Below are 72,089 nucleotides of genomic sequence, written 5' to 3'. Positions count from 1 at the left end.
AATATAATAATTCCAATCCCAAAGAAAGCAGATGTTGACAGATGTAAAAATTACCGAACTATCAGTTTAATAAGCAACAGCTGCAAAATACTAACGCGAATTCTTTACAGACGAATGGAAAAACCAGTATAAGCCGACCTTGTGGAAGATCCGTAGAAATATTGGAACACGAGAGGCAATACTGACCTTACGACTTATCTTAGAAGAAAGATTAAGGAAAGGCAAACCTACGTTTCTAGCGTTTGTTGACTTAGAGAAAGCTTTTGACAGTGTTGACTGGAATACCCTCTTTCAAATTGTAAAGGCGGCGGGGGTAAAATACAGGGAGATAAAGGCTATTTACAATTTGTACAGAAACCAGGTGACTGTTATAAGAGTCCAGAGACATGAAAGAGAATCAGTGGTTGGGAAGGGAGTGAGACAGGGTTGTAGCCTCTCCCTGATGTTATTCAATCTGTATATTGAGAAAGCTGCAAAGGAAACAAAAGAAAAATTCAGAAGAGGTATTAAAATCCACTGAGATGAAATAAAAACATTGAGGCTCGCCGATGACATTGCAATTGTGTCGGAGACAGCGAAGGACTTGGAAGTACAGTTGAACGGAATGGACAGTGTCTTGAAAGGAGGATATAAGATGAACATCAACAAAAGCAAAACGAGGATAATGGAATGTAGTCGATGCTGAGGGAATTAGATTAGGAAATGAGACACTTAAAGTGGTAAAGGAGTTTTGCTATTTGGGGAGCAAAATAACTGATGATGGTCGAAGTAGAGAGGATATAAAATGTAGACTGGCAATGGAAAGGAAAGCGTTTCTGAAGAAGAGAAATTTGTTTACATCGAGTATAGATTTAAGTGTCAGGAAGTCGTTTCTGAAAGTATTTGTATGGCGTGTAGCCATGTATGGAAGTGAAACATGGACGATAAATAGTTTGGACAAGAAGAGAATAGAAGCTTTCGAAATGTGGTGCTACAGAAGAATGCTGAAGATTAGATGGGTAGATCACATAACTAATGAGGAGGTATTGAATAGAATTAAGGAGAAGAGGAGTTTATGGCACAACTTGACAAGAAGAAGGGACCGGTTGGTAGGACATGTTCTGAGGCATCAAGGGATCACAAATTTAGCATTAGAGGGCAGCGTGGAGGGTAAAAATCGTAGAGGGAGACCAAGAGATGAATACACAAAGCAGATTCAGAAGGACGTAGTTGCAATAAGTACTTGGAGATGAAGAAGCTTGCACAGGATAGAATAGCATGGAGAGCTGCATCAAACCAGTCTCAGGACTGAAGACCACAACAACAGCAACAACATATTCATTAGGATATAAAGGAAGAAATTTTTAAATATGTTTAAAAATACTAAAGATTAACTGTGTAAATATTTTTGGAATGTGAATCAGTTCGTCTCCTCATGGTGCACTCTGGGTAACGCTAAACGGACTGGTAGTCTCAACATGCAATTTCTTTAAATTGTTTGTTTTTATCAACATGAGCCGATTCCCACGAATTAGCCGCTTTCATTCAGTTAATACTAGACGGAAATTCAGTCTGCATTGTGCTCACACCTCCTTGACTCCCGTGCAGGACGGTGTATCCTCCATAGTGTTCTCTTGCATCCCTTTTCAGTAAGCTGCTACGGGGTGCCAAAGGTCTTAGCAGTAATCCTCGCACTTTCCAACCTAAATGATAGAATATCCTCATAGCGCACTCCTCCAATTATCTCTAGTATTTTTTAGGATGAGTTACAGTCAATTCCTGGATATATTTCATTGCTATTGTGCTAGTTTATATCCAGCCGTTTACGAACTTTTTGTTGTTTAATGGAACTTGACGAGTAAAGAATGAACTCATGTCACATTTAACCATATTCATGCCAAACGTGAGAAGGTTATACAGCTTCCACTATAAGTACATGTTCTGAATAGCTTTGCTTGCCTGTTCATAAAGTTTAGATTGACGAATGGCCCATGATGAACGCCGTTTTCTTGACAGGAAAATCCTGCGCGAGGTCACAAACGGTTCTGTGAGCTGTCCACACACTCCCGCCTCATCGCCCTATGCGCTGAAGGGCGGTCACCAGGTGTGAAAGATACGTCTACCCGGTTTAAACAGGAGAAATGCGTTCCGTCCTTTTCCAGACCCTTGCTGGGTGTGGAGGAATGGATCCCATTTCACTGAGCATGGGAGGAATGGGCCCTGCGCCCCACCCGCGAGGTGATAGCTTGTGGAGAACAACATTCCTGAAATAGACGTGCCTGCACATAGTCCCGACCTGAACCGACTGGAACATCTTTGGGAGAGTTAGAACGTCGGATTCACTCCAGACCCCCAGCATCCGACAACACGACCTTCTCTGGTTTCGGTTCTTGAGGAAGAGTAGTCCGCCATTCCTCCAAAGACAGTTACTGAAAGTGTCCCCAGCTGAGTTTAAACGGTCATACAGGCGAAGGGTCCACCACAGGTGTCCGGATAATTTTGATCAGATAGCGTAGTTACAACTGTAGTTAATTACTTTAAAAAAACTGTCTCATCCTGTATTTTGAACCGTGCTGAAGCATTTTGTGAAAATACACAATCCAAAGACTGAAACTTCCTGGCAGATTAAAACTGTGTGCCCGACCGAGACTCGAACTCGGGACCTTTGCCTTTCGCGGGCAAGTGCTCTACCATCTGAGCTACCGAAGCACGACTCACGCCCGGTACTCACAGCCTTACTTCTGCCAAAGGTCCCGAGTTCGAGTCTCGGTCGGGCACACAGTTTTAATCTGCCAGGAAGTTTCATATCAGCGCACACTCCGCTGCAGAGTGAAAATCTCATTCTGGAAACATCCCCCAGGCTGTGGCTAAGCCATGTCTCCGCTATATCCTTTCTTTCAGGAGTGCTAGTTCTGCAAGGTTCGCAGGAGAGCTTCTGTAAAATTTGGAAGGTAGGAGACGAGATACTGGCAGAAGTAAGGCTGTGAGTACCGGGCGTGAGTCGTGCTTCGGTAGCTCAGATGGTAGAGCACTTGCCCGCGAAAGGCAAAGGTCCCGAGTTCGAGTCTCGGTCGGGCACACAGTTTTAATCTGCCAGGAAGTTTCATATCAGCGCACACTCCGCTGCAGAGTGAAAATCTCATTCTGGAATCCAAAGACTGGTTTCCGCCCTGTGTCGCCATTGATTGAAAAGGAGCGTTGCGAGAGGGCGGGCATAATAAGGGGAAACAGCCTGCAACTGCTCCTTGTGACGTAGCTGAATAAAGAAGCTGTTGACTGGCGTGTTCGTCCTTCAGTTCCCCGACAGGCTACAACACACAGACATACACAGGGAAAGAGACGTCACTCATCACTACCTAATCCGTTACCTCCGTGACCACTTCATTTTACACCTTATCCAATGAATTGCAATGTGGAACAGGGTAGGGAAAAAGAGGGGAGTAAAATCAAATCAGTTGGAAGAGTGATGGCTGAAAATAGGAATAAATTCGAGATGTGTCAGTTTTTGACGCTACCGTTGGATTGCCACTGAAGCGTCAAGTCTTTGTGTTTTGCAGCAACTGCCTGTTGCTGCTTATACTTCGACAACCTATCTCAACTGAGAATTTAATGGTCGTAACGTCTCGTAGATGTATAAGGAAATAAACTTGTTTTACTGAGTTGTAAATATTGAGAGAGATACGTTTTCGTGTAGTGTGTGCCTGTGCAATTTGAGCTGCGGGATATGTAGATACTTAACCCAGGCTGTTATACACCGTTACATCTTCAAAAAAGATGGGAAGTTACAGTTCGTCTATGTCATGGTTATTCAAGATCGACTGCCAGTTCAGTTTTAGAATAAGGGGTGCAGAAGGAGCCCAGTGGTACATCGAGGCGATGTGCCCGCTTTTATCTAAAGAGTACCTCTGGATGGCCAGGCGTGGACCGGCCCTTCCAAAAAAAAAAAAAAAAAAAAAAAAAAAAAAAAAAAAAAAAAAAAAAAAAAAAAAAAAAGCAGGGGCCTAACTACGACACCACATCCTTTGGTATTTCACACCTTCTTTCTACAGCTAAATTGTGAGTCGAACTGGACCCTGCCATCTGTATGCACCATTAGCCCTTAAACGTGATCCTTAAATGACTTACGCGGTGCCTGAAGACCAGCTGTACTTTCCTCCTCCATTCATAGTGCGATACTGATCGTCTGTGAGCCGAATTCTTTTATTCATACAACTAAAAATGTCTAAATCATGAGACGGAAAGTGCAAAAGATTTAGCAGTAATGTCTAGAGAGAAATGCGAAGCTGAAGAGGAATGTATGACTGTACGAAAGATAAACCCCGGGCATCGGAAAAGTAAAGAGGCATTCGGAGGAAAGAAATGCACCTGCTTGAATATTAAGACCTTAGTAGGCGAGCCAGTATGAAGCAAAGAAGGGAAGGCTGAAGGATGGAAGGAATATATAGAATAGCTACACGAGGGAAACGAATTTAAAGACAGTGTTACAGAAAGGGAGGGGGAAGCTCGTGGAGATGCGATGGGAGATATGATAATGTGAGCCGGCCAGAGTGGCCGAGCGGTTCTAGGCGCTTCAGTCTGGAACAGCTCGACCGCTACGGTCGCAGGTTCGAATCCTGCCTCGGGCATGGATGTGTGTGATGTCCTTAGGTTAGTTAGGTTTCAGTAGTTCTAAGTTGTAGGGGACTGATGACCTCAGAAGTTATGTCCCATAGTGTTCAGAGCCATTTGAACCATATGATAATGGAAGAAAAATTTGACAGGGCAAGACCTGAGTTACAAAAGGTACTTCAGGCTAACTTAGAATTAGTGAAAGCCTTGGGAGAGTCAGCCAAGACAAAACTATTCTACCTGGTATGGAAGATATATAAGACAGACGAAATACCGTCAGACTGTAAGAAGGATGTAATAATTCCAATTTCCAAGAAGGTAAGCACACATAGGTGTGAATATTACTGAACAATCAATTAAATAAGTCATGGTCGCAAAGTACTGACACGAATTATTGACAGAAGAATGGAACTACTAGTGAAAATCGTCTCGGGGAAGGTCAGTTTGGACTATGGGGTAATGACGGTATACAGGAGGCAATACTGAATCTCTGACTTATATTGAAAGATAGGCAACCTAAAGGCAAACCTTCGTTTGGAGAGAGCTTCCGATAATGTCCACTGGACTACACTCTTTGAAATTCTGAATGTAGTAGGGATAAAATACGGGGAGCGAGAAGTTATCTATAACATAAAGAAACCAGCCTGTACAATGAGGTGCCAAAAGTCATGCCATAGCTGTAAGCATATAAACAGATAGCGGCGGAATCACGTAGACGAGATATAAGAGGGCAGTGCATTGGTAGAGCTGTCATTTGTACCCAGTTGGTTCACGTGAAAAGGTTTCCGATGTGATTATGGCCGCACGAGGGTAATTAACAGACTTTGAACGAGAAATGATAGTTGGGAATCCAATCTTCCGAGATCCACAAAGAGTGTGCCGAGAATATCACATTTCAGGCATTTCCTCTCACCAAGGACAACACAATGACCGACGGCCGTCACTTAACAACCGAGAGCTGTGGCATTTGCGTAGACTTTTCAGTGCTAACACACAAGCAATACCTCGTGAAACAACCGCAGAAACCAATGTGGGAGTACGACATACATATCCGTTAGGACAGTGCGACGAAATTTGGTGTAATAGGGCAATGGCAGCAGGCAATGACGCGAGTGTCTTTGCTAATAGCAAGACATCATCTGTAGCGGCTCTCCTGGGCTCGTGACCATGTCCGTTGGATCCTAGACTGCTAGAAAATCATGAGCCCCGATTTCAGTTAGTCAGAGCTGATGGTAGGGTTTTAGTGGGGCGCAGACCCCATGAAGCCATGGAGTCTAGTTGTCAACAAGCTAGTGGTGACTCCATAACGGTGTGGGCTGTTCTTACATGGAATGGACTGGGTCCGTTGGTCCAGCTGAACAGATCATTTACAACTAATGGTTACGTTCGGCTACTTGGAGCACATTTCTAACCTCTCTTGATGTTCCCTAACAACGCTGGAATTTTTATGAATGACAATGCGCCATGTCACTGGGCCACAATTGTTCGCGATTGGTCTGAAGAACGTTCTGGACAAATCAAGCGAATGGCTTGGCCACCCAATTCGTGCAAAAAATTCTCACCGGCAACACTTTCGTAGTAACGGACGGATATAGAGACAGCATGTCTGTCTATAGGGGATTCCAATGACTTGTTGAATTCATACCATGTCAAGTAACTGCACTAAACCGGGCACAGGAGGGTCAGACACGATATTAGGAGGTATCCCATGACTTTTATCTTTCAGTGCTGTTATGACAGTCAAAGAATATGAAAGAGAAGCATTAGCTGAAATGAGACACGGTTGTAGTGTATACCTTGCAACCAATCTGAATATCGAACTTACTGATCAAGTAAGGTGTTTAGTAAATCTCTTTGTAAAAGGAAACGCAAATGACGAAATCTGCGAACTATAGTGTCCCAAGAGTGTGTGGACACCAGCTAACCTGTGTAGTCGACTGAATGTATTGTCCATTTTTATTTATTTTTGCTCCTTCTATTGAGTGAGTTGCATATGCCTTGTTTTGTAGTAGAACTGTATCTGTATGTGTTACTACAGAATGAGTTTTGAAGTCTTATCATTCTTGTGGCTGTATAACGGGGCCAACGTGCCATGCGTCGCAGCAGGACCTGGGCGGTATACACGACGCAGACAATTTGACCCAAAGACCGTCGCAGCTGCGAAACGCGCATGTGTTGTCCACGGAAATCATGACAGCAATTATTTAGGGAATTAGAAAACTGCTAACAGAACGTTCCTTCTTACAACAAAGGTATCTTCAGTCTTTGTCACTACTTTGACGAATGTACATCATGTTATGTAGTGAGCTGTACAACCCGTTGAGGTGACAAATGTCATGGAATACCTCCTAATATCCTGTTGGGTCTCCTTTTGCCCGAATTAATGCAGCATCTCGACGTGGCACGGACTCAACCAGTCGTCCCCCAGAAATACTGAGCGATGCTACTACCTCTATGGCCGCCCCCAATTCCTTAAGTGTTGCCGATGTGGGATGTTCGAACATGACCATCCCCAGTCAGTGAGCGGTTCACTCGTACCAGAGGACTCAGTCCATTGCATGTAACACAGTCCACTCCATTGTGGAACAACCACCAGCTTGTACAGTGACTTGTTGAAAACAGTGGCTTCGTAGGGTCTAAGTCAGGGCTTCACAACATACGTGCTCGTGGAGCAAGCTGTGAGCAGCAAGGCGCGAGCACGGAGCAGCGCGAGCACGCTACCCTCACTACCGGACCAGAGCGGAGAGTGGGGAGAGTCACGTGGGGCACACAACAGCTGCCGCCAGTCAATATAAATCCACAGCCACCTGTAGGGATATCACTCACGAATTATTACTGTGACAAATGAAACAAATAAAGGAGAATGTACACGTGCCACATAATTTTATTAGCTTAGTGTATGCCTCTACATCGTCTTAATTTGTGAACTGTTACACAATAAAAGGGGTCACTGAAGTGTGGGATTCTCTGTTATCTTGTACTTTTTGCCCTTTACAATTGCGTCTATGTTCGGAGTAATTGTTCTTGTGCATCGTAGGCGCAGCGTGCAGTTTAAATTTCGATCAGACAATGCGTTTCTCAGGTGCGTCTTGTTACATTTCATTGCAGGGAACAGTTATTCACAAACATACATGGAACCGAACATTGATATTATTGTAGCTGCCAGTTTGTGCAAATGAGGAACTCTATCCTGATGGAAGTGTCTGTAAAATTCCAAAATGTTTTTCTTGTTCTGAAATTTGACTCTGTATTCTCTGTCACACTGCAGGTCAATAATTTCTAGTTGCAGCTCAGGACGAATCTCTTCAATATTCGCTGAATATGGAGAGGAGAACAGATCAGAATCACTGTCTAGTGCTGTCAGATGTTGAAAGCGTTGATCAAATTCTTCCTTAAGGGCAACTAAACTATGTGAATAACGTTCACAGTCTTTGTGAACATCTTGCATGGATGATAATTTAGGAAAATGAGCTAGATTTCCTGTTTCCAACTGACTCACCCAAAGTGTCAATTTCATTTTAAAAGCTCGTATTCGATCTATGAAATGAGTAATTAGCAGATCTTTACCTTGTATTGAAATGTTCAAAGCATTCAGATGGCTAGTTAAATCTGCTAAGAACGCGAGATCACATTTCCATGAAGGCTCTTTCAATTCAGGAACACACGTTATTTATTTCCATGAACATATTTATCTCATCTAATAGGCAAAAATTCGATATAATAATTCGCCACTACTAAGCCAGCGGACCTCGCTGTAATAAGGCAGTCTACCATACTGGTTTGCTACATCCTCAAGAAAGCTTTTAAATTGTCTGTGTTGTAGCCCATGCTTCCTTGTATAATTGGTTGTACGAACGACAACAATCATCACATTTTTTAGAGTGATACTCTTTGCACATAAGTTTTCCTGGTGGATCACACAGTGAACGCCCCTTATTTCATTCGGCACGGTCAGTTTTTGCATTTTCTCCTTCAACAGCGCAACGAAACCTAATTTTTTCCCTGTCATCGCTGGTGCACAGTCTGTAGACACTGAAACTAAAGAATTCCACGACAATCGTATATTTTCAACACTTTCTTCAACACTACTTATAATATCACCTCCGGTTGTAGTGTTTTTCATGGATATTACATCAAAAATGGCTCTGAGCACTATGGGACTCAACTGCTGTGGTCATAAGTCCCCTAGAACTTAGAACTACTTAAACCTAACTAACCTAAGGACATCACACACATCCATGCCCGAGGCAGGATTCGAACCTGCGACCGTAGCGGTCGTGCGGTTCCAGACTGTAGCGCCTTTAACCGCGCGGCCACTCCGGCCGGCGATATTACATCGAGGAGCTCCTTCCTCACCTGAAGATCTCTATTAACACCTCTAATAAATATGGAAAGCTGCGCTGTTCCAGTGATATCAACACTTTCGTCCAGAGCTAGAGAATACGCCATAAAATCTTTATAGATATTTGCAAGCTGGCTCTGGACGTCGTCTGCCACGTCCTGTATGCGACGCATAATGGTCATGTCAGATAATGGCACAATCCGAAACTGTTCAACTTGAGATGGACACAAATGTTCCGCTGCAACTACCAAACATCTTTTATTAAATCGCCATCAGTGAAGGGGCGCAGGGATTTTGCTAAAAACAAAGCAATTTTGTAGCTCAATCTGAGAGCTGCCTCAGCTGATTTTTCTTCGTCATCCAGATCTTCTTCGGATAGCTTCCTTTTAAGTTTAATAACTTCCTGTGCACGATCTGGTCCATCACATTTTCCACTTCCGTAGTCTTTTGCGTGGTACGACATATAATGTCGCTGCAAATTAAATTTCCTAAAAGAACTCAGCGTTTTGAGACTAAACATTTTGCAACACCATCTTTTTCTGTAAACAGATACAATTCCTCCCAATGGAGGTTGAACTGCGAAAGCATGGTTGGGGTTATACAACGGCGACTTGACATGATTCTTAACCAGCGAAGTGACTGTTAGAGCTGATCGTAGTACTTTTAACGTTACAAAGTCGGCGCGAATTCAATAGGCACGCTGCGGTCCTATTCATACATGCGCGCGCATTTCCCCTCCCTCCCTACTCCGCGACCTTGCACCTGCACGCGAACACGTGCCTGAGCAGACGCGAGTACTCGCGCTCAAAATCGGCCAGTTGTTAAGCCCTGGTCTAAGTCATACTCAAATCAACTATTTTACCAACTGAAATCGGGACTCATCTGACCAGATCATGGTTTTCAGGTCGTCTAGGGTTTAACTGACATGGCCACGGGCCCAGGAGAACCGCTGCAGACGACGTAGTGTTGTTAGACATTCACGGTGGTCTTCTGCTTTCGTATTCAGTTAACGCCAAATCTTGCCGCACCTTCGTAACCGATACGTTCGTCGTACGTCCCACATTAATTTCTGCGATTATTTCACATACTGTTGTTTGTCTGTTAGCACTGACAACTCTATGCATACGCCGCTGCGCTCGGTCGTTAAGTGGAGGCCGTCAGTAGTTTGTTGTCCGAGGTGAGAGGTAATGCCTGAAATCTGGTATTCTCGACACACTCCTGAAACTGTGGATCTCGGAGTACTGAATTCCCTAATGATTCCGAAATGGAATGTTCAAGCACGTAACTCCAACTACCATTCCGCGTTCAAAGTCTGTTAATTCCCGTCGTGCTGCCATGATCACGTCGGACATTTCACTTGAAAAAAATGGACAGCTCCGCAAATGCACTTCCCTTTTCCACCTTGTGTGCGCGATACTACCGTCATCTGTGGGTCTACGTGTGCATATCGCTATCACATATATTTGTCACGTTAATGTAAATAGCTACATTGAACTTTAGTTGTATTCTTACTGTTGGTAAAGTGCGATATTAACGTAATTTGAGTCATATTTTTAATAAACCGTTGAGGGTGATTTAAAATTTTCCTAACTTACTTGTTCGCTTTTGTTCTAGCAAGGGGAGACATGTTGTGGAAGAAACGGTACTCAGCAATTGTTATGTTGGGCAGTCACAGCTTCACTTACTCACTTCAATCAATGAAACCGCAACAGCTGACAGTTATTGCTGTTGTATTAGTGGAAAGCGAAAAATTATTGAAGGTTTTGAAGTTTGTATAGGGTGTAATTGGTATATGTGCGGATATTTCTTCTGGAAGCCGTTAATGCTTGCTTTCCTTTCCTCTGGGCAGCATGTCGCGCGTTGGATGCACGGGCGTAAAATGATTAGTCTATAGTGACAGGTGTAATGCACTTACGGGTGCAATTATGACCGTATATAACACGTCAGATCGTAAAGTTTGTGACGTTTTGCAGAGAGACTGTTCGACGCACGGAAAAAACAACCAACACAATTATGTGCGTAAATATTAATGTACCACGCATAAAAAGAGCTGCACTTTCACCCATTATACCGTATATAAAATCTCTTTGCCAACATTACTCATGGAGGAGAGAAATGGCGGTAGAACTAATACAAAGTTTTTACCTTCACTGCTATGCTCCCTGCATTTTCTTTCAACATGTCACCAACTGCTAGTGTCGTAAACGCGAACCGGCACAAAACTTATTTGAACATTTAAGCAAAGAAACGAAATCCGAACCTAGATGTCGTTACCAGACTTAATCGAAACACTAGATAACGTAAAGTAAATAAAAACTTAAACATTTTCTAATAACACTGTAATCCTATGAGAGGTGGCAAAAGATATGAAATGGAATGAACACTGCCCTGAAGAGTGGTTACACGTTGAACGTTAGAAAAGTAGACAAAGTGTCACAGAATGTAGTCGAATTTTATCATGCGGTGCTCAGGGAATACAATTAAGAAGGAAGGAAGATAAGAGTGTGACGTCATGTTGACAACGAGGTCGTTACAAACGGTGCACAAGCTCGGATCGGGGAAGGATGGCGAACGAAATCGGCCGTGGCTCTTCCTAGGAGTCATCCCGACATTTTCCTTTAGCTATATAGGGAAATCACGGAAAAATTTAAATCTGGACGGTCATACGGGAATTTGAACCATCGTCCTCCCGAATGTGAGCTCACTGTTCTAACAACTGCGCCACCTCGCTAGGTAATTAAGTTAGGAAGTGAGACACTAAAAGTAGGAGATGAGTTTTGGACTGAAAAATAAGAGATGACGCGTGAACTAGACAGCAGTAGCAAGAAAAGCATTTCTGAAAAAGAGAAACTGATTAACATCTAATGAAAATTTAAATGTTAGGAAGTCTCTTATGAAGTGTAGTGAAGTGAAACACATACGACACACAATTTAGACAAGAAGATGATACAAGTTCTTGAAATGTGCTGCTAGAGATGAATTTTGGAGATTAGATACCTAGATACATCGATCCATAGACAGATGGATCCAGTAAACTTATGAGAAGGTACGTAATCGAATCAAAGAGAAAAGAAATTTACGGCTTGTCTTGGCTTAAAAAAAAAAAAAAAAAAAAAAAAAAAAGTCGATTGATGGAACGTATTCAGAGGCACCACAGAAAAGTTTATGTTGCAATGGACAGAAGTGTGAGTAGTAAAAATGATAGGGGGAGAGCAAGGATTGAACACGGTAAGCAGGTTCAAGTGAATGAGAAGTAGATGCTTTCACAGGCTACATTAGCGTGGAGAACTGCACCAAACTAGTCGTCGGACTGTAGGTAATAACATTCTAGTATGTGCCTCTGCCACTGTTTACTGTTTTATGCTGTGTAAGTAATTCCCCACACCACATATAGTTAGCGTTTTCAATATAATCATTCCTCGTCGATTATGCGGAGAATCTCCTCAATTTTATCTTATCCAACCACTTCGCTCTCGGCATCCTGTAACATTACATTCCAAACAGTTCGATTTTCTTCTTTCCCGGTTTAGCCACATCCCACAATTTACTTCCATACAATGGCAATGGTCCAAATGTACATTCTCAGAAATTTCTGTCTCAAATTATGTTCTGTCTCTGATACTAGCAGAATCTTTTTGGCAAGAAATGCCTACTTTATAGTGCTCTGCTTACTTCGTCCATCGTGCGATACCTCCCTTCAAATGTGACAGACTTCCTTCAATTCCACTACATGGTACTTTTATTTTTTATTTATTTACTTATTTTTTGAAACAGCATTCAGTGATACCGCCAGCGTATCTAATCAGCGATATCTTTCTGTCATGAATCTTAATACTCAAATTTTCTTTTGTTTGTGTCATTAGAAGACATGTCATCCATTGCAAAAATTCCATTATATATATATATATATATATATATATGTGTGTGTGTGTGTGTGTGTGTGTGTGTGTGTGTGTGTGTGTGTGTGTGTGCATTTGATTCATACTGAGTTCGATTTGTTGTCCGAGAAAATCAGTAAGTCACCACACATGAGCGTAAATGCGTTCCTAGAGTTGCTTCGTTATTGCTTAACAGTAAGACCAGTAATAGGACGAAGTTCGTGTCACACCACTCTGCATTGTTGCCAAATCTATTCAAGATGGCGGATACAAGATGAGAGTGGTAGATATGACAACATAGCAATGATGTGGAAAGATCAAATTTTGGAGGGAAAATAGGTCACCTCCAGTAACCTAACGCCCTCCCCTCCCCACCCCCTTCCCTCCCCCAGAAAATGGTGGGAAGTTCAAATTTTGGTGGAAAAAAGTAGGTCACTTGGGCTACTTCCACTAACCTAAGTCATCCAATGGCCACGTCTCCCTTGGAATTGGTGGGAAAAGAACCTGTGCTGGGCTGTTGGATAAGATGGCTGTCCTTATTTTGCAGGCAGTCTTAATTTAACAATTTGAGGCAGTAGGTCCATCCAGTGTGTTCACCATGAGGTCCAGAGCCCTACTGACCTACTACACAGTACTGCCACCAGAGAGCACTGTCTGGGGAAAAATGGCAGGAAAGAGACTCGGGGGGGGGGGGGGGTTGGGGGGGGGAGGAAGGGGTGTACTTTGTTTGTTTTGGAACAATTTATTTAGGGATGGATTTCAAGCAGTAATAAATACTGATACATAACACTCACTCTGACGTGTTTGGGGGTCACACTACGTACCCTACAGACCTGCAAACTACTCGTAGATCACCGAAATAATGCAGTACACTGATGCACAGACACGCAAACAACTTACAAATTGTCAAAATAATGCATGTAAAAGGCTCTACAAACACACTCACAGTGCTTAAACAGCCGAAATTAATGCAGTGCGCAAAACACTCAGTGCATGTGAAAATTGATTTCAAACTGCCATCAACCGTGATGTATCAGCAAACTGTTCCCTCAAAGGTTCCAATGTGTGCACACGCTGACGCCACCGTCTCTGGATGCGAGCCACCGCCGGAGTGGCAAACACAGGGGCGTCAGCTATTGCTCTCAGGCTGCTGCTGCCTACAGCCAGCAGGTGAAATTCATGTCTATTTTCAGGTATTCATGTAGAATTCTTCGAGTGTTATACTGACATCATCTGTCTATATAAATAAGAGCCAAGTCACCCTCTGGACACATATGTGTTCACCTAACCACTGTGGCTGAGGCGTGTCTGCTGGTCCAGTGCCAAGAAAGATGTTTACACAGGGGCTCACCGTCGCAGATGCCACTAAAAGGTTCTCAATGTTATACTGACGTCACAAGTCTATGTAAATAAGAGCTAAGAATATCTTCCAGAAATAGTAAAGTGCTGCAGAAATAGTTAATGATCGCTTTTGTAGGAGCTTTCGTGATATCTCAGCTTGTCTGGATGGAAATTCTGGTCCTAACAGGACCTGTTGACGAAAATAGCCCGGAAAAACGCCGAAACCATTCTTCCTCGCGATCCTAATCGGACAGCCCATCCATTACTTATCAGTCCCTTCTCGGAATTGGTTAAGTGTCCGCTGCTGTCAGCCTTGTTGTGCGTACCGCCATCTCTGTGCGTTCGTGTTTTTTTTTTTTTTTTCTTCCCAAGATGAAGAGAGGTAGCAGCGACAACGATTCAGAGTGTAGCGGCAAGAGCTGGAGAGTTCTGGAGACAGGATTACCAAGTGAGTAATTAATTTGTATTTTGAGTGTAAATTTTCGTGTATGTGTTAAATGCTTCTTAGTCTCACTCAGTCAGCCACCAGCGGCAGCAACAGCAACAGGAGGAGAAGAACCATGAAGCGTCAATGGCAGTTGCAATCCAACACAGCCCTGTCTCCTTGTTATAGTACAACTCCAGGATTTTATCTTGGAGTCTGAGGAGAGACAGAAGGGAGCTGGACTGTGGCAGACTCTCAAGATCCAGTCTCCTGTGGTGGCTTCACAGCCGGGATTGCCATGAGAGTATAATTTTCATTGTAATTTGTTCTTGTATAATAGTGATCTAAAACTTTCTAATTTCATACGTGTTTTTCGGTTTATGTAATTTGTTTGCTGTTATTGTTGTAGGCGAAAAAGACTAATTGCGGACGTCAATTCTGAGAGGGACAATGACATGCCTGAATGAACTAGAGGAGGAAAGGCGCTGTGATCTGGCTCTATTAGACGATGATGCCCAGTAATGCACGCATCGCCTATAAGGGCGCCACTAGCCGGTGCGCTGGAATCCGCCCCCGCACCGCCGCTCTGGCGTCTGTGGACCGAACAATGAACCACCACCCCTCAAGTTAGCAGGTCGAGTCTGCAGCAGCAGCAGCAGCAACAACAGCATGGGGAACCACCGCCGCAGCTGGCTGTTGCCATCGGTCTGACCCATTAGCACCGCAGTATCCTCCTCGTCGTCATCATCATCGTATCACCCTCATCAGAATCGGTGTAAATGCAAGGTATGTGTACCTTGGCACATACCGACTTGCCCCTCCCCAACACCGTCACTAATAGTAATAGAGACGATCTTTTGGCTACTGGCAGTTCTTTTTCCTGTCCTTTTAGTGAGGGACATCATGTCAGTGATACCATACCACAGTTAGAATACTGATTGCAGACGCCTTTGACGAGCGAATCTCACTAATGATGATCGGCCCGGCAGGAGGGTACCACGATCCTGTTGGTTTTCTAAGGGGGTGCCTTCCTACCATGGAAGCAGAGCTTCTCAAACTCAAAGTAGTCAATGATCCGCAGTATTCTGCCGTTAAATGCAGTGCGGTGCTCTGCATCGAGCTATCGCTCCCCCCCTCCCACCCCCACTGCGCCCGCCCCCCCCCTGCGCCCCAAAGTTGATTCTGTTGTTGAAGAGACAACTCTTCATCATCTTTGGGGGGGGGGGGGATGGCGTGATAGCGTGGAGCACGTCAATCACCAAGTGGTTTTAAAACTCCACCTTGAGTGTTATACTGGCCCAGTTTTCTGAGATGGAGGTCAGAAGGTCAGCTACAGCGCTCAGCCAAATACTACACCTGGACATCCATACACATGTCTATGATACGGTGAATGGAGTGTCAAGCTGTATCAAGCTCCATAAAGATATATCTAGCAAGAGGGCATGCATTAATGTCGAAAATAAAACCAAGCAGGCTTGTTTTTCAAGGTCAATCCTGGCTTTCGAAAGATCATCCTGAGCGTCCCAGTACGTACCACATATGTGATAATATTCGTGGGTGTTATAACTTCGATGATATCGGTTTCCCTGTCAAGATCCAGGAACTGCCTAAATTTGAGACGCAGAATACCAGAATTTCGGTTCATGTTTATAGCCTGGAGAAGAAAAACAAGTCAGATGAGCAAGACAAGCATATCGTCAGTAGGCCTTTCCATTTCTCAAAATTTCCCAGTGAGTGTGAGCTGCATATAAACATGCTGCTCTTCTCTGAAGGTGATAATTGTCACTATGTTTGGATCAAAGATATGTCCCGACTTCTTCCCTCCCAGCTACTGACTAATTATCGAGTGAAACATATTTGCTTGATTTATTTCTCAAGTTATAAACTGAGCATCGTAGACTGTGCTTCCAAGGACCCAGTAAGTGTTATTATGCCTACAGAGGAAAAAAAATTCATAAAGTTTAAAAATACTCACCACCAGGAGCAATGCCCGTTTGTAGTGTTTGCCGACTTTGAGTGCCTCCTCATTCCTGTGACCTGCTGTGAAGGTGACCCCGCGGTCTCACACACCACCTTTATAGAAAACCACGTACCATATGCGGCAGCGTACCAAATTGTATCGTCTTATGATTCCAGTCTTAACTGCTACAAATCTTATTCTGGGGATAAGCCTACGGTTTGGCTGCTCACTGAGCTAGAAAAATTTTCATGGGAGGTTGATAAGCTTTACAGCAACAACGTTCCCATGACCAGCTCGAAGGAGAATGAAGATACGTATAATAACGCGGTTGATTGTCATATTTGTGGGCTGCTGTTAGACAGAAAAGTGGAAGCTCCTCGTAGGGGCCACTGTCATCTTACGGGGAAGCTCCGTGGCGCAGCTCACAATGTGTTCGATTTGAAGTACCAGCTAGTAAGGAAAGTACCCATCTTCTTCCATTTTAAGCGGGTATGACGCTCACTTTCAAGTTGAGCACTTGGCTGATTTCGGTTGGGAAAAAAATCAGGTCAGTGTCCTACCTGAGACTGTCGAGAAATACATTTCATTCTCCAAACGAATGACACAAAGAATTACGCTCCGCTTCCTTGATAAGCTACGTTTTATGCAGGTGCCACTCCAGAAACTCGTTGAAACTCTACCTCGGGAGGATATTCATACCACTCGAGCTGCATTTCCCAATGAGGAAAAGTTACAGCTTGTGACTAGGAAGGGGGTTTTCCCATATGAGTATGAAACCAGGCTACCCGACATAACTGTATTCTCCAGCAACCTTACAGGTGATGCCATAATGGATGCATGCCGTGAAGGTTGGCGGGAATTCAACATTATTCTCATGTGAATATTCCCTCACATCTACAAGATCAGCTTGCCGTACGTCATCCAAACCTTTAAGCATTACATGCCTACGAGGATATGTTTTGGGTGCTGGTTTGTGCAGCTGCTGCTGCTGCTGCTGTTGTGTTGTTTTCACCATCAAGTATTGATTTTATAATTGTTTTATATTTCTTGTTGCTCAGGACTTTTACCATCTTATGTACATCAGTTAAACGAAGTACTTCACAGTACATTTACCTATCGTTAACTGAATAATTTATTGCTTTTTTGGTAGGTCTTAGGAAAATAAGATTCATTAAGCCAGGTGTTCTCTCAAACTGCCGATCACCAATCTGTATTGTGTCATCAGTTACAGTTGTAGGATGCGTGCCTAACGAGGACGGTCTCCCCCTGTTAACGTCGAATGTTCTGTCTGTCTGACCAGGGGTGTGACGGATAATCAATACGTCAGTGGCAACACCATCGCTATCGTGTGGTTTTGTTTTTGCTCAGAGCTGCCTGAGAGATTCAATAACCGGCTTAAAGGGCTCTCTTAGTGTTTGCTGTCGATCCATATGCCCTAACTTTAGCAACCGTAATTTCTTTCGAACCGCTTTCCGTGCTTGAATTACTTCCTGCTTAGTTGACGTCTCGGTTTATACTAATCAGACATCTTCGCAGCGCGAGACTTCATATATCCGCTCTTCTTCTTCCCTTTATTATGTGCCTGCTCCCCCTTCTCAAGCCGGCCTGTGTGGCCGTGCGGTTAAAGGCGCTTCAGTCTGGAACCGCGCGACCGCTACGGTCGCAGGTTCGAATCCTGCCTCGGGCATGGGTGTGTGTGATGTCCTTAGGTTAGTTAGGTTTAATTAGTTCTAAGTTCTAGGCGACTGATGACCTCAGAAGTTAAGTCGCATAGTGCTCAGAGCCATTTGAGCCCCTTCTCAACAAGGAACTCTACATCTATCCCCTCCCCCCCCCCCCCCAACTTTATGCACAATAGCCTGAATTTTTGCATCCATGTAAAGGCTAATGGTCTGTCTGTGTACACACATTCTCTTGGGTTGAGAGCTAGATATGTGCACGAATTTGTCCATGGAGCAGCGTATACTGACGTACTAACCTCTCGCACCAGAAAATCTAAGTTTCGCCTGTACCTACCATCTTTCAGTTTTCTTGTTTTATCAATGACGAGAAACGCATACTGTGAATGATTCCAGAAATCAGCACATATCTATACAAAATCATTGAACGACGTGTCAGTTCCTACATGTGCCTGGCAAATGTGTTTTAAGTTCAGATTGTCTTGTTCAAAGGCTATAATGAGATTTGCATTATCCGTAACCTACTGTTTTGAGATTCTGGAATATGTTTGGCTTAGATCAGGTACATCAGCATCCATATGACGACCGAAACAGAAATACTTTCGAATTTGCTCTTGGTTTTCCACAGAAACATCATCAAATATGAAGACGGTGTTTGGCTTTGTTTTTTCATGTGGGGGGATATCACCGCTTTCACTGAATTTTGTGTATGTAACACCATCTACACCGCGCAGTATCTCCTGTAATAGCTGATACTTGGGCTGAAATAGTGTTTTTGAGAATATACAAATATGTTCAAATCGGACTCCATCTACAAGTGTTAGTAGCGTCATGAGAACATTAGTCTTGCCACAATTGGATGGACCTAAAATAATTGCTCGGATATTATCAGGAAGGAGTATTCCACTCTTCTTCTTCTTCTTCTTCAGGTCTTGTTTTGTATCTTCACAGGACCACTCACCGACAGCAAAGTCCTTGTGATGAGGATGTTAACACCCACCAGGCCATGATACTAGTTACGCCACGTACTGGCAGGTAGTTGTCATATATAGAAAGATACACTTGAATGGATGGTAATAGTATGTGTAGCTACTATAGCTCCATCATTTCACCAACTGATGTATATTGGCTACACAGAGAAATACCCATGAAGAGTAACTTGATCATTCATTTTGTCAATGACTGGTGAAGAGATATTTGGGGTAACTGTCTTCTTCTTCTTCTGCTGCTGCTGCATCATTATAGGTTTAGCACTGAAACTAATGATGTTAATAGACGTAATTCTTGGACTATAATGAGAGAGGTATGAAATAAAACAGAAACACAGTTTTAGATTATATATACATACACTATTTATTTAAATAATGCAGTATTTAAAAAAATCATTAGATTCTTCCTTTACCTTCTTCTTCGCACCTACACGCAGCAAGCGGCTACACGGGTAGCAGAGGCTGTGTGGCGTGGACTGGGCGGTTTTTTAGGTTAGATGGCCTCGGGCAAGTACAGAAAGGGCAACAGCCTCAAACGGTGCGGGGCAAATTCAGGAAATGCGGGGACCAAGCAGCAATCGGTATTGTAATTGTAAACTGTCGAAGCTGCATTGGTAAAATACCGGAACTTCAAGCGCTGATAGAAAGCACCGAAGCTGAAATCGTTATAGGTACAGAAAGCTGGCTGAAGCCAGAGATAAATTCTGCCGAAATTTTTACAAAGGCACAGGCGGTGTTTAGAAAGGATAGATTGCATGCGACCGGTGGTGGCGTGTTTGTGGCTGTTAGTAGTAATTTATCCTGTAGTGAAGTAGAAGTGGATAGTTCCTGTGAATTATTATGGGTGGAGGTTACACTCAACAACCGAGCTAGGTTAATAATTGGCTCCTTTTACGGACCTCCCGACTCAGCAGCATTAGTGGCAGAACAACTGAGAGAAAATTTGTAATACATTTCACATAAATTTTCTCAGCATGTTAGAGTCTTAGGTGGAGATTTCAATTTACCAGATATAGACTGGGACACTCAGATGTTTAGGACGGGTGGTAGGGACAGAGCATCGAGTGACATTATACTGAGAGCACTATCCGAAAATTACCTCGAGCAATTAAACAGAGAACCGACTCGTGAAGATAACATCTTGGACCTACTGGTAACAAACAGACCCGAACTTTTCGACTCTGTAAGTGCAGAACAGGGAATCAGTGACCATAAGGCCGTTGCAGCATCTCTGAATATGGAAGTTAATAGGAATATAAAAAAAGGGAGGAAGGGTTATCTGTTTAGCAAGAGTAATAGAAGGCAGATTTCAGACTACCTAACAGATCAAAACGAAAATTTCTGTTCCGACACTGACAATGTTGAGTGTTTATGGAAAAAGTTCAAGGCAATCGTAAAATGCGTTTCAGACAGGTACGTGCCAAGTAAATCTGTGAGGGATGGGAAAAACCCACCGTGGTTCAACAACAAAGTTAGGAAACTACTGTGAAAGCAAAGAGAGCTTCACTGCAAGTTTAAACGCAGCCAAAACCTCTCAGACAAACAGAAGCTAAACGATGTCAAAGTTAGCGTAAGGAGGGCTATGCGTGAAGCGTTCAGTGAATTCGAAAGTAAAATTCTATGTACCGACTTGACAGAAAATCCTGGGAAGTTCAGGTCTTACGTTAAATCAGTAAGTGGCTCGAAACAACATATCCAGACACTCCGGGATGATGATGGCATTGAAACAGAGGATGACACGCGTAAAGCTGAAATACTAAACACCTTTTTCCAAAGCTGTTGCACACAGGAAGATCGCACTGCAGTTCCTTCTCTAAATCCTCGCAAAAACGAAAACATGGCTGACATCGAAATAAGTGTCCAAGGAGTAGAAAAGCAACTGGAATCACTCAACAGAGGAAAGTTCACTGGACCTGACGGGATACCAATTCGATTCTACACAGAGTACGAGAAAGAACTTGCCCCCCTTCTAACAGCCGTATACCGCAAGTCTCTAGAGGAGCGGAAGGTTCCAAATGATTGGAAAAGAGCACAGGTAGTCCCAGTCTTCAAGAAGGGTCGTCGAGTAGATGCACAAAACTATAGACCTATATCTCTGACATCGATCTGTTGTAGTATTTTAGAACATGTTTTTTGCTCGAGTATCATGTCGTTTTTGGAAACCCAGAATCTACTCTGTAGGAATCAACATGGATTCCGGAAACAGCGATCGTGTGAGGCCCAACTCGCTTTATTTGTTCATGAGACCCAGAAAATATTAGATACAGGCTCCCAGGTAGATGCTATTTTCCTTGACTTCCAGAAGGCGTTCGATACAGTTCCGCACTGTCGCCTGATAAACAAAGTAAGAGCCTACGGAATATCAGACCAGCTGTGTGGCTGGATTGAGGAATTTTTAGCAAACAGAACACAGCATGTTGTTATCAATGGAGAGACGTCTACAGACGTTAAAGTAACCCCTGGCGTGCCACAGGGGAGTGTTATGAGACCATGACTTTTCACAATATATATAAATGACCCAGTAGATAGTGTCGGAAGTTCCATGCGGCTTTTCGCGGATGATGCTGTAGTATACAGAGAAGTTGCAGCGTTAGAAAATTGTAGCGAAATGCAGGAAGATCTGCAGCGGATAGGCACTTGGTTCAGGGAGTGGCAACTGACCCTTAACATAGACAAAAGTAATGTATTGCGAATACATAGAAAGAAGGATGCTTTATTGTATGATTACAAAATAGCGGAACAAACACTGGTAACAGTTACTTCTGTAAAATATCTGGGAGTATGCGTGCGGAAAGATTTGAAGTGGAATGAACATATAAAATTAATTGTTGGTAAGGCGGGTACCAGGTTGAGATTCATTGGGAGAGTCCTTAGAAAATGTAGTCCATCAACAACGGAGGTGGCTTACAAAACACTCGTTCGACCTATACTTGAGTATTGCTCATCAGTGTGGGATCCGTACCAGATCGGGTTGACGGAAGAGATAGAGAAGATCCAAAGAAGAGCGGCGCGTTTCGTCACAGGGTTATTTGGTAACCGTAATAGTGTTACGGAGATGTTTAGCCAACTCAAGTGGCAGACTCTGCAAGAGAGGCGCTCTGCATCGCGGTGTAGCTTTCTCGCCAGGTTTCGAGAGGGTGCGTTTCTGGATGAGGTATCGAATATGTTGCTTCCCCCTACTTATACCTCCCGAGGAGATTACGAATGTAAAATTAGAGAGATTCGAGAGCGCACGGAGGCTTTCCGGCAGTCGTTCTTCCCGCGAACCATACGCGACTGGAACAGAAAAGGGAGGAAATGACAGTGGCACGTAAAGTGCCCTCCGCCACACACCGTTGGGTGGCTTGCGGAGTATAAATGTAGATGTAGATGTAGATGTAGATGTACAGTATTTCCCAAAGAAAGCTTTTTGATATGCAATAAATTCCGCGTGGATCTCCCTCAAGCCAATGGATGCCCACAGTAATCTCACATTTAATATGTTTCTCTTTTGGTTCAGCGTTCATGAGCAAAAAAAGGTACTGCTCCAGATCATCAATATGTACAACATGTACACTATGCACACGAAGGAAGTTTACGTCATTCTATGCAGAGTTTATGCTCGGCAACCAACGATTCAATCTCTCAAATGCAAGATGTAGTGCAGTTCCAGATCGTGTAAGTTCATAACTGAGGCTTACCGTAGACAAACACACCTGCCCCCCGATTTCACACATAGTGCACAGTCATCATGCACTGTTGTAATAGAGTCACACCAGTAAGGCACTTGTCTGGGAGAGAACGAGTTGGATAATACTCTATAGGTATCTGCTGATTGATGTAGTGCTCTGCACGACATATTGCGTCCGAGTCGAACTCAGAAATTGGCACTGTAACACCCTTCGATACATTTTCAATTTCTATTCTCACATGCAAGCCCTATACATGATGTGCTTCTGTACCAACGTTTACATATTTCGTTTCACTGGGAGTTGAATTGTGTAGAACTGAAAAGCATGGGTACACTCGCCGCCTTCTTATCCGCAGCATCTGTACTCTGTGCCTTCACTAGCACAGGGATGTTCTGCTGGGATGGGTCGTATGTTGGTGACCAGTATTGTCCTCCATCTCGCTGTTGTTTAGGACCACCAGCAGCGTTCGATGTGTTGGAAGCAGATCTCCTGTTCTCATCACACAAATCGATGAGTGGGACGGACAACAGCTCCTTGTCCTGTTCCAGAAAGTGGGTTATGTACACTACAGGATCCCACGTGTTCGCTACAGGTTCAGACATGCTGCAGGCTATTGCTGCTGCAAGTTCAGACATTGGTGCAGATCTCTGCAAGATGGAAGCCTGGGTTGCTATAGGTCCGGATGCGGCAGAGGTTGGCATGTTTGCGCTCGATCATGCAGGCTTAGACGCGTTGAGGGCTACTGCTGAACAAACTTGAGGAAACATTACATAGGGACCAAGATGCGAAAACAACCAATAATAATAATAATAATAATAATGCTAATGACAGACAAAGATGTGAAAGGGGTACTTACTTTTCCGTTTCTTCCTGTTCTGCAGGGCTGTGTTGGATTGCAACTGCCATTGACGCTTCATGGTTCTTCTTCTCCTGTTGCTGTTGCTGTTGCTGTTACTGCCGCTGGTGGCTGACTGAGTGAGACTGACGTCCCAGACCTGCTGCTCCTGCCCTACACTACCTCCAGTGACGTACCAGATACTGCCATCCTATTGGCTGAAACCTAACACATGGCTTGATTAAGGGTTCCTATTGATTCCCGCCTTAATCCCCAAAACTGCCATCTTGGGTTACATCATAGGAGGAACGACAGCGCCCTCTGGTGGCAGTACTGTGTACTTGGTCAGCCTTCCGACCTCATGGTGAACACAGTGGCTGGAGCTACTGCCCTCAGAATAAAGACTTACATCCATCCTATCCAGCAGCCTAGCACTGGCTGAGTCCTTTTCCCACCAATTCCAAGGAAGAGGTGTCAGTCAGATGACTTAGGTTAGTGGAGATAGCACAAGTGACCTTTTTTCCCCACGCTTTTCTTAGGTTAGTGGAGGTAGCTCAAGTGCCCTTTCTTCCCCAACATAATTTGAACTTCTCGCCATGACGTTATTACAATGTTGCCGTATCTATTTCTGCCATCTTAGATACGCGAAATTGAATAAATTTTGGCAATAATGCAGAGTGGGGTGACACGAAATTTGTCCTACTACTAACACCAAGTTCTCACCAAAACAAAAGGATGATACTCATCAAGTTTCCTCCAAAATAACATGACCACTGCTCACTGCAAGCTCAAATGCCGCAGGGCGAAGTTGCAGGCTAATGACGCGCGAAGGCAACTATACAGGATGAACAAAAATTCGCGATTCGGACTTCGCAGCTCGATTCCTCACATGTTAGCAATACAAAAAAGTCTGTCAGAAAATTTCGTCTTGCGCATATTTCGGGCAGTAAATGGGCTTTAAAGATTGGCAATCTGGCAACAGTGTAATCACGGTAACTAATGGTAACTACCTCCGTGCGGTGACAACAGTAGGGCTATGCAGTTGATGCAGTGGACGTTTTGGGTTAGCATCTAGGTGGTCGAGTGTTAGATTCTGGGATGAGGCTTATTTCTTTTTATTTGCTAAAAGCAGTTTGCGTGGTTCTGTATCTGGCGTCTTAATCGTCACACAGCGGAAATAGTGGGTCTTCTATTAAACATACTACAGAAACAAAAATGGCAGTTCAATCGTTTTCATTGGGCAGCTTGTAGAGAAATCTTTTGCACGTCATAGGCGTGATTTGCTTCGCAACACTGCTTCTACTAGATGCCAAACCCGTTCTCTGTGTAGCCTCCCCCTACGGTCCCATCGACTAGCTTCAATTATTATTGTTGCCAGGTTATGGTCCATTGCATTTCGTCAGGGCCTTACACCACCAATAGCGATAGCAACGTGATTTACAAATAATTTTCAGACTTAGGTACCATTTGTATGTGGTACCACCATGTAAAACTAATTATAGCTTTCAACATTAAGACACCTCACGTCCATTACCATTAGGGAAACAGTGTAATTACAAAGACGAGCGTGCTCATGGCAGACCCCATGCACATTTTCTTCTTGTGTTAGTCTAAAATAATGTGCCGGCCGGAGTGGCTGAGCGGTTCTAGGCGCTACAGTCTGGAACCGCGCGACCGCTACGATCGCAGGTTCGAATCCTGCCTCGGGCGTGGATGTGTGTGATGTCCTTAGGTTAGTTAAGTTTAAGTAGTTCTACGTTCTAGGGGACTGATGACCTCAGAAGTTAAGTCCCATAGTGCTCAGAGCCATTTGAACCATAAAATAGTGTGGCAGAAGTATGGCATGCACAAATTATGAATATGTAGGTATGCTTCCGGTCCTTGGTGCATCTGATAAACGGACTGGTGTTGCTGCTCTTGAATTTGCTACTAGATATCCTGGTCGACGTTATCCAGGTAAAAATGTGTTTCTTCGTCTGGAGCTTCGTCTTAGAGAGACAGGTTCTCTCCTTCCACCATCGCGTGCCAGAGGTCGCCCCCGCACTCGCCGTACTCCAGCTACTGAGGAAACTGTTCTGGAGGTCATAAGCCAACGACGCACAAGTGCCGTAGCAAGGCAGCTGCTCGTCTCGCAACGCACAGTCGTTGACGTGTTGCACTGCCTTGGACTGCACCCCTATCATTATTCTTTAACGGAACACCTGCATCCTGCAGACCGCCGTCTGCGGTTGCAATTATGTAAATGGTTCCAACAACGGGAAGCCAACGACTTCATACAAAGTAATATGGTCGGATGAAGCAGCGTTCGCTCGCTACGGTGTCTTCGATATGCAAAATGCCCGTCATTGGTGTGGCATTAGCTCGCACGTCACCCGCGACTATGGGTGTTAAGTTCGCTTTGGCGTCAACGTCTGGGCTGGAATATTTGGAGACTGCCTGACCGATTGACTGCACGAAGGTATCATGTATTCCTCTTAAACTATTTGCCTGATGCAATGGAAAATGTTTCATGTTTGGCAGAGGTTATGTTTCCAACATTATGATGAAGGTCCACTCGATGGAATTAATGGGAGACGGTATTCAGATAGAACAAATCGAGGGAAATGGCTCGGACAGGGAGATCCACCTGTATCCAGCTGTATGATAGCGCGTTCACCTGACCTAAATTTCCTATATTTCTTCCTGTGGGGACACTTAACGAGCATGTGAATTCTATAGCGGCCACACATGCAGAAGAACTGCTCTTGTATCTGTGGATGCATCCATGTTGTGAGAGGTCCAGAGCAACATGATTCAGGGGGTCCCGCAGTGTTTGGACGGACAGGGAGGTCGCTTTGAGAACCTGTATAACTAATGAGGAGGTTCTGAACAGCACTGGGGAGAAAAGAAATTTGCTGCATAACCTGACTAGGAGAAGGGATCTGTTGGTAGGACACTTTCTGAGACATCAATTAGTAATCAATTTAGTAATGGAGGAAAGCGTTGGGGCCAAAATCGTAGAGGGAGCCCAAGAGATGAACGCAGTAAACAGATTCAGAAGGATGTAGGCTGCAGTATTTACTCGTAGATTAAGAGTCATGCAGACAATAGAGCAGCATGGAGAGCTGCATCAAACCAATCTTCGGACTGGTGCCCACAACGACAACAACATTCTTTTCTAAACGTCGTCCGGTTATTAATATGGGAATTGTTATTGTCACTGGTCGCTAATGTGTTAAATCTGAGCAGACGTACTGCAATGACTAGTAGATGTTGAATTATTTAACTGTGCTACCATCTTGTTTATGTAGTTATTCTGTCCTATGACAGCTCATCTGTTTCATCTGTCTATTTCGGACTTGTCTGACCACATTTTTGTTACGTTCAACGTCATAACACAGTGTACTATGCAAATGTCGGATACATATTGCTTAACAAACGGTGTATACTACAGTATTGTATGGCAGAATGAAACTGACAAATAAAAACAAATTAACAGTCTGATGCATGGTATGGAACGAGAATAAACTGGAAAAGGACCATTGTAATGAGAAGCAGCAGAAATGCGGGTAACGAAAAACTGATCAGAAATGTTGATCACCAAGTAGATGAAGTTAAGGAATGCTACTTCCTTGGAACGATGGAGCAAGGAGGACAGAAAAAAGCACGTTAACAGAGGCAAAGAGTGCATTCCTGCCGATGAAAAATGGACCGATATCGAAAATACGCCGTAAGCTGAGGAAGAAATTTGTGAGAATGGACGTTTGGAGCACGGAATTGTATGGTAGTGGGAACAACGTAACGGAGTGTTTTGGATGTTGTGCTATAGAAGAACGGTGGAAATTAAGCGAACTGATAAGAATTGAAAAGGTTTACCGCAGAATCTCCGAAAAAGAAAACATGCGGAAAATACTGACAAAAAGAAGAGACAAGGTGATAGAACGTGTGTTACGACACCGGGGAATACCGTCCATGATGGATTCTAAAAGTTGCTGTATAGGGCAAAAACTGTAGGGGAAGACAGAGATTGGAATACATACAGCAAATAATTGAGAATGTAAGGTGCTACTCCGATAAGGGGACCATCAAACTTGTTAGGCACTGATTTTGACGTATTAAGTATGTTGTAGACGGGTCTGTTCCCGACTTGCCGAAGACTAGTAATGAAATCGCTTCGAGGGAAGACTCCGTACAAGTACATACATTTTCTAATTCTACATCAGTTTAGTGCACCTGCTTTCACGGAAATGATAAACTATTCGTGTTTCTCGTCAAAATTGATCGAATAAAATCAATCTTTTTGAATCGAAACGAACTGTCTATTCTAGTATCGCTTCTGAAAAATCCGTGTGCCTGCAACTGCCATAGCTTCCATTAAATGTGTGTGGTGATTTACCAGTTTGTTTTTTCGGTTGCTTCTACGACAAATGTTACACAGAATTGTGTTCCAGCACAGCAAATTACAGTCGCGATGGCGAGTAAGGTGATTCTGTAACCTATTTTGTAACAAACGGAATACACATCTGAAGAAAGTTTGCTCTAAAGATTGAATTGTTAATGGACTACGAAGGCGAAAATCATTTTGAATAATTAGCATGACATATAACATATAATGATTATTTTACATCGTGAAATTGAAGAAAACATAGTAAGCCTGTACGTTAACCGCTGCGCTAGGCTCCCTTGGATGTTACAACTACACTTTAACATAGAATTTCATCAGTTTTCTCGAAAAGCCTGCTAGCCAGGTACTTAGGACAGTCCCTCTACTGCATGCCTAAGATTCATCAGACTTTGTGATTAACAAGTCTGATGATTCTCTTGTGAAACAAAGATGTTGAAGCAGGAGAACAGATCAGAAACCAACAACTCTGTAACTTTAATTCGTGATGAGAGAAAGGACCAACAATCATAATGGAAGACATAAAGAGTGCAATAGCTGGAATGAAAAATGGGTGCAGACACAATACAGGAGACATGTTTGAACCAAGAAGGTTTAAGAGAAATGATGAGGTTATGTAAAAAAACAGGCGACAGTGTTGAACGGCCAGAGAACTTTCCGATAACAGTAATGATTCCAATACAGAAGAAACAAGAGACCAAGAAATGCAATGAGCACAGGACAATTAGCGTTATCCGTCGTAGACTCTTCATTAAACATTATCGTCCAGCACGACGCCATTAGATCAAGGAAGGTGCGATAAAATTCTGTCTGCAATCCGTCGATGCCTGGCGACATATTTAAAGCACCTTCGTTGATTGCATCGTGCACCTTATCGGGCGTAACCGGCTTCGCCAGTTCGTCCGCCTTGTGTCGCGTATCGGTAGGCTTCTCCGGTGTATATATGAAGATAGTAACTGTTCTCGTATGTAGATTGTGGACAGTTGGGAATGTGGGTCTCACGGGAAGCGTGCAGTCGTGCTATTCACCTGTGTCTACGGTGGCTCAGATGGATACAGTGCCTGCCATATGAGCAGAAGATCCCGGGTTCGAGTCCCGGTCGGGGCACACATTTTCAGCTGTCCCCATCGAGGTATATGAACAACACCTGTCGGCAGCTGTTTCAATTAATTAGACTGCATTAATAACTCTGACAGCACTGTGCGCCATCTGTATGAGACTCTGTGTGGCTGTTCGGACTCGCAGTTTTGAAGTGACAAATAGCCAGCAGTGATGGAGGTTAGAGGTCTGAAGTGTTAGCGCAAGCGGACGATCTGGACGTGTGTCCGTCATGGAGATGTAATATTGTTGACGATTATATAATTTTTGGAACTAGATGTCACGGACGATTATATATTTTTTGAACTAGATGTCACATGATTAAGGTAAAATCTCCTAAATACATTGTTTGCTCTGCAACAAAATATTTCCTTTGTTAACCACTGCCTATTAGTGGTCAGAGCCTACAGTAGTATCTTTTACTTAGCTGGCTGTATTGGTGCTTGCTGTACCGCTGTAGTTCGTGTAATGAAGATTTTCTGTGAGGAAATTGGGTTATGAAAGGTATGGGTTATTGTTAGGATTTCTTCTAATTCAGGGCCATTCTTTTGTGTTACGAAATAGTCAGATTGCATTATCGTTGAATATTGTTGGTAACTAATGAATAGGAGATGTCTGAGTTGAGATTGTCTGGCCAAATTCTGTAGGTCAGAAATGAAATGACAAAAAAATAGCATAGTGACACTTGTATTCAATTTCAGTCAGCAGCTTCAGATTTAAATCAAGAAATTTTACCTGACATTACCTTCTCAGTTATTTCAGACGAAGTAAAGACATATATTAAGAAGTGTCACCGGGTACATTGCACGCTAGTGGTCTACAAAGGCATTGACGATTTCGGTGTGACAAGTGTCGCGTTGTGTGTGGCAGGTGTAGGTCTCGATGGTGAGTCGTTGTCATTTTCATTTTTCATTGGATGCGATATGGTGCATGGTGGGGTATCCCTGTTCCACCTAATCTTAACGTATGGTCCTCACCACCACCCCCTGCAGTTTACGGCGTGCCACTATCGCGATCTGTGTCTTAATCCTGCTGCGTTCTCTCTGGGTTTCAGGGATAGGCGGCCGACCGTCTAGATCACAGAGAACGGCGTAGAAACAGTCGGTAGTTTGCCGGCGCCATACAGCTACTTCCTTCCCGAATTGAATCACGGTACGTGGAATGACAGATCTGGCACAATCAGTCGCCAAGTCAGGGTTGTACGGTTCTTAGGTAAGCGACGTTCACAGGTTGCCCACGTTTCGGTAACGCGTTGACGACAGTCGGGATCGTGGAGGTGGGAGGTGTTTAACTTCCACGGCGCACAACTCCCGGAGAAGAATATTGCAAATTTAATCACTGTAGTCCGAAAGCGCCGAGGACAAAAGTTCCGCATCTTGCACGTATGAGTATCAGAGAGACGTAAATTGTGTCAAGGCGACTCGTGGAGTTGTGACCCATCTGTTAAATATGTCCAGGTGCGTCGCCGTGTCGAACTTCCCAACAGACCACGGACGACATGGCGCAGTTCTTGACTGGTGTTGGTGCGATATTTGTTCCTTAGTATCAAGGTCACAATTATAATCACTCCCAAGCAATTACTGGCCACCGCACCAAGAAATAGAGAGGTGATTTCTTCTGAACAGAAGTGTGCTATGACATGTCTGCGGGTGGAGCTTAACAGCATGTAAACTTCGATGATTAGCGTCCCTATGATGGTGATCGCCATGCCTCTGGCAGACGGAAATATGTGACGTCAGCTACTGGAATGCCTTCGCAGGCGTAGATGGATACGCCACGTCCGAAGTGGTCACCAGGGGAGGGATAAATGGTATAGTCAGCGACTTCCCAAAGTGTGGCCTAGTGCACTTCCTGACGTAGCATTTTCAACTTCTGATGCCCATATCATCTTTCGCAGCAGTTGCATTTTCATTCGGAAGCTAATGTTGTTAGCGTTAATTGTTGCCATTCGATTCGTGTGGAGTCGAGCCCCGCCATGAAAGAGAACTCCACCAGATGGGGGTGAGGAGGCTCGGGGCCACAGTGAGCGGCGCCCGCACGCCCCCTGACGGTGTTGGCTATCAAGGTCTCTGTCTAGGGTAGCTCCGTCTCCAGCGTGTGGTTCGGGCCATAGTTCACGTCACTCCACACCGTCGAGGGCACCATCGTTGTGGCGTCCATACGTTCCACCTCGTCCGTCGGAGCGGAGGACGTCTCAGCGGCAGTCGTAGCGGTGCAGTCCATCAGCGCAGGCGCACCTGAGTGAACCAGCGGAGTAGCTACGGGCGCTTCTAGATCTGGCATAGCGTTGTCGTCATTCTTGTCATGGCGCAAGCCCTCGTCGGGCCGGACGGCTCAAAAGCATCAGGGGGAAGAGGGGTGAGCTGTGCTATTCTGAGACAGTACGACATCTCCTCTTGAGCTGTTTAGGCGGACATTATTTACTTGTTCGTCCCTCTGTGTCGGAAGACGGGAAGGAGTCGCGGCTGTATGAGATGAACGCCGGCCCGTAGACGATGAGCGACGTGACGTCCATTTTAGCGGCTGGGAGCGAATCGGCTGTCGTCCTGTTGGTAACTGCGAAGTCGGCTCAGGTTGTGAGCTTGATGTTTTGATCCCAGAATTATCCGTGGCAACTCAGAGGGTCACTCATAGGCCTACGTGGTCTGCCTGGCGACGTCGGTAGGCGGAGAAGAGAATGGCGATGCGTAGGAAGTCCGTAAACCGTCGTCGGAGTCGGAGGCGCCATGGCAGCGGCCGCCAGTTGGGTTATGCGTCGCTGAAGGTACTCAGACCTGAGGTGCCCTTCTTTGCCACAAAAGGTACAGGTCTTGGGTCGCCCGTCCTATGTAACGACAGCTTGGCACCCGTTGATCTGTAAGGCGGCACGTGCCAATGGAGATCTATGGTGAGCTGCCGCAAATCTTCAAGAACGGGATACGTTCAGAGGGCTCAGCAGCGTGCCCCTGTACAATGCCATAGGGGCGGAGACCTCGCTACCGTCTTACTCCAGGAGCTCGAATGGTAGTTCGACCACTCGTATGGTGCTCATCCCCAAGCCTGCTGGTCGGCACTGACTGCGCCGACATTTCCTTCGGCGTGGCAAAAGTGTACCGCACGTTTGGTGCCACTAAGTATTCGTTCGCAAACCGTCTCATTAACGACTTTGACTGCTTAAGATGGGCAAATGGATGCTCAAAATAACAGATGCCGAGATCTTAGCTTCGTCGCGTAGGAAGCGTTCAACTTTCGAAGCCGTTGGTCGGGTGCAATCATTACAAAATGTGAATCGTAATGTAGATTTTCAAAGCAGTTGGCCATGGTTGCAGTACAAGAAAATGAAAGCTGCTAAAAGTAAACAACAGCGAGCACGCGGGCTCCGCAAGCTGAAACACAGAGCGCGTCCACAATACTCGGCTGCGAAAGCCGGACTAGTCCTGATGCCTTGATATTTCGGTTCCTTGATCATCAATGCACGCGATGCCCATGCCCTTTCAATCTTATCCAATTTACACCACTGGCCATTAAAATTGCTGCACCACAAAGATGACGTGCTACAGACGCGAAATTTAAACGACAGGAAGAAGATACTATGGTACGCAAATGATTAGCTTCTCAGAGCATTCACACAAGCTTGGCGCCGGTGGCGACACCTACAACGTGCTGACCTGAGGAAAGTTTCCAACCGATTTCTCATACAGAAACAGCAGTTGACCGGCGTTGCCTGGTGAAACGTTGTTGTGATGCCGCGTGTAAGGAGCAGAAATGCGTACCATCACGTTTCCGACTTTGATAAAGGTCGGATTGTAGCCTATCGCGATTGCGGTTTATCGTATCGCGACATTGCTGCTCGCGTTGGTCGAGATCCAATGACTGTTAGCAGAATATGGAATCGGTGGGTTCAGGAGGGTAATACGGAACGTCATACTGGATCCCAACGGCGACGTTGGCAGAGTGGTTCAACGACCGTTTTGAATTATTTCAGAATGAAAACATCCAGTGTTGCAAAGTTATCAATAACGCTTTTCACCCTTTTGGGGTATCATCATATTGTGTGTAAAACAACACATCAATCTAACACAAACAAATAGAGGAATGTAGGACTACGCAGGTAGAATAAACTAAAGGTAATAGAAACTTACGCAAAAGTAACTGGATGTGTAAGCCATTCATTATAAAGTCATATAAAATGTAAAGTGGATGCAAAAGTAACTGCATATCTAAGCCATCCGTCATAAAACCATAAAACTGAAAGCAGACGTAAGAGAAAAGCTCCAGCATATGATCAGGAAGGTATCAAATGTGGTAGAAAAATTTACAAGAACGATCGCATGTTACCGTACAGACACAAGCAGACTCCAGCATAGCAGGACAGAATGGGAGCATGTCTACGAACTAAATGCACTCAGAACATAATGTCTGTTTGGCTTGCACACAAATATTATGACAGACCTGCATGCTGGAAAGGTGTCCAGATAGCGTGCAAGACCGACGTATGACACATAAAAGAAATAGATTACAAGGCACACAAGCAAACAATTGCAATCGCATAAACCAAAAGTACATAAAAGTACACTTATACACTAAAGCTCCAAACAAACTGCATATTCAAATACAGAGGTATGGAAACACGCAGAATACGGCGCTACGGTCGACAATGTCTATAGAAGACAAGTGTCTGGCGCAGTTGTTAGATCGGTTACTGCTGCTACAATGGCAGGTTATCAAGATTTAAGTGAGTTTGAACGTGGTGTTATAGCGGTGCACGAGCGATGGGACACAGCATCTCCGAAGTAGCGATGAAGTGGAGATTTTCCTGTACAACCATTCCACGAGTGTACAGTTGTTGTTGTGGTCTTCAGTCCTGGGACTGGTTTGATGCAGCTCTCAGTGCTACTCTATCCTGTGCAAGCTTCTTCATCTCCCAGTACCTATTGCAACCTACATCCTTCTGAATCTGTTTAATGTATTCATCTCTTGGTCTCCCTCTACGATTTTTACCCTCCACGCTGCCCTCCAATACCAAATTGGTGATCCCTTGATGCCACAGAACATGTCCTACCAACCGATCCCTTCTTTGCCACAATCGTCTCTTCTCCCCAATCCTATGCAATACCCCCTCATTAGTTATACGATCTACCCATCTAATCTTCAGCATTCTTCTGTAGCACCACTTTTCGAAAGCTTCTATTCTCTTCTTGTCCAAGCTAGTTATCGTCCATGTTTCACTTCCATACATGTCTACGCTCCATACAATTACTTTCAGAAACGACTTCCTGACACTTAAATCAATACTCGATGTTAACCAATTTCTCTTTTTCAGAAACGCTTTCCTTGCCATTGCCAGTCTACATTTGATATCCTCTCTACTTCGGCCATCATCAGTTATTTTGCTCCCCAAATAGCAAAACTCCTTTACTACTTTAAGTGTCTCATTTCCTAATCTAATTCCCTGAGCATCACCCGACTTAATTAGACTACATTCCAATATCGTCGTTTTGCTTTTGTTGATGTTCATCTTATACCCTCCTTTCAAGACACTGTCCATTCCGTTCAACTGCTCTTCTAAGTCCTTTACTGTCTCTGACAGAACTAAAATGCCATCGGCGAACCTCAAAGTCTTTATTTCTTCTCCATAGGTTTTAATACCTTCTCCGAATTTTTCTATTGTTTCCTTCACTGCTTGCTCAATATACAGATTGAATAACATCGGGAATAGGCTACAACCCTGTCTCACTCCCATCCCAACCACTCCTTCCCTTTCGTGCCCGTCGACTCTTATAACTGCCATCTGGTTTCTGTACAAATTGTAAATAGCCTTTCGCTCCATGTACTTTACCCCTGCCACCTTCAGAATTTGAAAGAGAGTATTCCACTCAACATTGTCAAAAGCTTTCTCTATGTCTACAAATGTTTGAAACGTAGGTTTGCCTTTCCTTCATCTAGCTTCTAAGATAAGTAGTAGGGTCAGTATTGCCTCACGTGTTCCAACATTTCTACGGAATCCAAACAGATCTTCCCCGAGGTCAGCTTCTACCAGTTTTTCCATTCGTCTGTAAAGAATTCGCATTAGTATTTTGCATCTGTGACTTACTAAACTGATTGTTTGGTAATCTACACATCTGTCAGTATCTGCTTTCTTTGGGATCGGAATTATTATATTCTTCTTGAAGTCTAAGGGTATTTCGCCTGTCTCATACATCTTGTTCACCAGATGGTAGAGTTTCGTCAGGACTGGCTCTCCCAAGGCCGTCGGTAGTTCTAATGGAATGTTGTCTACTCCCGGGGCCTTGTTTCGACTCAGGTCTTTCATTGCTCTGTCAAACTCTTCACGCAGTATCGTATCTCCCATTTAATCTTCATGTACATCCTCTTCCATTTCCATAATATTGTCCTCGAGTACATTGCCCTTGTATAGGCTCTCTATATACTCCCTCCACCTTTCTGCTTTCCCTTCTTTGCTTAGAACTGGGTTTCCATCTGAGCTCTAGATATTCATACAAGTGGTTCTCTGTTCTCCAAAGGTCTCTTTAATTTTCCTGTAGGCAGTATTTATCTTACCCCTAGTGAGATAAGCCTCTACATCCTTACATTTGTCCTCTAGCCATCCCTGCTTAGCCATTTTGCTCTTCCTGTCGACCTCATTTTTGAGACGTTTGTATTCCTTTTTGCCTGCTTCACTTACTGCATTTTTATATTTTCTCCTTTCATCAATTAAATTCAGTATCTCTTCTGTTACCCAAGGATTTCTATTAGCCCTCGTCTTTTTACCTACTTGATCCTCTGCTGCCTTCACCACTTCATCTCTCAAAGCTACCCATTCTTCTTCTACTGTATTTCTTTCCCCCATTCCTGTCAATTGTTCCCTTATGCTCTCGCTGAAACTCTGTACAACCTCTGTTTCTTTCAGTTTATCCAGGTCTCATCTCCTTAAATTCCCGCCTCTTTGCAGTTTCTTCAGTTTTAATCTACAGTTCATAACCAATAGATTGTGGTCAGAGTCCACATCTACCCCTGGAAATGTCTTACAATTTAAAACCTGGTTCCTAAATCTCTGTCTTACCATTATGTAATCTATCTGAAACCTGTCAGTATCTCCAGGCTTCTTCCATGTATACAACCTTCCTTTATGATTCTTGAACCAAGTATTGTCTATTATTTAGTTGTGCTCTGTGCAAAATTCTATCAGGCGGCTTCCTCTTTCATTTGTTAGCCCCAATCCATATTCACCTACTACGTTTCCTTCTCTCTCTTTTCCTACTACTGAATTCCAGTCAGCCATGACTATCAAATTTTCGTCACCCTTCGCTATCTGAATAATTTCTTTTATTTCATCATACATCAATTAATTCGTCATCTGCAGAGCTAGTTGGCATATAAACTTGTACTACTGTAGTAGGCGTGGGATTCGTGTCTATCTTGGCCACAATAATGCGTTGACTATGCTGTTTGCAGTAGCTTATCCGCAAGCCTATTTTTTATTCATTATGAAACCGACTCCTGCATTACCCCTATTTGATTTTGTATTTATAACCCTGTATTCACCTGACCAGAAGTCTTGTTCCTGCTGCCACCGAACTTCACTAATTCCCACTATATCTAACATTAACCTATCCATTTCCCTTTTTATATTTTCTAACCTACCTGCCCGATTAAGGGATCTGACATTCCACACTCCGATCCGTAGAATGCCAGTTTTCTTTCTCCTGATAATGACGTCCTCTTGAGTAGTACCCGCCCGGAGATCCGAATGGGGTACTATTTTACCTCCGGAATATTTTACCCAAGAGGACGCCATCATTTAATCGTACAGTAAAGCTGCATGCCCTCGGGAAAAATTACGGCCGTAGTTTCCCCTTGCTTTCAGCCGTTCGCAGTACCAGCACAGCAAGGCTGTTTTGGTTAGTGTTACAAGGCCAGATCAATCAATCATCCAGACTGTTGCCCCATGCAACTAGTGAAATGGCTGCTGCCCCTCTTCAGGAACCACACGTTTGTCTGGCCTCTCAGCAGATTCCCCTCTGTTGAGGCTGCACCTACGATACGGCTATCTGTATCGCTGAGGCACGCAAGCCTCCCCACCAACGGCAAGGTCCATGGTTCTTGGGGGCAGGGAGTGTACAGTAAATATCAGGAATCCGGTAAAACATCAACTATCCGGCATCGCTGAGGCCGGAAAAGGATCCTGCAAGAACGGGACCAACAACGACTGAAGAGAATGGATCAACGTGACAGAAGTGCAATCCTCCCGCAAATTGCTCCAGGTTTCAATGCTGGGCCATCAACAAGTGTCAACATGCGAACCATTCAACGAAACATCGATATGGGCTTCTGGAGCCGAAGGCCCACTCGTGTACCCATGCTGACTGCACGACACACCTGGGCCCGTAAGCACCAACATTGGACAACTGATGATTGGAAACATGTTGCCTGGTCGGACGAGTCTCCTTTCAAATTACATTGAGCGGATGGACATGGAAGGGTATGGAGACAACTTCAGGAATCTATGGACCCTGCATGTCAGTAGGGGATTCTTCAAGCTGGTACTGGCTCTGTAATGGACGTGTGCAGTTGGAGTGATAAGTGATATGGGACACCTGGTACGTCTAGATACGACTCAGATGGGTGACACGCACGTAAGCATCCTGTCGGATCACATGCATCCATTCATCTCCACTGTGCATACCGACGGACTTGGCCAATTCCGCCAGGATAATGTGACACTCCGCACTCCAATTGTTGCAGCATGGCTCTTCTCAGTTTAAACACTTCCGTTGGCCACCACTTCCAGCACTACTTCAGACATTAGTCGAGTCCATGCAATGTCGTGTTGCGGCACTTCTACATGCTCGCGGGTGCCGTAAACAATATTAGGCAGGTGTACCAGGGTCCTTGGCTCTTCGGTGTATAAAGCAGAAATGTATGTCAATTATGACAAAATAAATACCGAATCAAAGTATGTCCTCTAAGGATGTATCATAAGGATTACACTACTGGCCATTAAAATTGACACAGCAAGAAGAAATGCAGATGATAAACTGGTATTCATTGGACAAATATATTATACTAGAACTGATTACTTTTTCACGCAATTTGGGTGCACAGATCCCGAGAAATCAGTACGCAGAACAACCACCTCTGGCCGCAATAACGGCCTTGATACGCCTGGGCATCAAACAGATCTTGGATGGCGTGTACAGGTACAGCTGCCCATCCAGCTTCAACACGATACCACAGTTCATCAAGAGTAGTGACTGGCGTATTGTGACGAGCCCTCGGCCACCATTCACCAGAGATCTGGAGAATGTGCTGGCCAGAGCAGCAGTCGAACATTTTCTGTATCGAGAAAGGCCCGTACGGGACCTGCAACATGCGGTCGTACATTATCCTGCTGAAATGTAGGGTTTCACAGGGATCGAATGAAGGGTAGAGCCACGGGTCGTAACACATCTGGAATGTAACGTCCACTGTTCAAAGTGCCGTCATTGCGAACAAGAGGTGACCGAGACGTGTAACCAATGGCACCCCATACCATCACGCCAGGTGATACGCCAGTATGGCGATGACTATTACACGCTTCCAATGTTCGTTCACCGCGATGTCGCCAAACACGGATGTGACCATCATGATGCTGTAAACAGAACCTGAATTAATCCGAAAAAATGACGTTTTGCCATTCGCGTACCCAGGTTCGTCGTTGAGTACACCATCACAGGCGCTCCTGTCTGTGATGCAGCGTCAAGGGTAACCGCAGCTATGGTCTCCGAGCTGATAGTCCATGCTGCTGCAAACGTCGTCGAAATGTTCGTGCAGATGGTTATTGTCTTGCAAACGCCATTTGTTGACTCAGAGATTTATTGTGTTCGAATGACACTCACTCATTCATGCGGAACAACTGGCAGTCCCTCTCCGACTGATGAACAAGGGTCCGTTCTCAAAACGGGAATTTATCCTCGATTTCCGTATTTTCTGTGAATGTCGCATATGTTGATGTGAGATGTGTTTCTTGCGTGTCCTTCAATTTACTCCTACGCACTGCGATTTACTTTAACAACTCCGTTCTATTTTGAAATGAGTTGGGGTATTTTGTTTTTATTTATTTATTTTTGTCTTAACAGAGTTTTTCAATGCACGTTATTCACTGAACTTCGTCGCATATTACAATGGCGTGAAGCACATAAAAATAACGGACAGTAGAAGATTGAAAAATTGTCGTAGTCAGTCGTAATTGATTAGAATTTTTCTACATAATCTATGGTTTGTCTTTTCAGTATCACAAAGTGCGTTTACTACAATGCAAACCCCCTCAATGAACAAACGATTATTCTTAAATAAGAAAACAATGTTCATAAGGTTTTGTTAGTACACGAAAATATTATGTTAGCAAACTTAAGTTTCTAGTCTCACTTACAGCCAGACAATAATAAGCGTTGCATTTCAAACAACTTATTTAAAGAAGTACACATCGACTTCTCATGAGACTGATAACTAGCAGTTTAACTGTCCGCAAGTTGGAAGATAGTAAAGTTTAGACGCGACATGAAACAAACACTTTTTAAGTTAAATGGCTATCCAGAAGCTACCGTGCTCCTTCAGAAGCAAACTATAAACTATGGAATAAAAGACCGAAATAGCTGTTCGTTTCCCATGTCAACTCCCTCGGGCAGGTAACAGCTCCCACCGGCACTCACTGGAGACTTGATGCTATCCGAGACCAGTTTAATTCAGCGTCGTAGATCCGCTGCAACAGGACGGCGGTTCGTCGCTGCACACGGGGAATGGAATGCCGCGTTTGGACGACGAACGGCTTCCGTTCCGTGCAGCTGTCATCGGGTCTTGGGCTTGTCGATGCATCACCGACCCATTCCTGCCATGTCCAGGGAAATGATACGAGTTTGTCTACTTGTGTGTACCTCTCTCACTGTAAGGGATACGAGACCACTCGTCGTGTAAATTACTCGCAGATGGATCGCTTACAAGATCTTCATGGAAGAAAACAACCGAGGGCAGTCAAATGACAAACTGGAGATATATTAAAATAAGTTTGACTTTAGTGTCTTTAGAAATAAACAGTTTCTTTCCTTGCCTTTCATTCATATCGTATTTTGGCCCTGTTGTACTGTCCCCGGTGGTTTTTTTTTATAATTCTGTAAGTGGAACACTATATTAACAGAAAAATAAAGATATCTGGATATAGTAATCGTAGCTATTTCACTGGATATTTAAAATCTCGTATAGTAGTTCTACATTTTGGGATACAAGAGTTAGAAAGTTTTACGAATAATTGCCTAATTGATCATTATCATATTGGATAAAGTAATTCCCAGATGGGAACAATGATAGATGCAATAAATCGTGACAGGTGATTCTAGAATAAGCAGCGATCAACATATTCAAAAACGTTTATTTTACTGTGTTTTAGATTGGATTAGATGTACTTTTTGATCCACAGGATCATAGCGAGGAAATCATCATAGATATAGAAGATGTCACAGAACAAGCATGCACCATTACATAGTCACAAAAATAAGATATGTGTTAATTCATCATCCACAGGTCCCAAGTGAAATGATTCTCACGCATGTGGAATAACTTAAAAATGTGAGATAATAACAAACTCGTCACAAAATAAGTAAATGTACAGTGCACTCAGGTGCTGATGATAATTCCTAGAGTATTGCAGCCACGCTTCATCAAGCAAAAAATCAGTTTACAACATTTAAGTTGATTACATTACTACACTGAAGATGTAGGGCTACCGAAGTAATACTTTACGTAACACTATCATCATTTGACATTACTAATAATATATACATGCATCATCGGTTCTGCTTGAAATTCACCATTAAAGTAAATGGAGTTGCCAACCAGTAAACCCTTTAGACTCTTCTTAGACTAAATTTTATTTGTAGTTTAAACTTTTTATGGTTGCTGGCAAGTTATTGCAAATATGTGTTTCCAAGTAATGGACACTTTTCGGACCAAAATAAGAGACTTGAAATTTTTGCGAAGATAATTGTTATTTCTAGTTTCGATCCTAAAATTGGGCTGTTGATCTGAAATCCGATTAATTGTGGTGAATTGCATTAAGGAATAAATATATTGTGAAGCAGTAGTTGAATTCCACATGTCTCTCTAGGACGATCTTGAGTTCTCATCATAAATAATTCGGTTCGCACGCGTTTAGACTAGGAAAACTTTAGCTTGGCTTGGTGAGTTGCCCCAAAAAATAATCGTTTGTAATATTATGTAATGAAATCAAATGCAGTATGCTAGCTTTTTTATTCTTAGATCACCGATGCCTGGTATCTACATTGGAAATAAAGATTTCTGTAGATGCTTCAGCAGTTCTTGATATGCTGCTCCCAAAAGTCAGTTTGTAATGTCTCTTGCAGCGGTCTCTCCGCGATATTTTCAGAAATTTTTTATAAATTATATAACTCAGTACATATCTCGAAATATCTCTTCTTATCTTACCGATTCCTAAACTTTAATATACGATGATTATCCATGCAAAGTACTTTCAAGCCCTATTATTCCTTGGAGCGTGCATTTACTCCACGGAATAGCTTCTCTGCTATCTATATTTTCTCTTATTAAAAGAAGGATTGAGATCTTGCGGATTAGCCGTGAAAGGACGAATATGTATAGGTGTGTATTGTTGAGCTAGTCGCCATCTTGATGAGGTTCTGTATGAGAAAGGAATTTAATACCTGAACTAAACTAAAGTAAGTGTGTTCGCGTATTACTTAACTGATTATTATTGACAGTGTCTGCTTACTACGCTGTGTTGCACGGGATCAGTGGGGAACGTCTGATTTATACTGGACGAACCTGCCGTTTTGTATGCTCAAGACATCCAGCTGATTACTTTCAATAAATAGGCTAACACGGTCTTACCAGCAGATCTCCGGTCTTCCCCATGTGATCACCGAAAGTTAATAATTAATACAAATGTTTTCAGGGGATCGACTGACAATTTTCGTCGCACCGAGACTTCGAAATTGTTTCACTGCCTTATGGAACTTAAGTTAGCTCAATTTAATCAGGATAGAACAGTATTGAACTGTGTGAACGTGATAAGCCTGCTTTGTGAATGAAAGTTCTCTTAATATACGCATGTATTTTTACTATCCTGATCAGTGAAGCTAAATCAGGCCGGTGTGAGAGAGGATTTTAAATTTTAGATCCCACAAAAATATTAAATTTGGCTTCACTGTGACAGGACACATTTTTGAGTATTACTTAAACATTGTGTGAATTTTATGTTGCATGTGCACGAGAGAAAAGAAGACGAGGCCTGTTCCAGAAGTCACAATTTCGCCACAACCTACGAGAACGTCGTTCAGGCCAGACAATATACAATTAAATTTTTGTAGATAGAAATTTAGAATAACTATTTAAATGTCTATCAGTGGACTTTGAATATTTTTTGAATCGGATTGATTGAGTGACTGTTGTGTAGAACTTTAGATAGGAAGTGTTTATTATAAGTGAATATTATGCAAAGTTTATGTCAGTGACATTATTAACTCAGATGCGAGTGACTTTATGTATTTATTGTTCTGTGTATTAATGGTTCTTACTAGGGCGGCATATAAAATGGCAATGCAACAGCAGAGCGAATCACAACAGCCCTCAGCTGTTTCTGAGGTTAGTGAAATATTAGACGCTAGCGTAACTGAAGTAGTGCCTAGCGGCAACATTAATCAGGCCCCACAACAAAGCTTAAGTGTTTCGATGTCATCTGAGCAGGACGAAATAAACCCATTGACTGTAATCACGCAGCAGTTAACACAGTTAGCCAAAAATGTAACAGAACTAAAGCGCAAATAAAGACGACAAGGGAAATGACCAAAAATGTAACAGACTTAACTAAAGCGCAAATAGAGACTAAAAGGGAAATGAATGAACAATTAGCAGCCAATCAAGAGAAAGTGGAACAATTAGCAGCCAATCAAGCGAAAGTCCAGGAACAGTTACTAGCTAATCAAACAAAGTTGAATGAGCAATTAGAAGCTAATCAAGCGGAATTAAATAATAAATTAGTAGAGAGTTTTCAGTAACTTGATGATAAATTAAATAAAACTGCGGAAGAATTGAAAATTCAGAATGAAAAGACAGAATTAAAATTAGCTGCTGAAATTGAGCAAGTCACTCAATAGTGTAATGAAAATGCCAAGTAGTAACGCCTAGAGCTAACCGAGTATGTTGCTACTAAGCTTGATACTATTAAAGAGCAGGTCGAGTCAATCCCACAGATAGTTCAAACAGAAGAACAGATGCAATGTTCTATGGCGGTAATTCCGGTATTAGTTGAATATCAAGATGAATTAAAGCAACAAGTAAATTAGATGTCAGCAGATATGCAGGATTTGAGACAATAACAAGACAAGATTCCGAAGGACATCCAAAATTTGGATTAATCCATAAATAACATAAAGGAGAGACAAGACGAGGTTGATCATAAGGTAAACAGTAACAGTAACACTGTGGTAAATTGACAGTGACCGGGCAAAATATCACACGAAATAAGCATCAAACGAAAAAACTACAAAGAACGAAACTCGTCTAGCTTGAAGCGGGAAACCAGATGGCGCTATGGTTGGCCCGCTAGATGGCGCTGCCAAACGGATATCAACTGAGTTTTTTTAAATAGGAATCCCAATTTTTTATTAGATATTCGTAAAGTACGTAAAGAAATATGAATGTTTTAGTTGGACCACTTTGTTCGCTTTGTGATAGATGGCGCTATAATAGTCACAAACGTATAAGTACGTGGTATCACGTAACACTGCGCCAGTGCGGACTGTATTTGCTTCGTGATACATTACCAGTGTTAAAATGTACCGTTTACCAATTGCGGAAAAGGTCGATGTCGTGTTGATGTATAGCTATTGTGATCAAAATGCCCAACGGGCGTGTGCTATGCATGCTGCTCGCTATCCTGGTCGACATCATCCAAGTGACCGGACCGTTCGCCGGATAGTTACGTTATTTAAGGAAACAGGAAGTGTTGAGCCACATGTGAAACGTCAGCCACGACCTGCAACAAATGATGATGCCCAAGCAGGTGTTTTAGTTGCTGTCGCCGCTAATCCGGACATCATTAGCAGACAGACTGCGAGAGAATCGGGAATCTCAGAAACGTCGGTTTTGAGAATGCTATATCAACATAGATTGTACCCATACCATATTTCTGTGCACCAGGAATTGCATGGCGACGACTTTGAACGTAATGTACAGTTCTGCCACTGGGCAAAGAGATATTACGGGACGATGACAGATTTTTTGCACGCGTTCTGTTTAGCGACGAAGCGTCATTCACCAACAGCGGTAACGTAAACCGGCATAACATGCACTGTTGGCTGCGACAACTGGACAACTGGAACATCAGCGACCTTGGCGGGTTAATGTATGGTGCGGCATTATGGGAGGAAGGATAATTGGTCCCCATTTTATCGATGGCAATCTAAATGGTGCAATGTTTGCTGATTTCCTACGTAATGTTCGACCGATGTTACTAAAAGATGTTTCACAGCATGAGATAATGGCGATGTACTCCCAACATGATGGAGGTCCGGCATATATCTCGCGTGCGGTTGAAGCGGTATTAATTAGCATATTTCATTACAGGTGGATTGGTCGTCGAAGCACCATACCATGGCCCGCACCTTCACCGCATATGACGTCCCCGAATTTCTTTCTGTGGGGAAAGTTGAAGGATATTTGCTATCGTGATCCACCGACAACGTCTGACAACATGCGTCAGCGCATTGTCAGTGCATGTGCGAACATTACGGAAGTCGAACTACTTGCTGTTGAGAGGAATGTCGTTACACGTATTGTACAATGGATTGAGGTTGACGGACATCATTTTGAGCATTTATTGCATTAATGTGGTATTTATAGTTAATCACGCTGTAACAGCATGCGTTCTCAGAAATGATAAGTTCACAAAGGTACGTCTATCACATTGCAACAACCGAAATAAAATGTTCAAACGTACCTACGTTCTGTATTTTAATTTAAAAAACCTACCTGTTACCAACTGTTCGTCTGAAATTGTGAGCAACTGGCTCGTCACAATACGCCAGTCACTACTCTTGTTGAACTGTGGTATAGTGTTGAAGCTGCACGGGCAGCTGTACCTGTACACGCCATCCAAGCCTTGTTTGACTCAATGCCGAGGCGTATCAAGGAAGTTATTATGGCCAGAGGTGGTTGTTCTGGGTACTGATTTCTGAGGATCTATGCACCCAAATTGCGTGAAAATGTAATCACGTGGAAGGTATAGTGTAATATACAGTATTTGTCCAATTCTTCTTGGTGTAGCAATTTTAATGGCTTTAATGGCCAGTAATATATATATATATATATATATATATATATATATATATATATATATATATATGTGTGTGTGTGTGTGTGTGTGTGTGTGTGTGTGTGTGTGAGAGAGAGTGTGTGAGAAATATGTATTGAGGATCTCTCGTGCCTTATACCAAGTATTGTGGTACAGACATCGAACTATGGACGTTCACCTGTGCTGCTTAAAATATATATATATTCCCTCTGTGATCGTCTTTGCCTCGAACTTTGGACGTCCTGAGTTGCGCCCTCGCCAACGATAAAAGGGCGATGCGTGAAGGCTTCCTGATCAGTGAGGTCGGTGATGAGCTGCAGTTTGTTTTGGAAATGCGAGCGGCTTGAGACTTTTGATGGTGCGGGGCCCAGTGGTGGTGCGTCTGGTTCAATGTTTGTTCTACCAGATGGTTCCTGTTAGTGCCTATCCTAGCGTAGGTTTGAGCAGGTGGCTTCTTCTTTTGACCGGTTCGACGCTAGTGGAGATGGCCCAGTCTCTTCACGTACCGTCCCGCCCAAGCTAAGTGAAATGCCTTTGCCTCTCACCTCTCCTCATGCTCTTTTACACTGTGGTTGGTTTTATGTTACCTTCAAGCTTGACTAACCCCACTGCAATAAGGGCATTTGCTCTAACAGTGTATTGAAGGCTGCCCCTCCCTCCACTCCTTTTAAGGATTGTTACTTATGAAGAAACCTGTCCTTGGTTTCAGTGTATGAATAGATGTTTTGTAATTAATGGCAGCTGCGTATCCTCATTTAATTTAGTGAAGTTGACTGTTATTATCCATTTACTGGTCACTGATCTTGTCTAGAAATCCTAGTTGTTGCTGCTGAATAATGCTGTTTGTTAAAATTGTTTATTGAAGGCTGCTGTCCTGCCTGCTCCCCCCTCCCGCTACCCTTTTAAAATAGTCGTTTGCTGCCTATGAAAACGTGTACTTGGTTTCTACACATGAACAGATGTTTTATAAATTAGTGGCAGCTGTATATGAGACATTTTGCTCAGCTTGTTCGGTACATTACGTGGTTACTGACCCCCTCCCCCTCAAATCCCCCCTCCCTAACCCCCCCTCCAAAAAAAACTACTCCTGGTTGATTTGTAAGATAATTTGGTAAAACTGCTGTCTTACATTTCCCCTTTTAAATATCATTGTTTATTGCTTCTAAAGGTACGTACTACTATTTTTAGTGTAATGACAGGTGTTTTGGTAATTAACAGCAGCTGTGTCTGAGACACTAGTCAACTTCTCCTTGAACTTACCCCTGCAGCTGACTATAGAATCGGCGCTGGTTGTTTGTTAAAGGTTTGTACCCTGATATCTATCGGATGGAAATTAATTAAAATCCTGGTATCTGTTTAAATATTATTTATTTGGTATTGTTCTTAATATATGAGGACTTCAGTCCTTCCATTAGGGCGCACCTCCTGAACGTTCCCATCCAAAGTTCAACTTCCAAATGGTAACCCAGAGCGCGGTTGTTACGTCCTCTGGAAAGGTTCAACAGCGTTCTTCCTACTCCTTTACCTGTATCAACCATAAATTGTTTTTGCTTCATTTGTTTAATTACGGTTTTACAGTTAAGCATTACCAGTATGGAATCCATACCCTGGCCAGCGGTGGGCTATCTTAAGAAGGAACAACCTTTGCCCCAATTGCGAACTGGACAGCAATCTTTCGAGGGAGCTGTAACTGAATTGGCTGCTCGTTTACGCCTCCACTTCTCAGGTACATGCTTTACTCGGTGATAGTTCAACAAGGCTGGCAGGGCTCCGGGAAAATATAGACTTCTTAAGGGATAGTCAGCCTATGCTGAAGGAGCTCTGTAGGATCCAATCACAGGCCACACATTGGGTAAATCGCCTTGGGGATTTGAGGCAGATTTCCCTCAAGTAGTATATGTACGATTGGCTTTGGCACTCTGGCAAAGGTATTATATAGGTCACATCCACTGGTCCCTCAGTTCCCTGGTTTCACAACTTAGATACCTAAAGATGGACTGGCCTTCTCATACTGGATGACCTTACTAGAGTAAACGAGAGGGACTGCGTAGCCAGCAGACTGTGCAGGGAACTGAGGGACCAGTGGATGTGACCTATATTACCTTTGCCAGAGTGCCAAACCTAATTGTACATCTACTACAACGGATTAACGAGCTCTCCACAGTAGAGATGTGGGATGCACTCTTGAACTAATTCATAGAGTTGAATCTTTCAAAGGAGTGAACAATCAGTGATTCAGAAAAAAAGAACGGTAGCTCCAAACGTTTCCCACGGCAGAGAGAGAGAGAGAGAGAGAGAGAGACGGAGCATATCAGCGGCGCCTCTGCTGGTCACAGCACAGTGCACGCCACACAACACAGCCAGCGCCGGCCTCTGACCTGCTTCTACCTTGGCTGCCTGCATTGTGCAGTGCCCCATTGGATTTTGTGTTTCACATATGCCGTGCCATCTCTGTGCGTCGTCTGCCGCGCACAGTGTCTGGCGCAGCTTGACTTCGCATCGCACTCTGTCAGCGATCGCACGTCCTGCCCTCTGGGCAGTTAATGCGAGCAACAGGACAGAGAGCCACCTAGCGGATAACATAGGAACTACTTGCAACAACCTGCTCGCAAGAGAACGGACGATGTGTCTCGGAGCGGGTGAGTTCACCGCTCCCCCCACCCTCGGAACTCGCCCGCTCAACGCTCACCCCACCGTCTCGACTCTAGCCAGAGCATTGAACAAAGCGACTCAAGTGTCACTCTGGTCTCTGCGGTCTCGGCTCAGGCAGTAATACAGCTCGCGGCTCGACCTGCTCGACTCAGCGCCTCTGTATCGGAGTTCGTCTCTACTGGATATTGTTCTTCGTAGTAATATCGCTACGTATATTACATTATTATGTTATGTATACATCATTTGTTTTTATTTTATTTTTATTTGTTTAAGCTGATCAGATTAGGTTCCTGACGACTCCTCTTACTATAGGATTTTTATTATGGACACTCGAATTTACGCTTTAATTACGAGCGAACCGATAAACGTATCGCAAAATGTGATACACCAATATTTTCCTTGTTTTATTCTGCGTAAGGCTATATGCAGCACTTTAGTTTTACAGTCAAATTTATATTTTTTTTTCTTATTCTGGTACGGATTTTGCGATTTTAGGCGTCTTCGGAAGGAAATGTTCACTTTAAAAATATATGGCTTGCGATGTATTTGTATGAGGTTAATGAAATTTTAATACATTGTAGCCAAATATATTGTTAATGTAAATCTCAAGTTACAACATTTTCCGATCACCAAAAAAACCACGATAGTGCAAAATAAATCAATAATCATAAACTTTGTCATATCGTGGAAATTTCAATAAACAATACAAAATTCTTACTCATTATCTGTGTTACTTCAAAATAGGATCAAATAGGATCAAATAAGATCAAAATACAGGTATAGTACTGGAATAAACCAAGTTTAAAGGGCAATGTGCCTTCCATTTATTTTCTATTGTTAATGAGTGGTGAGTCATGAAAAAGAGCTAATTCATTTCAGAGAGTGAACAGTTCTGATCCGATCTCTGAAAAGAACAGTTTTGCCCATCTCTACTCCACAGAGCTGCTTGAACAGGTTGAATTTGTGTTTTGGTTAGGTATCCAGTCTGAGTTTCATGCCAATGCATTGTGCATTTCACATGCTGTTATTCTCCAACTTCTTTATCCAGTGACCCATTGAGTTTCAATTAAGTTCTTCTTTGAAGTATCCTGGACAGTCCCTTTCTGATTTAAGACAGCGCATTATTCAACTCAGGTTTCACAGTGTATCAGGTACGAGTTGGACTGCAAGTATTTTATGCGTGTGCAGTACCAGCACAAGGCGTTGCCGAAGTATATGGTTGAGGTCAGCACTGTTGTGTTTGCATTGGGCTTGGAAGTAGGAGAAAGTGATGTGGTTAAAACAATAGTAGAAGGTACGAATCCAGAGGACCTGTTACGTGTGGTCTTTTCTAGGAAACCTACGACCTTCACCAAATTAGTTACTTTGGTTGCCGAGGTGGAGGGGTTAAGATTAATTGCTGAGGAACGACGGAATGCAAGCGGTCAGCTAGCTACTCAAAGTCTATTTCAGGTGTGGTGGTAGCAGACACTTTTTGCAATGATGTCCCGTGAAGCGGGGCTGCATCCGAACATCTGACGCCACTGGTCGCTGAGGGGGTTAGGAACCTCCGTTCCCATTAGGGGTTGCTGCAACGATAGAGCGGTGCCAAATTGCAGGCTTCCTTATGTGTGTGCCCATTTAAATGATGAAACTTTTGTGCTTCTTTGGGTTCCAGCAGTTCCATTTCCCTCTTCACTGTAGTTGGTACATCGAGTTTGGGAATTTATGTAGAGTACCCCCCCCCCCCTTAGAGACGTCATTTGCTTAATGTACGAGCGCTACTTCTGGGAGAGGATTTTTGGGGCAAGTTATACTGAATTTACTTGGCTGGTCAACACTGTTGTTGCCAGGAATTTGTCACTTCTTTATACTCGGCTGGGATTTCATCGAGTGTACCGGTTTGGTTTTTGATTATCAGGCTTGTGTCCTGTATTTTAAATTCCGCTCTACTAAGAAGCGTAGCGTTCGTGTCGGCGTTCGCAGCCCATTAATAATAAACACACAATGTCCTGAGTTTGAGACTGATCGTTTGGAACCTGGTCAGGCTAAACAACTGTTGGGCATGTTATCCCAGTTTGCCGACGTCCTCGCGAATAAATTAGGTGTCACCAGGAAAATACAAGGTAAGATCCGCTTCACTGACGATATTTCAGTTCGTCAGGCGCGTTGTAGATTGTCCCTCCCCGCCCCCCCCCCCCACCAAGATGAAGATTTTGCGGGTACTGGTTAATACCATATTCCAGGATGGGGTCAATAGACCTTCGACTTCCAGACTTCCATTTTTCTTGTTCCTAAAGGACAGGATGACGCTCATAGACCAGTTGTTGATGACAGGGCACTAAGCTAGAATGTAGCCTTGGAATTGGTTCCATTATCTGACCTTCACAATGTTTCATCTGGTTTGTGGGCACGAGTTGGTTCTCGACACTTGACTTCAATCAAGCTTCTTACCATCAAATACCCTTAAATGAAGACTCCAAACCTGTAACTATCTTTTTTTATGGACTAGGCACTCTACGAATTCAGTCAGGTTCCTTTCGAACTGTCTACGGGCGCAGCTGTCTTGTCTCTTGGACCATGTTATGGGAGATGTTAAGTTCAAATTCGTTTATAGTTGCCTTGATCGTGTGGTTATTTACATTGCCTCGTTCGCGGAGTATCTGGATCACCTCGAAGAACTTTTGTCAAGTTTTAGGGAGGCCAGCTTACAGTGAAGCCTTCTATGATCACTTTGGCTCATCTGTGTATGTCTTTCTTCTATCATCTCGTCTTGACTCAAGGGGTCAGAATTGATTAGGCTTCCCCAGCCCCGGAAGGGGGTGGCCAGATTTATTGGAATGACGAATCTTTTTCGAAACATTTTTCATGATTCCGTCCAACTCGCATCGCCTGTGAATAACTTACACAGGATAGGGTAAAAGGTAGTTGTCTTATTTCCCATTCCGATTTTCAAAAAGGTTTGAACGTAAGTATAATGAAGTCGCAAATTTGACAAATGTAATCAACCTCTTTAGTATCGATATAATCATATTCCTTGTGAGTCTGTTTCTGAGACCTCAGATGTTGGTGAGAGAGCTTACTTATTTTGAAGAGAATAGCAAACAGTATGTGTTGGACAGTCTGGCGAAATACTTAGTTTGAGAAGGATTGAAGGTGACCTGCAGCGTAGTGGAGGCGCGTTATATAAAAAGGGTTTTATAATAACGTATTTTCAGGAAAAAATTTGTGGAAGTGAAATGTAAGAAAGGAAGTTTTCTAAGGTAATCAATTTTTTATGTAAGTATTCGTAATTTTGTAGTTTCTTATTGTTAGGAAATTGTGTATGGTTAAAATTTATTGTAAAAATTTTATAGCGAAGTACATGGATTCACCTTATAATTGAAACAAGTGGCAAGAAAAGTAACTTTACGCAGGGAAGTTACTAGAAAATATTTTGCTAAATTGTCAAGTTGTGAAACTTTATAAAAGGGAGTATTGCTGTTATGGCCTAATGAAGCATAGTCATTCTTGGAGTCTTTGTTCTCAGTTAGCGGTCGCAAAGTTTAGTTCCTCATTTTTCGTTCTTCACCTTTATGACTGTATTTTGTATACTCGCACCGCACATCGCGAGCTGTGTGCTGCAGGAGCATTTTGTGAAAATTGGTAAGATATCGTCATGCATTGCACATCTTAAGTACGGTAAATAAATAACAGTCAGATCAATATTCGTAAGAGCAACAGGTTGTAGGACAGGTAGGCCAATGAATTTAATTATTATCAAAATTCATGTCCATTGTAAGGCACAATGATTGTCAGATTGTTATTTGCGGAAATAACACACTAGTTCAGATGCTTAATACCAGTGGAAGATGTCAGAAAGTTGCTATCTTATAAGTTTTCAAGCATTTTGTCAGAAAGTCAGATGCAGTAATTTTCTTTGTAATTACAATAACAACTCTGGCTTAGTGATTGTTTACAAGATTAAGGTAAAGATTAGCTATATACAGACCAACATTTTAATCTGAAAAATTTCGTTCCGCAGTTAGATAGAAGATGTAAATTCTATTGAGAACTGATTTCTCTCTCGCAGGTGGAGTGTTCGATGTACTGGCTAGCCTGAATTTCGCATCGTCTAAAATGTGCTTCACAAGCTTCCGTTCGAAATTTTTGAAATTTTTGCCCTGCACTGAGATTTACGTATTTCAATATCAGAATAAGTTTCATACGTTTATCTGATACCAAAAAGACGCAAACATGAGCTTATAATTTTTTTACACTAACTTTTCAAGGGGAGCCGTTAGTTTCGGTCTAGCCGTTAAGCCTCCTTTGTGGCAATCAAGACTTAGCATCCCTCCCGTGTTTACTAACCCGGCTTTCGGGAAGCCCTTCATTGGTTAGACTCACACAACTAATGCTGGTGTAGCCGCAGTGCTCCTCCAAGAACACAAGGGGAGTTGATGATGATGATGTTTGGTTTGTGGGGCGGTCATCAGCGCCCGTACAAAGTCCGAATTATTACACAGTCCAATGTAGCCATGTCACGAATGATGATGATGATGAAATGATGAGAACAACACAAACATCAAGTCGCTGCGCAGAGAAAATCCACAGCCCACGCCGGAATCGAACCCGGGACTCTACGATCCAGAGGCAGCATCGCTAGCCACTAAACCACGAGCAGCGGACGCACAGGAGGAGCGCCATCCTGTTGTTTATGCAGCCCGTTGCGTATCTCCGGCTGAGTTGAAATAATCGGTACATGATTGGGAATCTTTGGTCGTCCTCTTAGCCTCGGAGAAGTGCATATTCCTCTTAGCCTTGGAGAAGTTCAAATTCTATCTAGAACATAGCGAATTCGTTCTTGAGACGTATAATCAGACTTGCTTCAAGGTTCATCATATCAAGGGTCCAGATAATGACTTGGCTGACGCTTTGAGTTACAATTTTGTATGAAGGCCGTGACTCCCCCCCCGCCCCCCCACCATGTGCTGAGGGCCTTAATTTTTCAAATAAAAATGGCTTTTAAAAAACGAGCACATACACGTACAAGTGTACGTTCTTAATAAAGGTATTGTGTGTCAAAAGGGCAGGGTTGACAGTACTTTCAAGATTTATTTGCCTCTAGTGTTGGTTCCCGCTGTTTTTTGGTATTTCTAGTCCTGTAATCGAACGTCGGCTAGGTTTTCATACAATCTTGGCAAAAATTAGACAGCCTGTAGTTTTTGCCGGGTATGTGTAAAGATGTACGTTGTTTAGTGAGGGACTGTCAGGTGTGCAAACAAGCGAAGCCTAATTCTAACTCGTGCAAAGGTCTCATCGAGTCGTCTCTTCTTGGACTATGTACGACCACTCCCATATGTCCTGGGGGGAGGGGTTGGAAGTTATATCTTGGGGGGGGGGGGTAGTGAATAGGTTATCCTGTTTCTAATGGCTGATTCCCAGCAGTGGGCGCACTAGTGGCCAATCTGTGCAACATCTTACGAAAATCTTTGCGCTCTTCCGGCCACCGAGTACACTAGTTGAGTGATAATGCTCCGCCATTTTCCTCTAGTGAATTTCGTGAATTTTGTTTCGACGTGGTGTTAGACGTATTATCACCACTCCTTGCTACCCACGACCGTCTTTCGGAGTGTGTAAATAGGAATCTGAAGGCCACCTTGATAATATATCATGCAAAGTAGCAAAACTATTGGGAGTTTTCCATTCCGTCGTCAAATCTGGCCTTTAACACTGCTCACAGGAAGCCAATAAGGCAACTCCGGCCTTGTTAACCCTGGTCTCCTCCTGTCAGTGACCTTTGGACCATTGTCTTACTCACTCAGCGAGTCACACCTCAAACCATACAAGAAAATTGGGGAAAGGTCAAACGCAACATTGAGCTAGCGCATAGGCATCAAGCACCTAGGTACAACTTTATGGGGGAAGTCGGGAACCAAGTCTTCATCCATGGGTTCAGTGTCAAGAGCTGCATATGAGATATTATCCTAAATTAGTTTAGCGAAATTAAATATGTGTTATTGTCCATTTAGTGGCCACTGATCTCGCTAGAAATTCTAGTTCTTGCTGCTTAATAAGGTTATTAATAATTGTTTATTCGTCTTGTCTGACGTCCCTTCTCCACCTTTTAAAAACAGTACTGTATTGTCCTTTTTCAGTTTTTGTGCCGTTGCATAAAAGTATTATTTCTCTGAAGCTGCATTAACTTGCCATGGTATGATTACCAAGGCAACTTATGATTGATATGATTTTCAATGTTGCTGCTGGTTTTTTCAACTTGCTTCTCGTACAACCTGACTCAGACCCTTTGTTGCTGATAGCTTCGAAATTTTCTTATTCATGTTGCTTTCTGCATGAATGCATGATGATTGTTAATAGCATATCCACTTCAGCCTAGATTTAGTAAATACGTTATCTGAAACTGATTGTTACTTACAACAGAAACTAGCTAGTCATCTAGTTTTCATTATATTATGCACATGCTGTCTGGTCATTAAAAGATTCTTGCAAAAAAATTAAAATTTTTGATAAATTTCATAGATTGCTTTCTCCATTTCTGATAATATTACTAGATATTTTAGAAGTGATGATTACGATTTGGTGTGCCTCACACCAAGTTTACGCCTAAAAATGCAATCGACTGCGTTCTTCCCATAGCTGGCAGTAATTCAGACAACTTATTTATTTCTGTGCTTACCTACTTATCATAGTATTTCACGCAACATGTGTTTTCTGCAGATACAATCCTGGTAATTTACAATCCTGGTAATTTAGACAACTCACTTGTTTGTGTACTTATCTGCTTATCACAACATTTCACGCAACATGTGTTTTCTGGAGTTACAATCTTTCTCTGGTTAGTGTTGCTATGTTACCTCATTTAAGGCAAACATGAGGTATCAACTCTTTGCTTAGCATTTATTTATTAGCCACATATGTTGTGTAAAAGTTGAGGCAGCGAAATAGAATTGTTGCACTTACTTTGAGAGTCTACAGTTATTTTTTCAGATATATTACACATCAGAATAACACTATGGTACTTGAAAAGCATATTAGAATGTTTAAGATGCGAGAAATATTTTATTTGAGGATCTGCTGTCCCTTACACGAAGAATGATACAGGCATCGTTCTCTGTATGTTCACAAGTGCTGCTTAACCGGAAGTTTTGTTACGCCATGACTTAGATTGGAGCATTGGATGACTGGCGTCAATGTAGCGAAACAAATAGGAAGTGAGGTGCCACCATTATGGTGCCACTAAGAGGTAGGAAGACGTATTTAGCTTGCAAGAGAACTTGTTCAGTACGCCCGCCACCACTTCTGCAAAGTGAAGTTGAAACACATTTTAGCTGTGACAGAGCACCCAGAAAAGCGGTCCATACAAGAAAAGAATGCCAAGTTAAGTGCTTTATAGTGCGAGAGAGCTAGCTAACTTGTTTCGGTCTCCAGGCAAAAGAGCTGAAGGAGATAACTGGTACCAGTACTGGTTCGCACAAATAGGACTTGATTCAGGCCTTCTTACTCAGTGCGCTCAGATATTTTCTTACACTATTCAGCTTTGTACATGGCCCTGAGTTACACTGCCAGTGCCAGCCCCTAACTTCAAGATGAAGACTGTTCGCAGCACATGGTGGTGCAGCCAGCCACCTACACTGCACCTGGGCTCCAGGAGTTACCAGCCTCCACCTGAGGAGAAGATTGTATGTGCGCTGCCTGGCGTCTTCCCATAGCTGAGCCACTTGCTGAATACTGCCCCCCGAGAGCGCCCTCCTCACTAGTGAGACATGAGTCCAGATTGGCAGCTGCCCTGAATATCCTGTTTCTACACTCTGAACCATGTGGAGCACCTGACCACTAACCAAGGCGGATACACGCGTTCTAAGCTGATCATGCTGGGGGCTGTGGTTTGTGTACCATTCTTCCATGTGGTATAATCTGTGGCCCTAGCCAGGTAAGCCACCTGAATGTGGCTCCGTTCATTGGCCGAGTCCACGGTACTTGTCATCTACTTCTCCTCTGGTGACATCGATGAGAGGCACTGCCTATACACGCTGCCATCCAGGTGGTCCCGCTGATTTCGGCTCACCGAGTTTCTGCAGCTTACTGAGACATCCTGGGGCCAATGGCCTCCACTCTACTACCGGGCACCCCTAAGTACCTAACGTAAACAGAATTACGAACTTCCAGCACGCTAGAATAATTGTATATCAGCAAATTCTGATAACATATTGTTTGTGTGTGTGTGTGTGTGTGTGTGTGTGTGTGTGTGTGTGTTGTGTGCTGCCTCAGCTTGTTTAGGTACTTTCGGGTATGGCCAAATTGTCTACACTGGGGCTACATTGTGACTGGCTGTTTCATTTTAATGACCCCTAAAATGGTAGGCTGTATATTCCTTTTCTTTTTTTTTTGTGGCGGGTAAAGTACTGGGCTCTGTTTGGAGAAGAGAGGGATAGGAGAGGGGAAGGGCAGGGGTATGCTGTGCTGACACCATTGAAAAGAAGTATGACTTGTCATGTGATGATGATGATGATTTGTTTGATAAGGAGGATGTACCTTTTGATATCATGGGTAGTTGCTAGCCTGTTGCAGTTGTCAGGGTCATTGAAACTCAAAATGGACCAAAATGTGGGAAGCCATACTACTGGCATATCCGTAAAATCAAACCAAAAGCATCCTTACCTGAAAATTATATACTGTAAATATATTCAGAAATTATTTGGAGAGAAGTTAGACGATCTCTAAGAAATATAGAAGGAATCTGTGATCTTCCAACATCTTTATTAGTAGTGACAATGACCGTGATCGTGGGAGTCTAATCGAATTAGAAAATATAATTGTTTAGCGGGGACAGTACACAAGTTGCTTTCCAAATAACTTACTATACCTTGTACTACATAAATATCGAATGATATTTAAGAAATACAGTAGTTCATAAACGACAAAGACTCTTTCCGGAATGAGATTTTCACTCTGCTGCGGAGTGTGCGCTGATATGAAACTTCCTGGAAGATTAAAACTGTGTGCCGGGCCGAGACTCGAACTCGGGACCTTTGACTTTCGCGGGAAAGTGCTCTACCATCTGAGCTACCCAAGCACGACTCACGCCCCGTCCTCACAGCTTCTGTAAAGTTTGGAAGGTAGGAGACGAGATAATGGCAGAAGTAAAGCTGTGAGGACGGGGCGTGGGTCGTGCTTGGGTAGCTCAGATGGTAGAGCACTTGCCCGCGAAAGGCAGAGGTCCCGAGTTCGAGTCTCGGTCCGGCACACAGTTTTAATCTGCCAGGAAGTAACAAAGACTGTCACGAAATTCAACCCACATCAAATCAAGGAGCTGTTTTGTAATTTCAGTTGCTACTCTATTAGACAAACATTCTCCATTAGATGATTATCCGAACAGCACTTATTAAGTAACTTATCTGAGCAACGTTTGCTGACGAAATAATTCACACAAAAAACCAACAGACTCACTTACTAAACAACAGGAAGACATATTAACTCTGGTTTCAAATTACGAAAAGAAATCGATTTAATAATTTTAAAAAGAAGCAAATAATGGTTACAGAAATTTCATTACCTCGCAATAACTTTTACCTACACAGGCAAAACTCACCAACTTCCCAAATAAAGATTATCGAGTTTCACTATTTTAAATATTCAAGAAAGGTAATAGGAGTAATCCACTAAAGTACTGGCCCATATCATTAATGTCGATATACAGCATGATTTTGGAACATATATTTTGTTCGAACATTAAGAATTACACACAGTCAACAAGGATTTAGAAAACATCGAGGTTGTGAAACACAACTAGCTGTTTAGTCATACGAAGTGTTGCGGGCTATTGACAATGGATTCCAAATCGGTTCCGTATTCTTAGATTTCCAGAAATATTTTGATACTGTACCTCAAATGCCTGTCATCAAATTGTGTGCTTATGGAATATCGTGTTAGTTATGCGACTGAATTCGTGATTTCCTTTCAGAAAGGTCACAGTTAGTAGTAATAGAAGGAAAGTTATCGAGTAAAAAAGGAATTGAAATTTTTGAAAACTTAGTCAGCGATCTTACAATTTATTGAAATTTAAATTTAAAAGTCTTGATTGCAATTGTTTTATTGGAGTGAGTGACCGGTTTCGACTCTTTCATAGAGTCATCTTCAGACTCCAGAGCGGTGGATGGACACTGCCAGACGAGTTCCGTCTTCCCTCGACGCTCGTGTAATTGCAGTTACACGACGTGCACTCCAGGGCCATAGTGGCCCTTAAATAAATATTTATGTCAAATTAATCAAACAACACTGCTTCACAACTCCGAACGACCGTTTTCCACTAGATTTCTCTCAATAAATAGTAACAAACAAAAAAATCCAGGGTCAGAGTGACGCTAGTGTAAACTTCTGTGGTTAAACGCAATGCACTCAATGTTGACCTCAAGTCTTGTGAATTCATTTGCCAGAATCATACCACTGTTTGTACTTGATGTGTTTGAATATGCCACACAGGCGGGCTCCCAGCCACAGAGCTAGCACTGACAATAATGAGTAAAACAAAGTAGAATCTCTCTACATGATGATTATGTTCCAAGTGCTGATAAATGGTAGATCATCCTACGTATATTGGGCTGTTAGTTGCTGCTATAAGACTACTTTCTGCATACTGAATTTAAGTGTACACAAAAGGGGAGACACTTCAACCGTATAGCTGTGTACTATCAGTGGAAAGCTAACACATCCTCTAATAATCTACTGCCCTCACAAACCTATCCATTTATGTGCTACTTACGGATGTTACGAGCGTGGTTTAATAAGTCTGGGTAAAAAGCAAGAAAATGTTTCTTCCGTAAACAACTCACCTTACATCTTACTAAAGTCTCTTTGGAGGGATAGACACTTGGTCCAATGATCCTCCAACTTCTTCATCCCATGAGAAAAATAGGTTCTGTCAAAATCTGCAAAATCCCGTTGACTGCAACTGTGACTTTTTCATTCGATGATAATTTTTTCCCAGCAAGCCAAAGTTTCAAGTTACGGAACAGGAAGAAGTCACTTGGGGCTAAGCCTGGTCAGTAGGGTGGATGAGGAACCAGTTCAGTGCTCACTTGATGCACGTATTATCGTGGGCAAGGGGCACCTTTTTGTGTGCTATCGGTAGTCTTTTTTTCAACCAATGCGTGTTTCAAACGATTCAAAGGTGAGGCATAATAGGATCTAATTACACAGGTCTGCGACTAAAAAACTGCATGGGATTTTTTAACATTTTCTTATAGATTTTGACCTCCCTAAAACAGGAAAAACATTCAAAAAATTCTATCACATAGGTTTTTATGTATATTGCAGTATTTATGTTCGTTAGTAATAAACACGTGTTTTTTTAATTTAATGATTATTAAAAATTATATCAATCATAATTGATAAAATAAACTTCAGTTTTAAAATTTACAATGTTAACTATTCTTTGTTACCACTTTCAGGTTTTACCGTGAACTCCTGGGCGCCAGAAGTAAATGCAGACAATCTTATTGTTCAGTTTTATCGTGTTGCGACAAGTCAAATGACGATTTGTGTCTCACATAAAATGAAGGGAACCTCTCAGTAAACATACTGCTATTCAAGTGAGCAGTGCTGTTGTTTCTGTCTAGTCATGGCTACAAGAGGTTGTGTTATTTCTCCAAACACTTTTTGTTACATCTGTGGTGAATACACTATTAAAAGTCAACAGAGAAACGTAAGTGATTTTGTGAGGAAAGTTTATTTTGCTTACTTTAATTTAAAACTTGGTGATCAAGATAAACCATGGGCTCCGCGTAAGGTGGGTAGAGGATGTGAAGAAGACCTTCGTTTGTGGTTTAAGGGTAAGAAAAATGCATTTCGATTTGGAATGACGTGAGCAGAAAAACCATACCACTGGTTGCCGCTTCTGTTCAGTTGACGTAAAAGGATTCAATTCAAAAAACAAAAGAAGCATAAGTAATCCTAACCTTGACACAGCTATACGTCCAGTGCCCCATAGCTCTGAAATACCTATCTCACAGCCACCTTCCAGTTTGGATGAATACCCACGTGAGTTGGAGGACAAACTTACATTACCTCCACAGGGTGAATCAAGCTCAGATTTTTCTTCAGGCGAAAATGAAAGGCTTCAACTATTTTCTCAAAGTGAGCTCAATGATCTAGTAAGAGATTTAGTTCTTTCAAAAGATGCAGCCGAACTGTTAGGTTCCAGATTAAAAAATAAAAACTTTTTATCATCTGGCACCTTATTTTCACGGTACAGACACCGAGAAAAAAATTTACCCAGTTTTTCTCAAAAGAAGGAAATTTAGTTTTTTGCAATGATGTGGAAGGACTCATGCATTGCTTTATTATGCAGTATGACTCATCTGAATGGCGGCTATTCATTGATTCATCAAAAATTAGTGTTAAAGTAGTATTATTTCACAATGGAAATAAATTTGCATCGATTCCGATGTGACATTCTGTGCATATCGACGGGAACTATCAGGATCATCAATGGATGTTTTGTGGGGACTTCAAAATACTCACGATGCTTTTGGATCAGCAGGCAGGCCGTACTAAATACCCACGCTTCTTATGCTTGTGGGATAGTAGAGCCAGAGAACAGCAATGGACTAAATATGATTGGCTACCCCGAGACACTTTAAATCCTAGAGAGAAAAATGTTATCAATACTACTTTGGTACCACCAGAAAAGGTTTTGTTGCCTTCATATCAAATTGGGGTTTATGAAACAATCTGTAAAATCACTGCAAAAGGATGGGGACTGTTTTAGATATTTATCTAAAAATTCTCGAAGCTGTCAGAAGCCTAGTTGAAAGAGGAAGTTTTCACTGGCCCCGACATAAGAAAACTTTTAACCGACACCCTGTTTGTGGAAATTATGAATGAGAAGGAAAAAGAAGCTTGGGTATCGTTCAAGGCTGCAGTTCGAAAGTTTTTGGGAATTACAAAACCATTGTTCAACAGATGCTAGCAGCACACGAAGCTAAAGGCTGCAAGATGAGCTTGAAGGTCCATTTTTTACATTCCCACATAGACAGTTTTCCTGAAAACCTGGTAGCTTACAGTGAAGAACACAGGGAGCGGTTTCACCAGGATGTCCCTGATATCGAGAGACGGTACCAAGGAAGACTATGCTTGCTGACTACTGCTGGATGCTTAAGAGGGAAACTAAAGATGGAAATCGGAGGACATGGCGAAGTATCAAGCAAAAGAAGAAAAGGTTTCGTAAAAAACATGAATAAGTATAATATAAGTAAAATAATGTTTCATTGGTTGTAAAAAAATATTGTGTTTGATAATTTTGAACTAACGAGTGCTTTTACCAATTTTTTGTGTTTAAATTTGCAAAAGAACCTTATGTGATAGAAAAAATGGACATCACTTTTGAAATCAGCGCATTTTAAACATATAATTCAGTAAAAGTATCTCATGCAGCAGACAAAAAATATTTTTTTGCAGACCTGTGTAATTTGCAGGATGTATATACAGCCATATCGGTTGCACAAAATTTGTTGTCAATTGACCATGGTCAACCTTGCGGCTGTCATTATATTCCATGAAGTATTTATCTATTTGAGAATTCATGTTATCCTTCTACATTTTAGTTTTTATCCCTGTAACATTTACGTTTGACAAGAACCCTTTTGCTCAGACGTTTTTAACAGTGGTGTGATTACATGTATTCCATGCAATTTTTTATTCTGATGAAGATTGCCCTTGTGCAATAGAAACCATGATCAATTGGCAAAACATTTTGCGCAACCGATGTGGCTGTATATACATCCTGTAATTAAATAACGTACAGTTGCTGGATCACAGCCAATCAAAAACTTTAAAATTTCAAAGATCTAATTATGTTTCTGTCTTTTTACAAGCTATCTATGAGGATTACTCCTTGGGAATCCCAAGAAACGGTAGCCCTCACCTTACCAGCCGCGAAAATGGTCTTTGCCTTCTTCAGTCCACTTTCATCTGCCATTGTCCATTGTTTTGACTGCTGTTTTGACTCTGGTGTGTAATGATGGATCCATGTTTCATCAACAGTCACCCAAATCGGCCAAAAAAGTCTTGCGCATTGCGATTAAACATCGCCATACATTGCGGTGAAATGTTGTACCGGATGCGTGTTTGGTCGACTGTGAGCAATCGCGGCACCAGCCTCGCACACAGCTTCTTCGTAGCCAATTCTCCGTGCAGGATATTATGCAGTCCCTCAGTTGAGAGGCCTACAGCCTCAATGAACAAGAATTTTTATTCGGTGGTCTTGCATTAAGATATCATGGGTTTTGTGAATGCTTTCCTTTGTGGTGACCTCGATTGGACGGCCGGAGCACCCTTTGACTTCGGTGCATGTCTGACCAGGTTTAAATTTTTTAATCTAAAAGCAAATGGTCTTTGACGATGCTACAGAGTCCCAGTGACCATGCAATTCCTTACTGATTTGTGCGGCACGTCAACACTTCAAATGAAAATGTTTAATAACAGCACGAAACTCGGTTTTCTCTCATTTCAATCGCATTCGACACATTGACAATTTCAGACGACTGCCAACAATGAACTGTGCGCTGCACATTGTTGAACTTTTTTATAGGATCCTTGGAATAATCAAGCTTACCAACCGTGAGGAGCAACAAAACGTTCCATTGTTTCATGGAAATTTACCAGACTTGTCAAACCACCCTCGTAGATACGTAGGCCCTCATTTCTTCTCATTGAGCGGAATTAACGAAAATGTGTGTTGTGTGACTATTTTCTACTTGTTTTCAAGACATATCACCTTAAGTTTGTTCTCCTAGTTATTATAAATTTATATTCTACATAGCTTCAAAGTATTAGGGTTTTAACAGTATTTAATGTTTTTTGATACACACATACATTTCACAGTGGATTTGGCGGTTCAGTGACTTGTGATGACAACTGTTTCCCATGTTGTGTACAGCAGCGTTGGTTCTCAAACATTGTTATTACCTGAGGAGGGATAGGAGCGGTTGCTTTTCTTCATTCAGTCATACGAGTCCCGGTTCGAGAGTTTCGCTGATGTTTCACACTTTGACCTAACGACTTTCTTTCCTTATTGTGATTATTCTCTCCCTGGATTTCACAGACTGGGCGACGACAACTGAGGGTAACCAACGCTTTTTCATAAAGAAACGAACATGTAATAAAGGCTTTCACAGCCGATGTTTACGTCCTTCGTTCCACATTATTCTCGAGACGTAGGCCGTACATTTAGACACATTTAATGTTTACCCACTGTGTCGACTGCCGCCGTAGGATATCTCATCAGAAGTTATAGAGAAAGGAGACTAAATTCGAATCGGAAGAGGAGTTTCAACAGAAAAAAGAGAGAGCCAAATGAGACAGGTTATGCTGATCGAAGATAAATAAAACAGGCAGTGATAAACCAAACACCGGCCGACGTTCTCTGGCTCGCTTAATGGATATTTGACCGCGTTTAGGTGGAGGAACGGCGGGGTTTTCATTGCGAGGATATGAAGATAGAAATTAATTGTTCCCGATTTTGCTATCCGTAAAATGAATCCGAATGAAACACTTTGTTCTATTGACCCCGACAATACATCCTACACGAGGAAACGAAACAATTTTCAGGGTGGACCATCGATAGCAACTGGGCCACATATCTCACGAAATAAGCATCTAACGAAAAAACTACAAAGAACGAAACTCTTCTAGCTTTAAGGGGGAAACCAGATGGCGCTATGGTTGTCCCGCTAGATGGCGCTGCCATAGGTCAAACGGATATCAACTGCGTTTTTAAAATAGGAACCTCCATTTTTTATTACATATTCGTGTAGTACGTAAAGAATTTGAATGTTTTAGTTGGGTCACTTTTTTCGCTTTGTGATAGATGGCACTGTAATAGTCACAAACGTCTAAGTACGTGGTATCACGTAACATTGCGCCACTGCGGACGGTATTTGCTTCGTGATACATTACCCGTGCTAAAATGGACAATTTACCATTTGCGGAAAAGGTCGATATCGTGTTGATGTATGGCTACTGTGATCAAAACGCCCAAAGGGCGTGTGCTATATACGCTGCTCGGTATCCTGGACGACGTCATCCAAGTGTCCGGACGGTCGTCCAATAGTTATTTAAGGAAACAGGAAGCGTTCAGCCACGTGTGAAACGTCAACCACGACCTGCAACAAATGATGATGCCCTAGAAGGTGTTTTAGCTGCTGTCGCGGCTAATCCGCACATCAGTAGCAGACAAATTGCGCGAGAATCGGGAATCTCAATAACGTCGGTGTTGAGGATCCTACATCAACATCGATTGCACCCGTGCCATATTTCTATGCACCAGGAATTGCATGGCGACGCCTTTGAACGTCGTGTACAGTTCTGCCACGGGGAACAAGAGAAATTACGGGACGATGACAGATTTTTTGCACGCATTTTATTTAGCGAGGAAGCGTCATTCACCAACAGCGGTAACGTAAACCGTCATAATAAGCACTATTGGGCAACAGAAAATCCACTATGGCTGCGACAAGTGGAACATCTGCGACCTTGGCGGGTTAATGTATGGTGCGGCATTATGGGAGGAAGGATAATTAGCCCCCATTTTATCGATGGCAATCTAAATGGTGCAGTGTATGCTGATTTCCTACGTAATGTTCTACCGATGTTACTACAAGATGTTTCACTGCATGACAGAACGACGATGTACTTCCAACATGATGGATGTCCGGCACATAGCTGGCGTGCGGTTAAAGCGGTTTTGAATAGCATATTTCATGACAGGTGGATTGGTCGTCGAAGCACGTTCACCGGATCTGACGTACACGGATTTCTTTCTGTAGGGAAATTTGAAGGATTTTTGCTATCGTGATCCACCGACAACGCCTGACAACATGCTTCAGCGCATTGTCAATGAATGTGCAAACATTACGGAAGACGAACTACCCGCTGTTGAGAGGAATGTCGTTACACGTATTGCACAATGCATTGAGGTTCACGGACATCATTTTGAGAATTTATTGCATTAATGTGGTATTTACAGGTAATCACACTGTAACAGCATACGTTCTCAGAAATGATAAGTTCACAAAGGTACATGTATCACATTGAAACAACCGAAACAAAATGTTCAAACGTACCTACGTTGTTGTTGTTGTTGTTGTTGTTGTGGTCTTCAGTTCCGAGACTGGTTTGATGCAGCACTCCATGCTACTCTATCCTGTGCAAGCTTCTTCATCTCCCAGTACTTACTGCAACCTACATCCTTCTGAATCTGCGTAGTGTATTCATCTCTCGGTCTCCCTCTACGATTTTCCCCCTCCACGCTGCCCTCCAATGCTAAATTTGTGATTCCTTGATGCCTCAGAACATGTCCTACCAAACGGTCCCTTCTTCTTGTCAAGTTGTACCACACACTCCTCTTCTCCCCAATTCTATTTAATACCTCCTCATTAGTTATGTGATCTACCCATCTAATCATCAGCATCCTTCTGTAGCACCACATTTCGAAAGCTTCTATTCTCTCCTTGTCCAAACTATTTATCGTCCACGTTTCATTTCCGTACATGGCTGCATTCCATACAAATGCTTTCAGAAACAACTTCCTGACACTTAAATCTATACTCGATGTTAACAAATTTCTCTTCTTCAGAAACGCTTTCCTTGCCATTGCCAGTCTACATTTTATATCCTCTCTACTTCGTCCATCATCAGTTATTTTGCTACCCAAATAGCAAAACTCCTTTACTACTTTAAGTGTCTCATTTCCTAATCTAATTCCCTCAGTGACCCCGACTTAATTCGACTACATTCCATTATCCTCGTTTTGCTTTTGTTGATGTTCATCTTCTTTCCTCCTTTCAAGACACTGTCCATTCAGTTCAAGTGCTCTTCCAAGTCCATTGCTGTCTCTGACAGAATTACAGTGTCATCGGCGAACTTTAAAGTTTTTATTTCTTCTCCATGGGTTTTAATACCTACTCCGAATTTTTCTTTTGTTTCCTTTACTGCTTGCTCGATATACAGATTGAGTAACATCAGGGTGGGGCTACTCCGAATTTTTCTTTTCTTTCCTTTACTGCTTGCTCAATATACAGATTGAATAACATCAGGGAGAGGCTACAACCCTGTCTCACTCCCTTCCCAACCACTGCTTCCCTTTCACGCCTGGCCGGCCGGGGTGGCCGAGCGGTTCTAGGCGCGCAGTCCGGAATCGCGCGACTACTACGGTTGCAGGTTCGAATCCTGCCTCCGGCATGGATGTGTGTGATGTTCTTAGGTTAGTTAGGTTTAAGTAGTTCTAAGTTCTAGGGGACTGATGACCACAGATATTACGTCCCATAGTGCTCAGAAACATTTGAACCATTTTGAACCTTTCACGCCCCTCGACTCTTACAACTGCCATCTGGTTTCTGTACAAATTGTAAATAGCCTTTCGCTCCCTGCCACCTTTAGAATTTGAAAGAGAGTAACTTAGTCAACATTGTCAAAAGCTTTCTCTGTCTACAAATGCTAGAAACGGAGGTTTGCCTTTCCTTAATCTTTCTTCTAAGATAAGTCGTAAGGACAGGCTTCTACCAGTTTTTCCATTCGTCTGTAAAGACTTCGTGTTAGTATTTTGCAGCTGTGACTTGTTAAACTGATAGTTCGGTAATTTTTACATCTGTCAACACCTGCTTTCTTTGGGATTGGAATTATTATATTCTTCTTGAAGTCTGAGGGTATTTCGCCTGTCTCATACATCTTGCTCACCAGATGGTAGAGTTTTGTCAGGACCGGCTCTCCCAAGGCCGTCGGTAGTTCTAATGGAATGTTGTCCACTCCCGGGGCCTTGTTTCGATTCAGATCTTTCAGCGCTCTGTCAAACCTACACGCAGTATCGTATCTCCCATTTCATCTTCATCTACATCCTCTTCCATTTCCATAATATTGTCCTCAAGTACATCGCCCTTGTATAGACCCTCATATACTCCTTCCACTTTTCTGCTTTCCCTTCCTTGCTTAGAACTGGGTTTCCATCTGAGCTCTTGATATTCATACAAGTGGTTCTCTTAACTCCAAAGGTCTCTTTAATTTTCCTGTAGGCAGTATCTATTTTACCCCTCGTGAGATAACCCTCTACATCCTTACATTTGTCCTCTAGCCATCCCCGCTTAGCCATTTTGCACTTCCTATCGATCTCCTTTTTTAGACGTTTGTATTTCTTTTTGCCTGCTTCACTTACTGCATTTTTATATTTTCTCCTTTCATCAATTAAATTGAATATTTCTTCTGTTACCCAAGGATTTCTACTAGCCCTCGTCTTTTTACCTTCTTGATCCTCTGCTGCCTTCACTACTTCATCCCTCAGAGCTACCCATTCTTCTTCTATTGTATTTCTTTCCCCCATTGCTGTCCATTATTCCCTTTATGCTCTCCCTGAAACTCTGTACTACCTCTGGTTTAGTCAGTTTATCCAGGTCCCATATCCTTGAATTCCCTCCTTTTTGCAGTTTCTTCAGTTTTAATCTACAGCTCATAACCAATACTGAGTCCACATCTGCCCCTGGAAATGCCTTACAATTTAAAACCTGGTTCCTAAATCTCTGTCTTACCATTATATAATCTACCTGATACCTTCTAGCATCTCCAGGATTCTTCAATGTATACAACCTTCTTTTATGATTCTTGAACGTAGTGTTAGCTATGATTAAGTTATGCTCTGTGCAAAATTCTACCAGACGGCTTCCTCTTTCATTTCTTAGCCTCAATCCATATTCACCCACTATGTTTCCTTCTCTCCCTTTTCCTACTCTCGAATTCCAGTCACCCATGACAATTAAATTTTCGTCTCCCTTCACTACCTGAATAATTTCTTTTATCTCATCATACATTTCATCAATTTCTTCATCATCAGCAGAGGTAGTTGGCATATAAACTTGTATTACTGTAGTAGGCATGGGCTTCGTGTCTATCTTGACCAAAATAATGGGTTCACTGTGCTGTTAGTAGTAGGTTACCTGCAATCCTATTTTTTTATTCATTACTAAACCTATTCCTGCATTACCCCTATTTGATTTTGTATTTATAACCCTGTATTTACCTAATAACCTACGTTATGTATTTTAATTTAAAAAACCTACCTGTGACCAACTGTTCATCTAAAACTGTGAGCCATATGTTTGTGACTATTACAGCGCCATCTATCACAAAGCGAAAAAAGTGGTCAAACTAAAACATTCATATTTCTTTACGTACTACACGAACATTTAATAAAAAAATGGGGGTTCCTATTTAAAAAAAACGCAGTTGATATCCGTTTGACCTACGGCATCGCCATCTAGTGGGCCAACCATAGCGCCATCTGGTTTCCCCCTTCAAGCTAGACAAGTTTCGTTCTTTGTGGTTTTTTCGTTTGACGCTTATTTCGTGTGATATTTGGCCCGGTCACGATCAGTGGACCACCCTGTATATTTTTGCCTCATGATCATTCCTAACCACTGAAATCAAATGTCGCCAATAAAGCATATCAAGGGAACACTGTAACGATATACGTTGCTGTCTGTACTTAAAACAGATCTTAGACTTGCCCACATTCATAATTATTAATAGATGTAGATATTTACACGCACGACAGTCGTTTCTGTTTCAGTTAGCTCTTCATTTTATAATGGCCTGATTATTCTGGCGACCTTGTGGTGTCCTATAACATTATTCATGTGTCCGTGATGTCTGTCGAAGGTAAATGCCATACGTTTGAAGCTTGGACAAGAGATAGGGTTAAGCAGTCCCTTAAAGCAACTGCGCTGATTTCATTCTGCAAGACCTTTAGGCCTATTAAAAAAGTTATCGTCTCCTGGAACTGGTTATGAATGTGTGTGTTCATAATATCTGTGATGTTCGAGTCTTTGATCGTTGGGTTGGGTTGTTTTTTTTTTTGGGAAGGAGACCAGACAGCGAGGTCATCGGTCTCAACGGATTAGGGAAGGACGGGGAAGGAAGTCGGCCGTGCCCTTTGAAAGGAACTATCCCGGAATTTGCCTGGAGCGATTTAGGGAAATCACGGAAAACCTAAATCAGGAGGGCCGGACGCGGGATTGAACCGTCGTCCTCCCGAATGCGAGTCCAGTGTCTAACCACTGCGCCACCTATAGGCACCTTTAGGCACAGTTATCTTGGCTGCGTGCAAACATCCACAGAGACTTGTCAGACCCTCTGCCTTCTCTATAGTCTTATCAACTCTCACTGTTCCCAATATCTTTTTTGACCTTAACGCTCTTACAATATGACAGGAACACGCGTTCCCATCGGAGCAACATCTTTTCCTTCCCACTCCACTCGAAGACCTCAGTAGAAGCAACCCGACTCTGGAATAACCTCCCGCATTATATTAGAGGATTGAATAATATCTTCAACTTCAGAAGTCAATTCATGACATACTTCCCGTCGTTAATGTACGCACCGTTACCTTTGTACATCCTTCTTCATTTCCCGGTATTCTTAGCTGATGCAGTCCCCTTAAATATCCTTTCCCTCGAACTTGCTATATCAGAAAACATCTACCTTGTAGATTCATATTTTTTTTATATTTTTCACTATCATTGTTGTTATTACTGTCATTAGTATTATCATTACTATTATCACTATTAGTGGTAGCAAGTGCAGTAGTACAAATACTGCCAATGTTAGCTTCATTAGTCCACAGTCAGTATTACTTATTCTCATTGCCACTTCAGACACTCATTTCACCACTATTTGTGATATTAAAATTTTTATTTCTTAGGTAACTGTGATGTAAACGTGGTAGTGTATGTGTAAACCCTCAACCGATGTCAGAGAGGAACTTATGGCTCAATCGGATGAAGTTAAATAAATAAATAAATTTGGCTACTCTCTGTTACATTTTCATGGTTTGGAGTCCCAAATTTCACGTTCTTAGATTCTTTTTCCTTTCTGTTAGTAGGCGAATTATTTTTATTTTTGGAAAGTGCACTTTCTGCGAACGACGGATCCTAGTCATAAGTTTTTATTTTCAGTCCTTCACATATTTCTGTCAGCGTTATAGAAAACTTTCACGCATGATGTATTTGTATAATCGCAGTAGAGTAATTTTTATGCCGCCTTTTCATCTCATCCGTTCCGTAATTTTCCTACATTGCTCCCACCTATATTTTGGATGTTCGAATTTAAATTTCTCGCGTACTTTTTTCCTCCATTGAAGACGGTTGTGTCCATCACTCTCCCCTCGTTTCGCTTCTTGATTTAATGTCTAGTCGAGTGGGGGGTCAATTAGTGTGAGTACGACGTCCTGAGCCAACAACGCTGGCTTTCCCTGAGGCCGAGTATGACGTGCCCCATTTCCACACTTTACGATCTTGTTAGAAATAATTGCACCACTGAATTCTTTTTGTGTTTCATAGCTGCTCAGTCGTCGCTATCTGTAGTGGGAAAACTGCATTTAACGGATGAAACCGACACGCACCGGTAACCTTTCGGAGGCTGTTCAGGGGTGTTTTCTGAGCATTTTATGATAAGGCAGCCATGAATCTCGGTGCCCTTTAAAGAATAATAATAAAAGTATCATTTATTCCGTTTGTTAATCAGTTATCTAGGTTTCTGACAATATACCTTCATGACAGTGTAAAAGACCATAATACGAAACGTACAATACAAAACAAAGAGTAACGCAAAGGTATTGTGACGAGACTGCAATCGCAGCGGGAACACCTGAGCATAGCATTATTGCGGCGCTTTTCCCTTACGGTCAGTGAACCCATACAGGAAGTGCATGTCACCGTAACCTTCCTCAGGAATTCTTTCTATGCGGTTGGATATCAGTGTTAACGTACAACTAACTCTGCTAGAGAAACAAACACAAAACTAAATGAAGACTTGGAGACGAAGAGTAAAACAGGCATTAATGTTGGAAACAGCAAGTTGATGGAGCAAGTTTGTTTCTACACATTCTGTCAACATCTGCGCTACTGCTCAGATATTTATCATAGAGATGAATGGGCGTGAGATATCATTTACTCCGTAACCAGCCACCGGAGATAACAGGTCCCTTTCTAACTCAATCTCTTTTAATAAAAACAAAGTTGAAACTAAAATAATGCTGAGCACACCTTACTATTATAGTGAAATGGATCATGTGAACGCGTTTCAATACCCTGAGAAGCAAAACGGAGATTTTTCTTCGTATTGTCTGTATATTTATGATAGTGCTTTTCGCCTAATTTCTCTTGATGTTAGGTACCGAATTCCTATGTTGGTGGTATAGCTAATATTGAAGTATGTTGTTTCCTAATTTTTAATAGAGATTTCGGGATTAATTAGATTTCGCGTACAACTATAAGTAAAAATATAAAAGAATTTAGTTTCCTATTTGTATATTTCAACTAAAAACTTACTAGATTCAGTCATCACAACACAACGTGTCCATCCGCTATACTCATCAGATTATGTCTCTTTTCTCCCTACGATACATTCCAGACAAAGCGGCCAAACGTCCACTGAATTATACAAAGACACTGTTTGACATGAATATCGATGATTACAGATGAAAGCGATGTGAAATTTAGGATTCTGGTTGTGCTATTACAATATACATTATTTATACTGTCAATGATTATGAAAATATTGATGAAAATAATAATTTAAGGTACTATTCTTCAAAAAAAGTGTTCGATAGTTTTGGGATGACAGTGTTTGAACTAAAAACAACCCTTTCATTCTTGCGGAAGCAAACAACACGCCAACATCTTATATGAATTTAAGTTAAAGTGAACAATTACGTTACACAAGAAATGTTACCAGATCTGGTAGTGAATTTAATGTACATATGGTATTGTATTCTAGAAAACAAAAGTGTACCATTGAACAGTTCCATTATACTTTATACCAAAATACTCATAAAATATCTGTGAACAACCTCCCCAGTTCTGTAGGTGGTATTGGGATTCATTTTGTACA

This window comes from Schistocerca cancellata, chromosome 9, assembly GCF_023864275.1.
Source record: "Schistocerca cancellata isolate TAMUIC-IGC-003103 chromosome 9, iqSchCanc2.1, whole genome shotgun sequence".
Taxonomy (NCBI): Eukaryota; Metazoa; Arthropoda; class Insecta; order Orthoptera; family Acrididae; genus Schistocerca; species Schistocerca cancellata.
This window is presented reverse-complemented; position numbering follows the sequence as displayed.